Source organism: Pseudochaenichthys georgianus, chromosome 20 (assembly GCF_902827115.2).
Source record: "Pseudochaenichthys georgianus chromosome 20, fPseGeo1.2, whole genome shotgun sequence".
In the NCBI taxonomy this organism is placed as follows: domain Eukaryota; kingdom Metazoa; phylum Chordata; class Actinopteri; order Perciformes; family Channichthyidae; genus Pseudochaenichthys; species Pseudochaenichthys georgianus.
The window spans coordinates 15,115,538-15,187,626 of record NC_047522.1 but is presented as its reverse complement, the minus strand read 5'-3'; the positions used below and the strand labels follow the sequence as shown (position 1 = coordinate 15,187,626).

The 72,089-nt window shown below is 39.1% G+C and overlaps 4 protein-coding genes across 5 annotated transcripts; 2 read left to right on the top strand and 2 right to left on the bottom strand.

The window, feature by feature from the left end:
* Positions 1-24,387: 24,387 nt before the first annotated feature.
* LOC117465699 (inositol monophosphatase 1-like) lies at positions 24,388-28,484 on the bottom strand. The gene is made up of 9 exons (XM_034108668.2): positions 28,376-28,484; positions 27,086-27,179; positions 26,832-26,971; positions 26,633-26,737; positions 26,228-26,273; positions 26,036-26,144; positions 25,555-25,663; positions 24,723-24,874; positions 24,388-24,612 (listed from the first exon to the last, which is right to left on the bottom strand). The coding sequence occupies exons 2-9, from the start codon at positions 27,146-27,148 to the stop codon at positions 24,485-24,487; spliced, it is 852 nt and encodes a 283-aa protein (XP_033964559.1). The 5' UTR covers positions 27,149-27,179; positions 28,376-28,484; the 3' UTR covers positions 24,388-24,484.
* Positions 28,485-36,139: 7,655 nt separating this feature from the next.
* Positions 36,140-41,702, bottom strand: LOC117466001 (inositol monophosphatase 1-like). 2 transcript variants are annotated; one of them, XM_034109130.1, is made up of 9 exons: positions 41,631-41,702; positions 41,209-41,323; positions 40,555-40,688; positions 39,603-39,707; positions 39,308-39,353; positions 39,059-39,167; positions 38,766-38,874; positions 38,030-38,181; positions 36,140-36,832 (listed from the first exon to the last, which is right to left on the bottom strand). In XM_034109130.1, exons 2-9 carry the CDS (start codon positions 41,269-41,271, stop codon positions 36,714-36,716), a joined length of 837 nt encoding a protein of 278 aa, XP_033965021.1. In that variant the 5' UTR covers positions 41,272-41,323; positions 41,631-41,702; the 3' UTR covers positions 36,140-36,713. The 2 variants fall into 2 exon arrangements, with proteins under 2 accessions (XP_033965021.1, XP_033965022.1); XM_034109131.1 differs by lacking the exon at positions 41,631-41,702 and adding an exon at positions 41,550-41,570.
* An 11,340-nt stretch (positions 41,703-53,042) lies between these two features.
* Positions 53,043-58,350, top strand: LOC117465503 (ADP-ribosyl cyclase/cyclic ADP-ribose hydrolase 1-like). The gene is made up of 10 exons (XM_034108331.2): positions 53,043-53,079; positions 53,425-53,513; positions 53,604-53,727; positions 54,425-54,551; positions 54,664-54,799; positions 57,352-57,434; positions 57,548-57,621; positions 57,707-57,799; positions 57,972-58,058; positions 58,251-58,350. Exons 2-10 carry the CDS (start codon positions 53,465-53,467, stop codon positions 58,348-58,350), a joined length of 873 nt encoding a protein of 290 aa, XP_033964222.1. The 5' UTR covers positions 53,043-53,079; positions 53,425-53,464.
* A 1,662-nt stretch (positions 58,351-60,012) lies between these two features.
* LOC117465889 (ADP-ribosyl cyclase/cyclic ADP-ribose hydrolase 1-like) lies at positions 60,013-65,889 on the top strand. Its single transcript, XM_034108961.1, has 8 exons — positions 60,013-60,284; positions 61,513-61,639; positions 61,730-61,865; positions 62,594-62,676; positions 63,668-63,741; positions 65,174-65,260; positions 65,418-65,501; positions 65,575-65,889. The coding sequence occupies exons 1-8, from the start codon at positions 60,106-60,108 to the stop codon at positions 65,630-65,632; spliced, it is 828 nt and encodes a 275-aa protein (XP_033964852.1). The 5' UTR covers positions 60,013-60,105; the 3' UTR covers positions 65,633-65,889.
* Positions 65,890-72,089: the final 6,200 nt, after the last annotated feature.

Genomic DNA, 72,089 nt, shown 5'->3' with positions numbered 1-72,089 from the left:
TTTTAATAAACCAAATATGAACAATTGAGGAAAATGAGGAAGAACTGATGATTAAAATGTTGTAGTACAAGTAGTAATGTAGTTAGTGCATAAATTATTGCAACAAATGTGTTAATTTTCTTCATTATTAGTCGATTTTTTTTTGGTGGACGAATGCTCCGGGCCAGTGGTTACAATGGTGGGGCCAGTGACAATACCATTTTACCCTTACTGTCTACCCCTGACTGACTTATGTGGTTTATGGCTGAACTTAACTATACGTTTAAGAAACACTATTGCTATTCAGCCGTTTGTAAAACGACTGGTGTTGACGTTAGTGCTACACTTTTCAGTCATGTTGATTGACCAGCGTAATTTAACCAAACAGCCTTTGTGCCTCATGTGGCCTTTGTGCCCTGTCATGTGGCCTTTGTGCCCTTAAAAAAAATGTGAACGGGAAGGCCAAATGGCCTTGCCCCTAAAATGACGAAATTCCAAGCCTGGTCAGGGCACTTGTATGAAGGTAGATATGGTGCAAAATGCGAGAGCGTGTAAAACCTGATGTGAGCACTTGTAGAAAAAAAATCTGAGCTTGTGTGCTTACATTTACACTTGTATAAAATATCCACGTAACTGTGAACCAAATGTACACTTGTAAAAAATATCCACGTAACTGTGAACCAAATTTGAAGTCACAGAAGAAAAAAAAAAGTTTTGTAGCTTGTAGAAAAAAAATGAACTTAGAGATGAAATGTTCACTTGCAGAAAAATACATATTTTTTAAATATATTTTCCATTACAACTGCAACTTTATTTATTACAACCTCTCAAATCAGTCATTACAACTTGACGAATCTGCTCTGTGGCAGTATAAATCGACGAATCTGCGGTCTTGACTTTTGCTACACTTCTTGCGATAAATGTGTCGCAAAAGTAATTTTCACCTGTAGATGTGGGGGGAGGGAGGGGGGTTGGAGCGAAGGGGTGGAGCTATCAGAACAACGAGGCTTGGGTCAGTCACAGTCAGGTCGAACCGGATGACAGCGGGGCTAACTGTTCGTGTCGCTACCAGTCCGCTGACATGGCGCGTCAATCAACGGTACGTTTTGCCCAGTATTACTTTGAATATTATTATTGTGATTGAGGATTAAATCCGCTTTGAAGACCACCGTTTTATATCGTGCAGTTTAGCGGCGAAATAACGTCAGTCAGCCAGCTAACGCTAGCTTTGTTGAGTTTATGCTAGCTAAACAAGTAGTGGTTGTAGTCTATACAGCAGTAATTCATATATTATAGCCTACTGCTTTGGCACTAACGGTTGATAACCGTTTATGAAAATAAAACCAATTGAACTGTACTGAAATAATGACAAGTTTTATAATTGTCTTGGGCTCCTGCTGTGTTTTTAAAGCCTTTGTAAATTATCCATGCTATTTTCTATTTAGCTAACGTCGAAGTAGTGTATGTGAAATCAACCTCACAATAAGATGTGTGTATATTACAATTATTAATGTCATATTTCAAGATGATTACTTAGATATTACAATATGGTTGGTTGAGCTGGAGTTCATTATTGAGCTTACAAGTTAACGTCACAGTCATCTGAAGAACGAACCCAAACCTTGTTGTTTTTATTAATTGTATTACAAATTGATATCAAATAAACAGTAAGCATTGGTAACACAATTTCCAAAGTTACAGTAAAATAAAAAGGACCCTGACTCGGACAATACACAATCCAACATGTTCAACAGAAGAGAATCAGTTATATTGTTTGTACACATGGTACTTTACATACATATATATCTGTTTGTTTAAGGTGTTCAGGTGATGCAGACCGGCAGGACCAGAGAGTGAGAGACAGAACTGGACTCCTCACAGCAGTGAACTTCAGCACAGGTACAAATACTCTTTTTTCATACTGTACAAAGAATCAAGAAAGATATTGGTTTAAATGAATGAAGTATTGACTTGAATACACTGATATACATTCCATTAAACAATACTAAATACTAGATCATCTACACATCAGTTAAGTTGAGGGTTTTTTCCATGCAAAAAGTCACATTTAGATGTTAACAAGCAATATGACTTTGTCAGCTTTCTAATTTAATGTATTGAAGGCAAAGATATTTAACACATAGTGAGAACTGCTACTATTTATCTCTCAATATTGTCTGTAAAAAACGTGGTAAAGGTTATTCTTTCAGTGAGACAACAGAGCAAGCTTCTACAGTTGCACTACGTTTTGATAACAGTTAAATATTATTTTGATAATAACATATATTTCAATGTTTATGAATTTCATACTGTTCATTCATAATCTGATTACAATTAAAAAAATAATGATAACAGCCCCATAACACACAAACACACCTCTTTCATAAATAACACACTTGTTCTGCAATAATGTTTTATGTTTGCTGTAATTTTTGTTAGGAAAGGACATGCCCGAAAGACACGACATCTTCTCCTTCTCTGAGGGTCAAGAAGAACATCCAAGAGGAACATTAAAAGCTGATGTTATGAGATTTTAAGACCAGTACAGGACATTCACTAAGAAACTATTTTTATTGTGAAAACAAAGATCTGCACACCGAATATTTTTGTAGTCTATCAGGACCATCATTTGTTTGTGACGCTGCCTGCACCTCAGAGAAGGGGTGGTTATAGTCAGGCTTATAAAGTGTGACGAAACACATAGTCAGCTGATCGAATGCACCTATTTCCACATCTACACTCCATCAGCTGATTATTTCTATTTGCCTCACTTTATGAGCTTCACATCACTTGTGTCTTGTACCGCAGAGTTTGCAACGTCACAAATAAATGGGGCTATCTTCAGTCAGATGTGAATGTGTAATCTAACATTTTCAGTAAGAATAATGGACAAAAGGAGAGCAAATACAAATACAATTTATTGAAATGTGAACCAAAAGTTAATCAAATGTTTTAAATAAAAAGCACATATGGACAGAAGGTGTAAACCTATTAAATGTATAAGTAAACACATTTAGTCAAATAACGTGACAGACTAGGCCTGTGCAGTTGGTATCAGCTTTGCCCAGCATGGGCTCCTTCATCAGCCCTGGTCCTCCTCGCTGAGGAAAGACCCTCAGTCCTCTCCAAACCAACAGACAGGACGTCCATCACACGGAGGTTTCTCCCTGAAGTCTCTGCAGCCCTCTGGACACCACGCTGTCTCAATCCGTCCACACTGAATATGAGAGGGGAAAAATGAAAATAATAAATGCTTTAGACAATAAGAAACATAAAGTTGACTGTTGAGTTGCTCAGTTTTTTTTAGATTGTCAATACTATTACTGTATAACTAATATCTCAGGTTAAGAGGCACCTTCAAATAAAGATTGGTCTTTAAATACATGTTGTCTTTTGAATTGTTTGTCTAAAGTCAAGGATCTCGAACTGGTACTTAGTTTTAATGATACAGTCTGGTTATTATGCTGTTTGGAGGAGGCCTCACAGGTAAGAGCACTAACTAGCTGTACACATGTAACACATGTACCTTAGCTTGACTTAAATGTATTACACGTATAGTTCAGTGATGGCAAAATATAAATAACTAATGTCATGCAAACATATTAATATTTGCTTGATTCCAGAGTTGAATTTAGCACAATTGCATACAAACGTTAAGGGATTTTAAGATTCTGAAGTCTTCGTTCTAAATAGAAAATAGCATGGATAATTTACAAAGGCTTTAAAAACACAGCAGGAGCCCAAGACAATTATAAAACTTGTCATTATTTCAGTACAGTTCAATTGGTTTTATTTTCATAAACGGTTATCAACCGTTAGTGCCAAAGCAGTAGGCTATAATATATGAATTACTGCTGTATAGACTACAACCACTACTTGTTTAGCTAGCATAAACTCAACAAAGCTATCGTTAGCTGGCTAACTGACGTTATTTTGCCGCTAAACTGCACGATATAAAACGGTGGTCTTCAAAGCGGATTTAATCCTCAATCACAATAATAATATTCAAAGTAATACTGGGCAAGTAATGGGCAAAATGTACCGTTGATTGATGCGCCATGTCAGCGGACTGGTAGCGACACGAACCGTTAGCCCCGCAGTCTCCAGTCACCCGAGCCTCGTCCTTCTGATAGCTCCGCCCCTTCGCTCCAATAGGGTGGAATAAATGTGTCGTTAGCCTAAAAAGAAGTCACACGTTTCTCAATCTCGAGGATGCTGGCTTGGTAGTCGCGTACTTCCAAGTCACTTCCTTCAGAAACGAAGCAAGTATACTTCCAAGGCTTTAGGAAAACGAAGAAGAATGGAACAGGCTAACAAGTGTGCCACTCTCTCTAACGGTTTCAACATAAACTGTACCGAAAATAAATACCTCACGATGTCTATCTTATTATGAACTTGCTTTACTTTCACGGAACACATTTTTGGTGATAACAAATGTAACAAAGTAACATATTTACCAACACATGTTCTACGCCACTACATACTTACATTTAAATGTGTGCTGCGTCGGTTCAGCCATTCTCCGCAAGGGTTTTTGAAATTGGTCCGTGCGCAAAGCATTGTGGGGATTTTAAGGACGCGAAGTCTACCCATGTGCAGCCTCGACATTTCCGAGAGGGGTCTGCCTGCAGACCCATGGATGTATAATAAGAACTGGATACAGCGTGGGAGGCGGGCCTCATTCATTCCTATGAGAGTTGCTCATTGGCGCATGATGACAAAATGGGCCAACTTTTGAGAGAGTGAAATGTCACAGATTACCCGGCATGCCTGAGAAGTACCCGTATGTGCGCTCATAGCTAGGGTTGCCAACTTCCAGAAATGGATAAACGGGACACATGCGTGCGCGCGAAGATTTTCAGGTTTCTGGCGGATTTAGTTACTTTTTTTTGTTACTTTATTTCGGTTTTAGGGTTAGGGTTATGTTATTTAATTCTTTTGGGGGAGCCAGCCCCTAGGGTTCGGAAAAGTTTTTGGGGGTCAAACCCCCCAAAACCCTCAAAATGCATAGAAAACACAATGGTCTTACACCTGCATTAGGCTACTACATCACATTGTACATCAGCATGTTAAAATCGGATAGGTGGGCACTAGGGACATCTGGGCACCTCGATGTACAATTGGCTATTTTGTCCAAAATGTTAAAAAATAAAATATTTGAAAAATGGTATTAAGTAATGCAAAGTATACATGATGTGAACATGCACGGTACATCATTATTAGACTTAATGTTATCCTTCAACCAACCATTTCCCCAGCATTTTCTCATCAATCAGCTGACTGACTCTCTCACACACATGCGAGCATTGTGCCTGCTCTGTCAACTGAGCGGTCCTAGCGCCCTTCGCATACAGCACACAAACACACAGGCACGCAGCCAGCCAGACACACTGCATTGCGCGCAAACAGAATTTTTTATTTTATTTTTCCCTTTACACCGGAGTCCGGGACAAACAAAGTCCCGTACGGGACACGCCCCTTTTGGCTCAAATACGGGGCGTCCCGGCAAATACGGGACGATTGGCAACCCTACTCATAGCGCATGCGCAACTTTAACCAAAATGCTCGTTCACATCAAGCACGTCAATTTGCGTACACGTAACAGCACCGCGCGTTCATGACAACATGGTAATGGATTGTTATTATGATGGATTTCTTCTTTCCTTAAGCCTTTCCTATGGCTTTCCCTTGTGTAGCTTTAAACACCCTGGTAAAAAACCGTTTGCCTACTAGTGCTCTGGCTCCCACCTCCAACTGTCTCAAATATATACAATTACACCAGGTGCTCTAATCACCCAGTGCCCAAAACATGCCTTCAAATAAAAGCATAGAAACTACTTTAACTTATGAGACTGACTAAGAATACATTTACAATAAACACTATAAAACAGCAAGAAAATAAATGTTAAACTATTAAATAATATAAAGAGATGTATAGCTCCAACATTCCGGCCCCTAATTGTGGCCAGTGGAAACACACAATTACTTAAATATATATATATATATATATATATATATATATAAATGGAGCTATACTCTATCTGTATCCCATCCATACAACATACAAATACAGATTCCTGGAAAAGAAATGGAGAGAAAGAAAAATAGTCTAAAGAAACAAAGAATAAATGTTCATGATGCTACGCTGCTGCATCCAGGAGCAGGCGGATCTTCAAACAGGTCTCTCCATGACACTGGTCTTCATTTGGGGCTCACAGAGCTGACCAATCCTTTTCCGTCCATCCTTCATCCAGGGTCCACTTGTATTTGCAATGAAGAACATATCTCCCGTTGGAAATGATTTTCTGAGCCTTTTCCACTCGCTCTGTCATCCAAATCCTCTTCATAAGGAGGCTCCTCTGTGTCTCCATCACTGTTCACACCATCTATCTTGAGGTTGGAAAGCATTTCTTCAACCTGTGTTTTGGTCTGATGTTTATGACTTTGTTGACTCTCTGATGTCTTGGAGCTGGTCTCCTCTTTGTGGTTTCTTCCCTGCTCCTCACTCTCCGTGTGCTTTTCCCATTGCATTGCTGATGTTTTTTCTTTTGAATCATAATGAATGTGAAGTTTGATGAGCATCTTCTCTTGTTGTTCCACTGCAAGCTGGGAGGTTAATACAACAGGGCAGCCAGAGCTGAATCCATTGTCCTGTCCACCGGCCCCAGTATGAACACTTGTCTCTGACTGTCCAGGTGAAACGTGTGCTTTGTTGAAGGATGTGCCTGTATCCTCATCTTCAATGTGAAGGGCTGACAGTTGCTTCTGGTGACACACACTGCACTTCAAATATCTCCAATAGTCTTTGATTATGTGACCAGCAGGGCAAACAAAACTAGATCCAACCACCTTTATGGAATTTGTTTCCTCATTTTCTATTTTCATATTGAAGCTTGAACATGTATCCTGTGAGTGGTGGTTGTGTTGGAGAGAAAAACAGTTGTAGTTTGGGGCAGAAGGAAACTTTATCTTTTCAGATTTCTGTTTGTTACCATTTTCCACAGATCCTTTCGATCCACGCCTAGAGTGGATTTTCAGTATGTCAAGTTTGGCATTGAGTGCAGTCAGTTTTAGGTCAAAAGCAAGTTTTGTCTTTTCTTTTCTAAGCTCCTCCTCTTGGGCTTCCAATGCATGCTTCCTCTTCAATGCAGCCATGCGTTCTTTAAGGACTGCTAAATCAGCTTTAGCTTTGATTATTGCAGATGATCTGTATGATAATCTGACTACTTTCTGTGATCTGGAATTATTGTCCTTTAAACACAACATGTGTGGTGCAATGTCATTAGGATTTACCTCGTCAGAAGATCCACTTCTGTCCTGTGATGTGGCGTCTTGCATCATTTTTCTTTGATTGGTGTTATTTAAATATCCAAATTTGTTATTTTAATCCACCGGAGAAAATGCTGATGCATGCGCATGCCTGCGCGTCAGAGTGCGTAATCACCGTGTGCACCTGTTCCACGGTCCAACTATTCTTTAAACTTTTTCCACTGTTCATTAATATGCAGCGAAAACAATGACTCCAGCACTCGAACAGTGAGGCCGTTTTCCTATACAGCCACTGGAGAAAATGTTCACATACCGCCCATGTTCCTGTGCCGTTGTTGAAGTCCGTCCAGAGCCCAATGTGTCTTTTAAAGTGAAATCCAATACTCCACTTCAAACGCGGGCAATCCAAAAATCCACAAAAAAGAACTTCAAAAAACAAGTCCGCTTTCACGGCACGGTTTTTTACTTTGTAGAGGCCAAAATTATATAGAACTAAAACAGATAATTTAACAGCCGCTGAGGCACTAGCTAGCGGATCTTACGCATGGTAATGATCCAGGTCCAGACAAGATTCTCCGTTGTGCATTTTATTCCTATAACAAAATACAATGAACAGGTTTCCTATATCTCTTTCCTTAAGCCTTTCCTATGGCTTTCCCTTGTGTAGCTTGAAACACCCTGGTAAAAAAACCGTTTGCCTACTAGTGCTCTGGCTCCCACCTCCACCTGTCTCAAATATATACAATTACACCAGGTGCTCTAATCACCCAGTGCCCAAAACATGCCTTCAAATAAAAGCATAGAAACTACTTTAACTTATCAGACTGACTAAGAATACATTTACAATAAACACTATAAAACAGCAAGAAAATAAATGTTAAACTATTAAATAATATAAAGAGATGTATAGCTCCAACACAGCCCATGTAGTAGGCTATAATATTTTAGAAATGATGAATTACAACAAACATGTGCAATATCCATTGTTAGAGCTCCGTGGGCAATATGGTCCGTTCTTATTGTGCATCCATGGGTAAAGATAAACGTATGTAGTCAGTGGTGTAGTGGGGATTTTTTTACTGGGGGGACGCTATTTTAAATTAGGTCATCCCAAACAATGCCAAACAAGTGCGCACGCGCGCAGTGCACTCACAAAACGGGCAGACAGGTCCACAGAAACTACCGGTATGCTTAGTCCTACTTTACTTACTGTACTGCAAAAAGCAGACGGCGCTGTGCTCAACAGACACACACAGACTCAAAACCATGGACACACTGGCACATACGTTACATAAACAATGTATAGGCCTAAATTGCATAAACTACAGTATTGCAACTGTTAGAAATTAAAATCAATGTTGATATGGCGTAAAAAAAACCTGAAGTTCACTAACTATTAACTTAATACTTTTATTCTGAAAATGCTTCACTTCCGGTTAGCATTAGCATGTGGCGAAATGCTGCATTTTCAAACCGTGAATCAAAGGTGAAATGACATGTCATGTTGTACACTGAGCACACTGGGTTTAGCACTCATTTATTGCCGCTGAATAACGTTTATTAGGGAATGTTTAAATAACCACAGACACCAGAATGATTTAATTTAACAATAGAACAAGGCAGGAATTGCATTGGACCCGCCCCCTGACGACGCCGGCCAATAGGAGAAGACCTCAGATGACAACAGGAAGAGCAAGCCAAGGATTGACCTCTTCCTCCTGCTGACCTGGACTGACCGGTCGGATGAGGAGAGCGCTTCCACTCGCACATTTCATTTTGTACACCACTGCATCTTTTGTGCAATTAAATGCTGTTAACTTTTATAAGCTTCCCTTGACTCTTTTCAGTCTCTCCTGCCTTCAGGGTTCTAGAATTCACTAACACAACTAAGCAGACAGCGCTGCTTTTCTCTCTCTCTATCTCCACTTTCACAGTAATGGGTTTTTATTTCTGATTATTTGTGCAGTACATGTACATGATGTTTAGTTTGCTAGTTATGACGAAGATTACTTCATGAATGCTAACGTTTTTTAGGTGGAAATGTGTTTTTTCACAGCAAAGTCACCCTCTGTACTTGGACTTATTGGGAGAATCTAAAGGCAAGAACATCCCAAATATTAATTTAGGTCTTTATTGTAGACCTTTAGTGTTGCCGTCTGTGAGGAAAATACATGGGGCTCAGAGCCTCGTATTTTTTAAATCTTTTTTTCCCTTCTAATTTGTTATTCTTTTCAAAATAACACACTGTTATTTACTCACCAATAACACACAATTATCCTTGCTTTTATTTATTGGTTTAATTCCATAATCTCTGGCTTTTTTGGTGTTCGTCAGGAACTGAATCTCAAAATAAAAATAACCGGAAACAGACGTAGGCCTATAAGGGACATTTCGAGCATCATTGCGATTGTCAACATTTTTGAGTTTAGGATGGCCGAAGACACTACACTACCCATAATCCCCAGCTATCGTTTAGGACTACAGTCCCAGTGATTACTCTTCAAGGTCTGGGATTGGATGTTGGAGTGGCAGTGCGCCAAGGTTACGCCGAGCGTCAAACAGCTGTTTGAAATGGAACGAAACCACGCCAGACTATCCAAAACTGGCATTGAACGCCCCCCTAGAACTACACACTACACTATTGTGTTTCGCAAAATGTTCTATGGGACGTCTCTACTGAACGTTTTCGTTTTTCCCACAATTAGAAGTTGCCAGTATTAAACACATTGGTGTTATCAAATGTAAAACATATAATTAATAAATGGGTGAATATCGCTGTCCATAATGCGCAGCATTAATATATAGCATTAATATATACCCACATGACAGCTCATTGATACTTTGTAATTCTACTCCACTACAATTCAGAGTTTAACCTGGTATTTTTAATCCACTACACTTATTTGAGTTACTTTGCAGATTCTGATTAATGATGTGAAATATAAACAACCCTTAAATCAGACTTTAGTTACACCTGAGTAAAATTCAGGGAAGGTGATTGTCAAGTGCCAACAATCAGGAGAGATATTTGATAGTTGGTGCTTGAGAAGACTAAACATGTATCTGCAATTGACATTAATGGAAACGAGTAATAAAGTATATTAATTACTCGTTATTCTCTACTAATAGTTAATTAAAGACTATATATTATGGCTATTTTGCACATCCCTTTCAAGATTTCAAGATTTTAAAGGTTTATTGACATATCATATACACAACTACGGTGTAGTTATGCAATGAATGAAAAACGTGGGTCACAGGTCCCTCAACAGTGCATTACAAGACATCTATCAATATGTGTGTACCTCCACCATTAAACTGTCATATTCTGCACATTTCTTATTCTATCTACATACATAAGAGTATAATCCATATGTATAATATCAGTTAAAATAAGTGCTTTAAAGGAATGGTATGCTCATGACACTCATTTTTTAAAAATTATCATCCGATAAAACAGACCAGTCTCTGCCAGTCTCTCTTTTTTTTTTTTTAATCCGATGACATTATCAGTGATTTTAAACTGATTATATACCGAAATAACATCAACACTGTGGGCGCCGCCATTTCCCGGACGTGACGTAATCCATGCGTTTGGTTTTCGAAGACACGTTGATCTCCATGTTATTTACTGTAGTTTCTCTATTCAAATATGCCTCACTGTATCGCGAAATATTGCCACAATTCTGATAGGAACAATCCACGGAATGCTCGGTTCCATCTGTTGCCAAAAGGTAAGCGTAAGAAGTACATTCGGAGGCAGTGGCTAGCGAAATGTGGCCAGCCCGAACCGAGAGATTTACAGGCTCATGTATGCAGCGAACATTTCACATTTCCGGACGACTACTCTGAGAGTATGATAAAACTTAACATGGGATTTAAAGAACAACCATTACTCAATGGAGATGCAGTACCATCGGTCTTTCTGGTGTCATCACCGACCAGGACACCAGTTCGGCCAGTAGAGAAATCGCCCTCTGCAAGTGTGAAGCGACGGAGGAGCAGAAGTAGTGCTCGGAGTAAGAATAAGGTATGTTATAGCGCATTTCCATTGCAGCGGCTAGCCCCGTTTTAACGTCCAGGCCAGGACAGTTTTTGGTGGCCTTTCCATATAGCGTAGTACCGGCTAGTGTGTATTTCCCCCCAGTTTTTCCGGCCCCATAAAATCGTGATTCTATGGCCAGGGACAACGAAGCTGAGTATGCTAAACTAGAGAGGGAATCGCTAGCAAGGGTGGTACTACATGCATACATATAGTATCTTATATCATCTTCCCATTATACACACATGCATTTCCAAACATTTGGACTACCTATGTTGCAAATGTATTATCTTTTCAATGTACACACGGCATCTATTGCACGTCTGTCCGTCCTGGGAGAGGGATCCTCCTCTGTTGCTCTCCCTGAGGTTTCTCCCATGTTCCCTTTAAACTGGGGGTTTTCTTCAGAAGTTTTTCCTTGTACGATGTGAGGGTCTTAGGACAGAGGGTGTCGTATTGTCATACTGATATGTATGGCTGAATTCCCCCATCCAATCTCTTCACATTGGTCAAAACTTGTTCCTCTGCTGACGAGTCCGAACTGAAATACTCCACCATTTTTCCGTGTGTTGACAAAGTGAACACATGGATGACGTCACGACCATCACGTGACTACTGAAAATGGCAAACATGGCGGCGGCCAGACGGAATATACAGGTCTTGATAAAAAAGAGCTATAAAATCATTATTTACCAGGGAATATCGCTGATTTTTTCAGGGTATGGTTTAAACATAACGTTTCACTAAATATTGAAGTTTTGATTAATTATCTAATGAGTGGACCATTCCTTTAACATAGTTAACATTGCAGGAAAGCAATATATTAGACATTAAGTACTTTGTCAGGCTTAATATTTATCTGTAGATAGATACACCCAACGTTTTTTTCTTATTTAAAAGAAGACCTTAATCTGTTATTTAATGTTTAAATAAAGGTTAATTCGTTTTTCTGTTTTGCACCTCCTCTTATTAATATCTTTGTACATCCTGCACTAAACTGTTTTATTGTAGAGATCACTTATAGTATCTTCTTGATTTTTTATATTTTATATTTCTATCACAGACCTTCTACTTTCCCCCTATGAAAGTATATGTACTCTTAATATTTTTTTAATCAAATATAACACATAAAAACAATAATTCAATAACGTGCTTTAACCACTAGGCGGTGCACACAAGGTACACACAGACACTTGTATGTACAACATCTGAAGATGTGTAGTTTTATTCATGCTTTCACATAATTTTACAGCATATTGCTATATTATTTCAGACTCAGTATTTACATTCTTACATTCAAAATTCAATCCAATTCAAATCAGTAATATCTTTAAAAACTACAAGTCCTTTTAAATCAGCTGTGCACCGTTATGGTGTAAATATAACCTATCTATGAATTATATCAAATGTAAAAGTCAGCCGAATTAGTGTTGATACTGCAAGGAGACGTATTGTGTGAAGAGAAATTGAAGATGTTTTTTATTGTTGATATATTTATGATACACGTCAAGTATTCAGTTTCGGCGGCATTTCTTCAGTTTTTCCAAAGGTCTTCTCATCAGGGCGCTATAAATAAAGAACTACGGCAGATCTGTAATATTTAATGCAGCCGAACCGTGTATTACAATGCCGTTATGTGATGACTTTCAAAGAGAAAAGCAAGAGCACTCGGAATTAAGTATTATTTTATTCTTTTAAAATGTTTTCCGGATTTCATATAATATAAACACCAAATCCCAGCATGCATTGCGGCTAAAACATCCAATCAGCGTAGCTGAGAATCTTGGGTAATCGCTCGAAATGCTACGTCTGTTTCCGGTTATTTTTATTTTGAAATTCAGTTCCTGACGAACGCCAAAAAAGACCGAGATTATGGAATCAAACCAATAAATAAAAGCAAGGATAATTGTGTGTTATTGGTGAGTAAATAACAGTGTGTTATTTTGAAAAGAATAACAAATTAGAAGGAAAAAAAGATTTAAAAAATACGAGGCTCTGAGCCTCATGTATTTTCCTCACAGACGGCAACACAAAAGGTCTAAAATAATGACCTAAATGAATATTTGGGATGTTCTTGCCTTTAGATTCTCCCAATAAGTCCAAGTACAGAGGGTGACTTTGCTGTGAAAAAACACATTTCCACCTAAAAAACGTTAGCATTCATGAAGTAATCTTCGTCATAACTAGCAAACTAAACATCATGTACATGTACTGCACAAATAATCAGAAATAAAAACTCATTACTCGCATAAAATGACATCAAAACGCATTTTAATGGCCAAATGAACCTTAAAATAGGCATTTTCCACCGAGAATAACACGAAGGTCGGCCATTGTTGTTGATCACGTGGTCTGGGAGCTGTTGCAGCGGACATAGCAACCACCTTAGCAACCATGAATGTGTACACATTCATGAAGTAATCTTCGTCATAACTAGCAAACTAAACATCATGTACATGTACTGCACAAATAATCATAAATAAAAACTCATTACTCGCATAAAATGACATTAAAACGCATTTTAATGGCCAAATGAACCTTAAAATAGGCATTTTCCACCGAGAATAACACGAAGGTCGGCCATCGTTGTTGATCACGTGGTCTATGAAGGTCTATGGGACGCCCTGCCCGTAGAAGCCTGACGGTCAAGGGGGCGAGATGGGTCTGGCTGCAGACCGCAGCAAGGAGGCGGATCGTATAGGGGCGTATCGTATAGGGGCGTATCGTATAGGGGCGTTTCCTAACTTTTTTTATCCAATAGCAACTTAAGGGATTTCAGCTGCTTTTATAAATCCTCGCAGAAGAAGTCATTCGTTCTAGTGATGGGAATTCCGGCTCTTCTTGGTGAGCCGGATCATTTGGCTCGGCTCACCAAGAAGAGCCGGCTCTTTCGGCTCCCAAAGGGCTCTTCAGTTTACCACATATTATACCTTTTAATTAAATCAAATGTAGCCCTGTTTTGACTAATGATTTATATGTGTACACATATATTACTTCAAGACATCCTTTGTACTGAAGTATTCAAAAGTAAAAATTACCTGTTTAATATAAATTATTTGCTGTGGCCAAATGTTTTCATTGCCTTTACAGACCCGTGTAACTCTCTGATACCACCCAATGAATGCATTGACTTGCTTGTAGAACCACGCTACACAAAACAGATAGCAACACCTATAACAACTATTTTAAAAAAGGGGCTACTGTATCAACCTATATAAAGTATATAAATATAGTTTTTCTCCCTGCAGGAGAGGGGAGCGTGCTTTGAGATCAGCTGCTAGGCTGCAGCGGGGAGAAGAGGGGGACAAAAAGAGATCTCCGTCCTCCGTGTTTTATTCTTATAGAAGTAAGAAGAGAAGTAATGGGGCAGAAACCCTCCTTTTTACGCAGCGGTCCAGACATAGACATCATAGCTACGGCGACACATATTCAGTTGCCAGTTACTTTTGGCATTAGGGCAGGGATATCTTTCAAGGTTTGAAATAATGAATTGTGCTACTTTTAAAGCAAGCAACGATGTTTTCAAATCTGTAATCAAAAAGCTCCTCAAAAACACTATAGAGAGGCGAAGTCACGCCCATCTACTTCCGGCCCATGGGACCCCGGAAGCGAAACATTTACATTGAATTCAATGGAGAGAGAAAACGTATCTTTTGATCCCGTTTGAATTGTGCCACGAACTACACATATGATGTTTGTCAATCTTAAACAATAAGTTCCATGTCAAAAAAGTCACATTTTGTCGTAAAACTGTTGAAATATAAGACTATGAAAAATACGCGACTACAAATCCCAAATCCCATTCTGGCTCGCGTAAGTGATGTCACAGGCGATAATGCTCCAAGTGGTTGCGACTCGTAATTAAAGCGAGGAAGAAGAAGAAGATCTCATAACTGATTTATTCCCTCCAATAAATAAGAGATTGCTAAAAATAAATTCACTTTTACAAGATGCCTGTGTGCTTTGTACCAGGTTGTAATCACATAAGTGATCATACCAATTGCTCGTTCTATCGATTCCCGTCTGATGAAAGGACCAGGAGTTGCTGGATCAGACATATCAGGGAATATACATGTTGTGCATGGAACATATATAGTCAAGTTAGCTACCTAGCTAGTAGCGACGAGTAGCGAGCACGTTAGTTAGCATTACATTACTTGGCCTTGTCACTTTTTGTAGCCTGACCATGAAGTTATTATTTTATTACATGAAGTAAACCAACATTTTAAACAGTCATGATGGTAAGTATTTCGTGAAACATTTGAAGAGTAGCCTACTGCGCCATCCACCGGGTGCTAAGGAAGCAGTCAGGGAGAGTCGAAGGCAGGCAGGGAGCTTTGCATGACATTCTTCTGGACGTGTTTCATTGTGATGACAGTAAGGGTGAGTCAATCTGTTTGTTGGAAAGACAGTAGTTGAGTGATTATTGAGAGAAAATTATTAGAAGAGATAATTATTCAAAGTGTTGTTACTTTAAAGTGTTGTTACTGACCTTTTTCTCTTTTATTTCCTTTCCCTCACCTGTAACTGCTGAGACCCTGAGGAACATGCACACTGACCTGCCCTGGCAACCTGATTTCCACTGTACGTAATAGTATTTGGTTATGGTATATTATTTATATACATCAAAGGCACAATGCACCCCCCAGAGACACACATGTATTGAGTGTGATATTTTGCATAGGTCAAGTGAAATCATCTTTACACACTAGAAAACTGTAGGAGCGGCAACTTGTTTTGAAATTGAATTTTTAATATCCGATAATAAAGTTGATCTGTTTTCTTTATTCTTCTCTCTTCCCAGCTCCATCCATCACCACTCTCTGTTCCTGCAGGTCCTGCTTGCTAATAAATGCTTTATTTTTGTACACAATTACAAATAAAGTCAATGTATTGTATGACATGAAGTTGTGCTTCATTCGGAGTCAATAATAAATTAATTCTGCCTTCAACTGCACAATGACTGTGGACTGCACCGACATCCATGTAGCTGCCCCCCAGTAAGATGAACCAAGCAAAGAGGATCACCATCATGCCCAAGGACATCCAGCTGGCCCGCCGCATCCGCGGAGAGAGGGCTTAGACTGACCCGAGACCAGCACACCCAAACACAACGGCTCTTTTAAGAGCCACCTACAGTTTCAAAGAGTTGCAATCCTACGTTATTATAATGATTAAACTGGTTCATGTATCAGTTAGTTTACTGAACCGTGATGAATGAAATAAATGAGTGAGGTAGTGGTTTAAAGAAGTTACAAAGACATTAATATATAATAATAATAATAATAATAAATTTTATTTCGAGGCGCCTTTCAGGACACCCAAGGTCGCCTTACAGTGCATTTAAAAGTGTTAAAACAGCTAAAACAAAAACGGAACACAATTTAATCGAACCGCAAGGCAATACAGCAGCATAAAACAGGCCAGACAAGAGTGTGGAGTGACGGAGTGAGAGGGGGATCTGTGATAGCAGGTTGAATGTGTTTTATAGTGAGTAGGCCAGTTTAAACAGGTGAGTTTTGAGGTGGGATTTGAATGTCGTGATGGAGTCAGACTGTTTGATGTGTGGAGGCAGAGTTCCAGAGCCTGGGTGCGGTGCAGCTAAAAGCCCTGGCTCCCATGGTGCTAAGGCGGGAGGTGGGGACAGTCAGGAGTCCGGCTGAGGATGAGCGCAGGGAGCGGGAGGGGGTGTATTCCTGGAGGAGGTTTGAGAGATAGGTGGGGGTGAGGTTGTTGAGGGCTTTGTATGTAAGCAGAAGGTTTTTGTAGACAATCCGGTGCTGAACAGGGAGCCAGTGAAGTTGGATGAGGATGGGGGTGATGTGGTCAGACGATTTGGTACAGGTAATGATCCGGGCAGCCGAGTTTTGAATGATTTGGAGTCTGTTGAGTAGTTTTGTGGGTAGGCCAGAGAGGATAGCATTACAGTGGTCAATCCGGGATGTGACAAATGCATTAACCAGGATTTCGGTGCTGGATTGTGAAAGGGATGGGCGGAGTCTGGAAATGTTGCGGATATGGAAGAAGGCAGTCCGGGTGATGTTTTTTATGTGGGGTGCAAACGAAAGGGTGCTGTCCAGGATGACGCCAAGGCTTTTGACTTGGCTGGTGAAGGATACAGGGAAGCCGTCGATCATGATGCTTGGGGGTGGGGTGGTTAGGATTTTGGAGAGGGTGTTTTTTGAGCCGATGAGCAGGGCCTCACTTTTACTACCATTTAGCTTCAGGAAGTTCCTGCTCATCCAGCTCCTGATATCCTGGAGGCAGGTGGTGAGGGAGGTGGGCGGGAGGGCGGTGTTGGGTTTGGTTGAGACTTGCGTGTCGTCAGCATAGCAGTGAAAGTGGATGCCATGGTGACGGAGGATTGTGCCTAGTGGGAGGAGGTAAATGATGAATAGGAGTGGACCCAATACTGATTAATATATGAGTAACAGGTCAGTGTAAACACAAGCTTCTGTCAATTATGGATCATTCAAACTATATACAAATAATATGTAATAAAGTTCTAAAATAAGTATTCGGTATATTCCTTGATAGCTTTTGGAGAAGGTTGTTTTTAAGTTTACTAAAATCTATCGTTTCAACTGTTTCACTTTATAAAAAGGAACAGGTGAGTAGAGCATTATTGAGTTTCTTATTCTGTCAGTAAATTATCCAAATGAAATGTTTATCATTATTTTAGTCAACCCTAAACAAATTGATTGTACCTTTTTAATAATGACCTTACATGGTTAAGTTAAATTAACTTCAGAAAATCAAATCTGTTCTGAGAAAAAACTATTAAATGTTTAAAGATAGGAACTTGCCATCCCACTGAAAAACAGTCCGTAGAGATTTAAAGGCGAAGTTGTAGTTCAGTCCAACGTTTCATTTGGATTCATTTCTCCAACAGTCAACTATTTTCATAAAGAATAAATCAAGCCCCCGACCCCCATGCCTCTTCACCAGCTCCGGCACGGTGACAATGGCCTGATGTTGAGGCCGCAGCTCTGGCTCAGGTGACAAAAGCCATGCCATGCCACACTGTGCGCCCCTCAGTGCAGACCTGAACCAGTCTACATCCTGAGTGGCGATGTCTCTGGCCAGTGGGTTGTATGTCTCCTCTCACTGTTGGTAAAGTTGAGACACCGGCTGGACTACTTTGGAAGTGCCAGGCTTCCTCCACTGGCACTCAACATCTGTGGAGCTGATCTGCCAGATGGCACATATTGCCAATGCTGCAGCGTGGCTGCATTTGTACATCCCCCGTGCACAATCACAGACAGCGCTCTGCATCGCGCCATTGTCTCCCATGCAGATCTGTACAAATAAAGTAAGTACCATGTTTGTTAGCATGCTATAATAGATTGAATGAGCAATAATACAAGGATGGTCCGGATCTGGGGGTGGGAGGGGTTATTTTTCCATAGTTTTGTCCTCTTGTCTGATTGTTGTTATTGTTTGTTTTTTTGTATTTTTTGTAATTTGTGTTGTACTGGTTGTGATTGTACATTGTATTTTTCTAAATGTGTATGAATACATTTTTGAAAAACATTTGATCAACAATAAAAAAGGATTTGGTCAGGATCTAGACTCAGTGTGTAGTTTATTAATTAATCAATGCTCTCTACATTAGGAAAACACATACCAGTGTACCCGAGGGAGTCACACACAGCTGTGCCTGGATAACCAAACAAATTGACAAGATAACCAAAACCCTTGAATCTACACACAGCAAATAAACTCAAATGACACAACGAGATGTAAAAGGAGATCACACATACAGTATAGTCGATATAAAACTGGCCGCTTCAATCTGAAGAGCAACTAAAACAAAACACGGGAGTTTACCTTGTTCTTGTGAACACTAATGTTATCCACAGCATACACAGAGACCACGAAGTTCTTAAGGAGAAAACTAGTTCCTGAAACAAAACACGTTAGTGTACCTTGTTAGCTAATGTTAGCTAGCTGACATTAATGTTACACATTGCACTCATATTACTCACCAACATCTTGTAAAGCCGGTCCCGCTGCTCTTACAGAACCGACTAACTCCCCTTTCGTGTATGTACAGCTCTCAACGTGTCCAGACTTGTAGTGATGTTCACCTCGTTTTATACTTTTATTCTCATTCTGAAAGAAACAGGTGAAATTTGCTAACGTGACGGCCGTCTTTGTGATGGTGACGCGTATTGTGCGAGACCAGAGACCTGTAGTTCACTCAGCGGTTTCACACTCAAAAATGTGTAACTTCACAGTTTTACGACACATTTTTATTTTTTTGACTTGCAAAATATTCTTTTAAATTGACAAACATCATATGTGTCATTCGTGGCACAATTCAAACGGGATCAAAAGATAACCTTTCTCTCTCCATTGACTTCAATGTATAATTTTACGCTTCCGGGGTCCCATGGAGGCTCCCGGAAAGGGAGGGACTTCGCCTCTCTATTGAAGCAGTTCCTGCCGTTGTTACGTTAGTTCAAACAGTAACAACGGACTACTTTTCTTAGCGGATGCATGTCAATTTAAATCAATACATAAAACTATTTTTTAAATCAATAAAATCTTTTTCTAAATCCATAAAAGCATTTCAATTATTATTGGGAGTCATGTCGTTACTTTGTTGAGAATGTGGCCATGTGTAATAAGCGGGATAATGTCCACATTGCACATTGCATAGTGTGCCTTCATGCCGATCTAGATCCCTCCGCAAAAACAAAACAAAAAACGGCTCGTACGCGGGCGAGAGCCGGCTCCCGTCGTTCACTATAGGAAATGCCCCTATAGGATCCGCCCCTATACGATCCGCCTCCTTGCTGCGGTCTGCAGCCAGACTCTATTGAAGGGGTCCGCTGTCCGCAATGAAAGTCTATGGGACGCCCTACCCGTAGAAGCCTGACGGGCAAGGGGTACCCTGTACTAATATAGCGACGGGGAGGGGCCCTGACCGTCCGTCAATATATGACGGGATGGGAGTGAGAACGTGTTGCGCGCACACACACACACACACACACACACACACACACACACACACACACACACACACACACACACACACACACACACACACACACACACACACACACACACACACACACACACACACACACACACACACACACACACACACACACACACACACACACACACACACACACACACACACACACACACACACACACACACACACATTTCCAGTTACTTTACATTTAGTATAAAATCACAGACACACATATATAGGCTACATCTGATTACAAAGTCTCATCTGTACAGGACGGTACAAATAATAACAGGCACACATATAAATAAATCTATGACAAAGTCTCATCTGTACAGATGTATGATAAAATAATCGTAAATGTCTCCGTTGTGGGACGAATACATGATTAATTTAATCATCTACACATGTAATCTCACTTTTACACACCAAAATAACGTTAACACAGAGTAAACGTTTGCTAATGGAGAGTCTATTTTGTCCCAATAAAAAGTTCAAGACTATCGATAAAAAATATATATCAATAAACCTATTCATTTTCGCGGTATTCCCCACACATTGCCAGTACACTATTACTGTAATATTTACACTTACCCATGTCCAAATGGATCCTTGTTGTTGTCTTTGTATTCTTCTTCTTCAGAAGAGTTGAAAACTTCAGGTTCTGAGGCTCTATCTTCACTGCTGCTAGCGAAAAAAATCTCTAGCCAAGTCGGCAACTGTAACGTTTTTTTTTAGCCATTTTCTCTGTCTTTCTCTCTTTCCTCACAGACGTAAACTGATGGGAGACACGTGGTTTAAGTTTTTTTTACTTGGTGGGTAGGCCCTTAGTGATTTCTCAATGTCCATTGGTCATTTCAGACCATGATGGCTGCCGGCCGAGATTTCCTTGACGGACACACGAATCCACCAATCCCACACAGTGTAAAGTCAAGCTGCTTTGAGCGGCCATATTGGCTGCTGTACCCTAGTTACAGTCTCACAGGAGATACAGCTGGAAAGCTACTCTTCCAGCGATTCTGCGGATATCTGAATCATATTTCTACTCCTTATAATCGAAAATATATGATTAATTAAGTAAAATTATGCGCACCTGGACGCGCCGGCGTCCAGAGGAGGATGGTTGAAGCCATTTATTGGAGATGACACACGGGCATACTATATTGCCTTTATTGTAAGGGAGATTTCTACTTTCTACTTTTTCTAATGGAGACATTTCTGAACTACTGTCGTCTGGATTTACTCTGGTGGTTTCAAGTTTTGATCCTTGAAGGGGGTGGAACGTTTTTTTACCGCGAGTCCGTGATATGCAAATTAGGCGATGACGTCATTTAGGGACTTCTGGCGACTTTTCGGACAGCCAATAGCTACTTTCCTTACTATGGAGTTGGCAACACTGCTACAGCGTAACCATGTTCACCTAGGGCGCCAGATCTGTGGAGGCGCCGCGCTGACAGCTCTGGGAGAAAAAAAATTGTTTTGACCGTTGGGGCTCATCCTAATTTTCGGCCTTGATGTAACAACATTCATAATTAAGTACATGTAACACCCTTTTCATCCCGGTTACACTTTTCATTTGCCCTGTACGATGGGCGCTGTAAGTGATGAAAATGGGGGATGTTGGCTTATCTGGCACCCGCAGCTCACAGCCAAAGTGCGAGTGAGCGTGGGAGCGAGCGAGGGAGAGAGGGAGGGTGCACCCGTACGCGCTGTTGTTATTAGCATCTGGTGCAGCTGCTCTAACGGAAGAAGAAGATGTTTCTACAATGATGTGGAGGGAGAGTCCTCTCCAGTCAGACTGAGTGGCTGATAACTACAGCTCAGTGAGGTAAAGGTGTTTAGATAGTTCACTTTAGTCTAAGTTATCTCAGTGGGTCTCAAACGTTTTGATCACAATTTATGTAAACACATATTTCCAAGGCACTCCTTTATAATTATTGGGATAAAACAGGTTTGAAATCATTCCAATGTATACTATAGGACAGTAAACCAGACATATCGTTTTAAACTGGAGATATAAAAACATATGCATAAATAAAATAGTAAAATAAGATATGGATGAACAACAAAAATACGTTACATGTATTTGTTATTGGCTATGGTAGGTTATTGGTTATGTTCACATACTTATTTGATTATTAAAATGTAAACCGATCTTTTTCATATGGGTGTTTAGAGTTGTACCCCCTAGATCTAGTATCTAGTAATTCTGCTTAAAGTGCACCAGATTGAAGCATTTTACTTTAAAAAGTTCAAACATTTCTTCCCGGTATGCCTGAGAAGGCAGATATGCTTGTTTTTCTCAACAAGAACTGTTGGACTGTTGCACTGTTGTAGCTTCAGTGGTTCTCAGGTTACAGTTACATAGCAGTGAATATAAACAGACTGATGAATATTACTGTAAACTAACCTGTGTAAAAGTTTCTCGAATAAATGTAATTTTTTTGGTGGAAGAAGCATGTATCATTTTTTTACCCTGCCCCTCAAAGAATCGGAATCGGAATCAGAATCGTTGAAATTCAAACGATACCCAACCCTATGTGTAATGCTTTAATCTTGTATATAAAAACCTGTATTAACTGCTTCTGAATAAAGTATCATGGCCCAAATAATTTCCCTTAGCATCGCTTCAGGGGTAGAACGACAATGTACTTATCTACAAGATTGACGTAAACATATGGCATCAATTTAGCTGCATCATACAAGTCAATTCAACTGCTTATGTAACATTATTCAAATGTGTTGATTATAGTATAGTGAAGATTTAGAAAGAGGAAAAAGCTGATCAATTCAAGTTAATATGCTAAATTGACTTGTGTAGTCCTCTGACCTCCGTGACATTTACTGTTTTGTCCAAATTCCAGCCATCTGGCACTCCGGGCAAGTTCAAGCAAAAACATTTAGACGTACTGAATTTGCAACTATGGCCCTGCTCTACTGCAACACATGATAATGAAGCTCAAAGGATTGTGGAGTTAGATGTTTGCCATATAAAAGACACACAAAGAATAGCTCTATTAAAGCATCATACAAATCATCATAGACTACAGCAGTGGTAGATGTATAGAATAATTATACAAAGAAATTGCAGTTATTTATGTTTCAAAGGCACCAGTTCAAACATTCCTCATCCCCCCCAACCTCCTGCTGTTGTCTCTGCCGCTGCTGTTGTTTTTCCTGCTGTTAGTGTTGCTGCTGATGCTCCATTGGCTGTTCCTCTATTGCAATCTGAACTTGTTCCTACACCTCTGCCTTCTTCACATGCGCCCATTCTCATAGCCAGCTGTTCATTTATTACCCGGAAAACAAGAGCAGAAATGAAAAATGACCTAATCTCTTGGGTGGAGTAATTTTTTTCCGATTTGAGGGGCTAGAAAAGGTGTTGATGGAGCATAAAGGGACTTCAGAGCAGGCTGTCAATCTCTACTGAGGTACAGTCCACGCAAAAACAAACTTATAATGACTACATATAAAAATACTGCAAGTTCAACCGCCGCTAAGTAATTGCTGATGCATTACTGGCCTCTAGTGGTGAACAGTAATATGAGTGTCAAAAACTGAGTAAACAGTAATAATGCTGAAAGAGAGGCTATGGCGGGGCAATATTGTGATATTCACTAAGCAAATGTTATGACACTCGACAAGGCCAGTGTTTATAAAGTAACTTCAACATTGACTTTACTCAGTGCTAAAGACTGTTGCCTCTAATGAGGGTAATCACCCAAGTGGAATCCCACTCATTTCCATCAGATAATTACACATTAGAGTCATATGAGACCGTGAGACCGAGAGAGAAGAGATTAATTCACTGATTGGAAATCCAGTTAAAATAACCATCAGTCTCAGAAACCCTTCTTCTGCAGTCTGTTGTGCTAATTTTCAAGTGTGTGTAGGAATACAAATCAGAACAAAGATCTTGATGAGGATCTACAAACAGAATAAATAATGTCTAATGTAAGGTAAGACAAAACACAAGCTTGCAAATGTAAATATCCTGGTATACAAAAATGGAAATGTACAGCAGTTTCCATGCTGTTAAAATGTTACCTGGTCATTTAGGTTGGGGACTGAGTTGAAATACTTTAAAGATGTGGAGCCAAAGAATCACACCAAGTATCAGTATAATAACAGCACATTCACTTTATTAAGGACACACAGCAATTGGATGGACCATTTATGTGGTATTTATTTCACAATGCATTTGGAAGTTCTCATTTGTTCACAATTGGAGCGTCGTCTCTCACCGTATCGAATATTTCAATTTCCTTGATGATCCGATTAACAATAACCATGTTGTTTCCTGAAACCATCCTTCGAGACATCACATCGAAAGGTCCCCCTTTATTTAACAAAAATAGGCTTAATTTAGAGGGGTTTAAAAAAAAAACAAATGCTGCTTTTAATACCAATGACCAATTATTCATTTAAAATCACATCAAGCATACACACCGTCAACATCCAGGAGTAATCCACCAGCTTCTTTGACTATAACCGCCCCAGCAGCAATGTCCCAGCAGTGGATCCCGATCTCGAAGAAGGCCTCCACCGCCCCGCACGCCACCAGGCACATGTTGGTGGCAGCCGTCCCCGACCCACGGAGCCTGTCAGGACACACCAGTAAGAGTTTAATGATGACAGTACTAATGGCTGAAGGGGAGTCAAGAAAAAAGGGTCTAGCAAACTGTAACACAGAGAAAGTTGCAGTTCCTTGCCATATAAACTTTCACTTTTGAAAATGAGCAAAGCAAGTAAAAATCCAAGAGCCTATCTCCATCCAAGATATCCTAAATTTCCATTATGTTGTATTATTATTTACAATATATAGCTGTTTACTCTGTGTTTTTGTATGTCTAATATTCATAATTAATCAGTTTAATGAATCCATTCCAAACACAGCATAATTCATGGAAATAAAAGACTTTAAGATAACTTAACCAAATTGAATTAAATGACATGGTAGTTAGGACTACTATGCTAAAATAGTTAGCTTCTAGCATTTGGCTAGCTCCTTGTTTACTCTATTCTGAGCCATTGAAGCTTACAGACAACCCCTAGGGAAATCGGTTATTTTATGTCAATTAAAACTAATGTATTACTTTAAATTCTTTTTTTTGAGTAGTCAGTATATACAAGTTACAGTTATTCATTAGGTACCAGTTAACAAAAACATTAAACTTTCTAAAACCGATTTAACCAAAGACCTTATGTCAGGTATCTAACCAAAATAAGCTTTCCGAGAAAATCTTTTTGATTCTAGGGCAACATGTGAAAAACCACTCACCCATGCACTGGGATGCAGAGAATCTTTTTCTGGGTGGAGAAGATCTTCTGTACTGTCTCCGGAGACCTGTCAGTTCCATGCTCACAGATGATAATGGACTTATGGATATCTGCAATGACAGCATGCCAATCGCGTTACTACTACAGAACAGCTGTGACGGTGACTGTCAAGGTGGCACACTAGAACATACAGTAACAGTCACAAATCCTGGATATAGACTGTGAGTAATGTGTATTTTCTTTAGATAATTGTGCTTAAATGCTTTATTACCCTAATTTATTCTTAGAACATGCTGAAGGATGTGTTTCCAGATATACGCCATTTTAATTACCAAAATCAAGGCAAAAGATAGCACATGTGTAGTCGATGCACAGCTTCATTTGTGTTATTTCCTTCTTTCCTAATCTCCTATTGTTTTCAAATATGCTAAATAGTTCAAAGTCTTGACTGGTGCTACACAAAAATTCAAGATAAGTGTTACCTTTCACATCGGACACCTGAATGGGTTCATCATCACAGAACGCTCCCTGTCCCTTCCTTGCTTTATACATCTTGTCCTCCATGCAGCTGTACACCACACCAAACTCCATCTGAAAACACAAGTCATGTTTGAAGCGTTTAACATACTGTAGGTGTGGATAAACTCTATTGATTCTTGTGTTATTTCACATACCTCCTTATTGACTGCAAAGGCAATAGACACGGCCACAAATGGGAATCTGTGAATAAGTATATTCATTAGTCATTGGTGTGTTACACGTTATGAATACATTGAGCTTGTTTACACTGTGCATCTTTTAATAGTTTTTTTTCAAATAACTATTTCATTAGATGGTAAAGAAAAGATTTGGGAAATAAGCTTATTTGTTACCTGGCTGATAAAAGAAGATTGATAATAACCTTATGTCTGTTAAAAATGAAATTAGAGTAAAACTGGTAAAACTGGTGTGGCTAGGCTCCTGATTTCTGTCTTTATGCTAAGCTAACTGTTTAACTTGGGTTTGTCCTGTTTGGTTTATCAAGTTTGAGTTCATTCATTCACACAAAAAACTGTACTTTAGCAACACTGATATCTTACCCATGCACAAAGTTTGTGGTGCCATCCACAGGGTCTATGATCCATGTGGGTTTATCAGTTAAGATACACGGCTGCCCCTTTGACACTGACTCTTCTCCAATGAAACTGTAACACAGAAGAGCCAATGACAACTTCAAGCATATGACACAAGTACAACGAATCACATATTGATGTGTGTATGTCTGTGTCCATGTCTTACCAGTGTGTGCCTTCTCCAAATTGTTCTTTAAGAGACCCTATGATGATTTTCTCCACCCTCTCGTCAGTCTTGGTGACGAGATCCACAGTGCAGCTCTTTGTCTGCACCTTTATTTCCTCCTCCCCTGCTTTCCTTATTACCTGAAAGAAATGGGATATCATTGGCACATGATTAGGGATCATGAGAGGAAAGAAGAGTATATTTTTAATCATAGTTACACTGGAGTAAAAGTGCATTTAGTGGTTCTTACGTACCGCTCCAGCGGCTCTTGCCACTTGAACAGCAAAATCATAAGCTTCCTGCCATTGGTCAGCCATTCTGTGTGTAGAGATGCTTACTGATAAGAACCTGGAAAATGAATAAAGCTTGTAAAAGTGCACCAATAACTGCATGCAACTGTCATGTTATTCAATACAAATGCATTAAAATAAAAATAAATACATAATTAGAACCTTTTTTTCTTTAAAGTTAAAATCCCTTCTGGCACAAAAAGGGTTAATGGTGACGCAATATCCGTCCCTCATATAAAATGTCATAATCCTGCATGCTTAGCACACTCATCTTTCAACAGAGTGAGTTGCGCAACACTTCCGCAGCTGGCATAACTGTTTGTTTTAAATCACCACAAGAGTCTACAGGTTTAAATTGGCATGACGATGTGATGCGTAGGTTTGGTTTAAGATGTGGGGTGGGGCACAAAATGTCAGAAGGTCTTCAGTAAAAGAAAATAGGTAAAAATGCATATAAGTGCCATTCTTTTCCCTGGCATTTACAGGCCAGGTATGACACTTGTGCTTTTACATTTGGGTTTTTATCTTACTAGTGTTTTGTATGGTTTTTACGTCACGTAGGAGAGTTTTTCAGTCTGTGGCTTCTGATCTGGTTTCATCGTCTCGTGTTGTACATTTGTTTCATGTCCTGTCTGTTTTTTATGCATTTATGCTATGTTTTTTAAACAGTTGATGATGTACAGCACTTTGTTCAACTCTGTTGTTTTTAAATGTAGTATAGAAATAAATATTTTTTACAAATTCGAAAAACACTACTTTATTTTGCAATGTTTCATGTCGTTCTTTACAATTTATAGGAAGTGGAGGAAGCATGCAGATCCTTCACTTGGTTGCAAACAACACAACTTTAGTTTAGGAATTTATTATCAGGTAAAATAACAAAGTATGAAAAGTACATTATAGTATTGCCCTTTTAAAACGTACATATATAGGATTATTTTTCTAGAAATATTACTGGTTATAGTACCTTTAATATGTACAGTACTTGAGTTACATTACACCACTATTTAGATTTAACATTTTCATTTTCTTGTTGTTGCAGAACAAACTGTCAGTTTTTCCTACATCACATAATCTGCATTATCTCTGCCTTTGCAAATTGTGAGTCAAGAGTAATTGCTGCTTAAACAAAAATGACCAAAAGTATAGTCATAAAACAATTATCCATCCACTATGAAGATTAGCACACATCTGTATGCACACATATATCCATCACGCACTGCTATAAACATTTTTTTTTAAATAAAATCTTACCTTGTGAAGTCAGGTGTTCAGAGGCAGCTCCTGTTTGCTAATGCACTTTCTTATGAAAACCTGAACTTTAAGTTCCCTTATTGGAGCGATGAAGCAACACAAAAGAGAACACGGAGTAGGAAAAGTACTAGCCCCACCTTCATGTGTTTTTCTTCATCGCAACACATGCAACCACATGAAGCTGCCTTGACTGAGGGATTTAATATATGTTAGTGGAATTTTTCGGGGTGTTTTCGCAAATTGAGGAGGACACACCTTGCTATCTGTTTGTCACATACAGCTGAGTAGTAATTAAATCCCGAACACAGGGAACATACCATACTCTGTGTTGAGCTCATAAACCTCTTGAATGCGATGTGAAAAAAAGAGTGTACATTCCAGAGCCTGACTTAACGACAAACAAACTTTTATATTTCCTGACAATTTCACAGCTTTCAGGCATTCATTCCATGTCCTTTTATTGTATTCCACTGGTGGGAAATACTTCTCTGGTGAGTCAGCAGTCATTATGCAAGCATGCCCGATTCTTATTGTGCAAATCTTGGAAATATTCTATCAAATCAAATCAAGTTTTATTTCTATAGCACATTTATAAACGATTTTTGGTGCTATACATAAAATAAAAATAGCCTACAGTAGAGACACTTTACAGCAAATACAACAGCACAGATTGTTCAGAATATCAGTATGAGAAAAACGACACCCTCTATCCTTAGACCCTCACATCGTATCTTATAAAGATATAAAAGCAGATAAACAGATCTAGACATGTCTGAATCTACGTTCCCTCGCCAAAGTAAGTCCTGAAGGAGTACTGTTCTCTAAGATCTTCGAGCTACTTCTCTTAAAACACCAAGTTGCCTCGCAGGAAGTCAAACCTTGCTGCAAGAGGGATTGTTCAATTAGTGGGCAATGCTGCATGTCTCAAGAAAATGACATTATTCCTCTTTAGCTCTTTACTGGGCTGAACCTAAAATGGTGAAACGATAGTGGTATCTATAGTAAGTATCTATATATCTATATAGTAAGTATCTATAGTAGGTATCTCTTACTGAAGAGATACTGTAAGACACTGAATCACAGAAACACAGCAATAATACATTAGCTTCTGCATTGGACGATATACCCTAGGGCCTATAGGTAAAAAAGCTGAAACAGTCTTTATTTTTCTTTACTGGGGCTCGTTCGGGCATGATGTTTATCGTCGCAGCCACACCTTACATAACTCACATTAATGTGTTGAGTTACCTGTAAAAACAGGATGAGTAAAAAATATTGAACTATCTAAAAGGTATGCAACATAGCGAGCTGATATGCATCGTCATGGAATATCAATTTTGTTGACATGTAGCGTTTTCATCCTGCTATACAAGTTCCTGGAGAGACCCTGATATCACAAGTTGTGCCTGCTAAAATAAACAGAGCACCGTTGTTGCTAAACTTAGCAGATCAGTATGTGGTATCATGGAGAGGGCGTCTGTTGAAAGTTGTTGTTTTACAGGGAACAGCGGGAGAGCAGTTGTCACCCTGTTGTACCTGTTGTGCACTAAATATAAGGCGCAGTGTAAAATGTGTGCAGACAGACTGAGGAGAAGTGATAGGAGAAGCAAAACATATACATCAGTCCTGCTGTCTCTCTGGCAGGTCCTGGTTATGAATAATTGATTCAGGATGACGGATGTTTTGGATGTTTGCTTCCCTGGATCACATCTGTAACTGAGGCCTGCTACCATGCTGATGTGGCTGAAGGTTAACGGTGCATCCTGAAAGATGAGCAGGGCGACTCAGTCATGTTTCCTGGCACGGTCCTTTATTAGTCTCTTTTGAATTTAACAATTTATTTGGTCACAAACGTGTTTGACAAACTGAAACTTTGGCCTAATGGCAGAGGTGGGAAGTAGTGGAGTACAAATACTTCGTTATGTACATTTTTCTGGTATCAGTACTTTACTCCACTACTTATCTTTCGTTACTTTAGTTTGAATCTCCGTTTGGTGGCGTGATCATTATTATTTAGAGTCTATTGATTTTAACACAATCTGTGTATCCATAATTTCCTGGTCTTCTCTAAAGAAGAGGGACCAATGAAAACTGTGTTCTATTAATATAAAGTGAGGTTGGTAGTTATGGGTACTTTTTACTTAAAGTGGAGCTATCATGCTATATTTGAATAATATATTGTAGGGCCACACCTATATAAAACATGTCTGTGAAGTTTTTTTTTCAAAATACCACACAGATCATGCATTTTAGCCACGCCTAATTTCGCTCTATTTGCTCTATTCCAGCCCTGTTTTTGCAAGGGCTGATTCTGTGGCAAATGGGGGGCGAGGCACAAGCGTCATGTTACCATGCTGTTACCATTCCACGGCAACCTCTCATTCCCCTGATAGGTGCAGTTGCCCATATAGGCGGAGCTCCCCGTTTCTGACGTCAGAACAATTTCAAATCTGTATCAATCTGTATCAGATCCGTTGCAGCCGTTTGGGTACGGAGGAAAAGAGAGGGTTGTGTTTCCTGACACTTGGTGAGTTCCCTGACACACCGGGGACACATATTCATGTATAAAGGGGACCTATCATTTTGCATGATAGGTCCCCTTTAAGTACATTTCGAAGCCCATACATTTACTTGAGTAAATAAGTTTAGTCAGTACTTCAACTTTTAGTATTTTTACACACGAGTATCTGTACTTCTACTTCAGTAAAGAATGTGTGTACTTTTTCCATCTCTGCCTAATGGTGGCGCTATATGAGAAGCTAAGAATTAACAGTTATTCCAACTCTTCCTCTGGGGACCATGAATGGCTATTCCAAATGTGATGCAAAGGTATCCGATACTAGTTTGGCTATTTTACCAAAAAAGAAAAGAAAATGCTGCTATAAGAGATATAAGAGGATCTCCAGAAGCAGATACAGATTATGACAAATCATCAAATTCAGATATTTGAATTTGGACAAAAGTGGTTGACCCAACTTCTCAACCTATATTGACATAACTACACTGCACGCTCGACTAAAATGAATAAATGTAGTACTGTAGGGCTGGGCAATACGGAGAAAATATCAATATCAAGATTGTTGATCAAGTACCTGAAAAACAATATTGTTGGGTTTACTATTGTTTGCTTTCACAAAATGTCTCGATGTTGAGAATTTAGATAAAGGATTGTAAGTGAGGTGGATTTTCAATAGAGCAGCTAGAACTGTCTGGGAAATTTAGAAAAATCACATCACTTTACTGTAATGCAGCCTTTTCAAACCATCCAAAATCTAAGATATCTAGCCTTGTATCACAATCAGTGTTGGGCAAGTTACTTCCAAAATGTAATATATTACATATTACTCTCTTTTGAAAGTAATAAGTTACATTACAAAATTACTGTCTCTGAAATGTAATGAGTTACACTACTTTAGTTACTTTTTTAGTTACTTTCACCAAAATAATTTTCGCAAAAGAATGGCTAGGTATTTTAAATGCTGAAATGTAGTTTAGTGCAGATCATTATACATCCAGTGAAGGGCAATGTGGTATAGCATAACAACTGTGTAGGCCAGTGACCACCAACTGGCGGCCCGCGGGCCACATCCGGCCCGCCAAACATTCTCATCCGGCCCGCACGACGGGGGTGATTGTGGCGTTGGCGGAGTGGTTACTGCGTTCGCACCCCACCCATGTCTTTGTTTACAACGTCTCGTGAGTAAGGTGCAGTACCGGAGTCCAACAGAGAGGCAGCAGCTGCCGGACAGTAGACTGCGTACTGCGAAACCTTCCCTCCCCTGAAGAAGAAGTGATCCTTCGTTGTGAAGAGTCTGGTTAATGCGCTCCGCACCACAGCAGTAGCCCCGCTGCGACTGAGTCCAACAGAGAAGCTGGAGCTGCGGGACAGTAGCCTAGAAGCAGGGTTGGGTTGTAACGGAAAACATAACGGCGTTACGTAATCAGAATACAAAAATCAAGTAGGTAACTGTATTCAGCTGGCGTTACATTTGCAAAACGAGTAATCTGATTACAGTTACTTTCGGAAACCTGAAGTGAATACATTTTGGAATACTTATTGGAATTATTGGTGGAAAAGTTTCCTCACAAAATGTAATATTCATTACCGGCTGAACTGTGTGCATGCACACTGCACAGCGCTGCAGCTTGTCTGTGAGCGAGAGAGAGATGCAGCGTGTCTGTGAGGCCCCGCCCCCGCACGCAGTGAGAGAGAGATCTCTTTTAAAATATATTGAAAGTTAGAAACGGAGATGGTTAGATAAAATGTGCAAGATAATGTTTATGTAGCATTTCTTTATTGTCGAAATGATGACATTTCATAACGGGATGAAATCAAAGTGAATGGCCTGCTGCTGCTGAATGCATGGGGGCAAGTGACTGGAAAAAGTTTTAAAAGTCATTACATCGTTTCAGATAATAAATAATAATGATAATTCATTCTATTTAGGGGCGCCTTTCAAAGCACCCAAGGACACCTTACAATTCATAACATATTCCAAGGAAAGGTTTTAAGACAGTACAAAGAATGCAGTCAGGGTGATGTTTTTTATGTGGGTGCAGATGAGAGAGCTGTCCAGAATGACACCAAGATGTTGTGTTTGAGTTCTTGATAAGCCATGAAAACAGTAAAATAAGTGTCTCCTGTTCACCAAAACATACCCATCTGTTATGGAAAAAGAAAGTATTCCAAAAGTAATCTGAATACTATTTATAAAATTCTGGGCTATTTAAAAATCGCTGGCCCGCGATAGTGTCTATTGGTTACATGTCGGCCCTTGGACAAATGTAGTTGATGTAGGTGATCCCTGGTGTAGGCCCTTAAGGCTAATAACAACTTGTATTACACGGCTTAGTTGAATACTCGATTCTGATTGTAAATTCTTAACATGTGACACGTTGTTAATACAGTACAGACCGCTGTCAAGGACTATAATGAAGGTTGCTAAGGAAAGAAAGAGAAAGGAAAAGAGGTTAAAAGACGGAGCGCTGGACGTCAGATAAATCACCAGAAGAAGGCAGAGAGGAAGTGAATAATAACAGGACACGGAATGGGCTCTGTAGTGTGTTTAGTATATGGCCGTGTACAGGCCCGGCTCCAGAACAAAATGACTCAGGGTGCCTCTGAGATTACAGGGGGCGCAGCAGTAGCAGGTTTACATGAGCAATAGTGGCCGGCAACAGCAATGAAAAATAGCATTGATGGTCCCCAACGAACAGATTATGGCATTTGTTATGTTTTGAAACAAAGCAAGTGAGAACATTTCAAGTTAAAAGTGCAATCATGAAATATTTCATATAGTCCAAAGTGGACTATGGCAAAGAAAAGCACAAAAGCTTCAAAGCTGTACTGATAAAAGAAATGAGAATATAATTTGTAAATCAAGGCACATATTATTTGAACCAGCTCATGGTTTGAAATGGCAAACAGTGAGAAGCAAAAGTATTATTAAAACCATGTAGCCTACTAAACATCACCTTGGTCCCATCAGATACTCTGGGAAGAGAATATTTACTGTGCTTGAAAACTGGCATCACATCATCATGTGAGGTTGACTTTGTGACCTGGAGATCATTTCAGCTGCAATATCAGCTCGTTGATAAGCTTGGGATATGAGATATTTTTGTAGCCATTCGTGGTGAAGGCATCTGTGCTATTGTATGCATTATTTTTGACCCAACATTTCTACAGGCATGGCAGAATATGGCACTATTTTCACATGAAAATTCTAGCCCTTGTCTATTTGTATACTACGAGCTGCAAAATGACCGCCTAACCCCACTGTACAGGCGGGTACTTGTTTAGATATACCTGGGCAGGCTCTGGTTTGCCGTGGTATCCTGGCACCTGCGGGCCGCAGAGGGGCGGCGTAGTTTCGGGCAACGAAGAGTGCTGCTCCGGGGTTGAGGGCGGCGAGTCAGGCGGGAGTAAGCTAGTGTCCACAACGGAGGGTAACGTGATGTCCCCATCTGACCCGTTGCTACTGTCTGCAGCAGATGCAGTGTTGCTGGCGTTTAGTGATGGTTGCTTTAACAATTTTCATATAAATGATTATCCACAGATGTGTGTCACTGCTGTGGAAGCACTTTGGAAATGATGCACGCGCAGCGGAGCAGGTCACGCGCACCTGACACAATTTGTTGTTAGTATTTTTCGCTCCGTTCTCTTTTTTGAATAGAGGGTGCATAACATTCAACTGCCACGAAGATCCCGACGCGAAGCCTGAAGGGTAAACACACCAGGTTTACTAATCTACCCGCACAATTTGTCTGGTGTCGGAATGTCTCGCTATGTTAGTACATTGTTAAAAACCAAAATACCATTTAATTTCGGGTTAAAATGTGTTGTAACTGCGTTACTGAGCATTGTAACGGGTAATATATTACCCACATTTCATTAGTAATGCGTTACATTACTTCGTTACAGCAAAAAGTAACAATAACAATGTAATACAGATATATTGCCCAGTACTAATGTATAATTATAGGATGGCAAATCAAGCCAAAGGCAAAGCACAGAACGATTTTTGGGAATAGACACAAAACTGAACAACTTTGAGAGTTATGAACTGAGATCATAACTCTCGAATCTCCAGGGAGACATTTCGTAGTTGTAGCAGGATAACAGTTCCCAAAGAACAATGGTTGGTACTTCCTAACAGCCACATGGAAATAAAAGTACAATGACTCGGTTAACGACTCTGTGGCAAGTTTAGAAATGTTCAAAACTAAAAGGCAGGAAACCGACAACGTGAGCAGGTGGTGCTGTTAAGGTGGAGTCGACGGAGGAGGCTTTCAGCTGGCTGACTGTGGAAATCATTCCCAACTCTAGTGATTACGTCTGAACCCCCCGCTGCAGACTAACATGGACCATTGATTTCTAAGTAGGGGGCCGCAGCAGTATAAGACCTGGGTTTGCTCAAGTAAAGTGTTTTAAAACCATTTGTTAGTCATCAGCAAACACGAGCTGGGAAAAAAACGGAGACAACAGTCCGTGGAGAGCCAAACTCGGGATATTTCATGGAGCACATCGGCCCGGGGGACATAGCAGCACTCTGCACGTAGTATGTGCAGCGCTGAGTGAAAAGGGCAGGGGGAGATGCAGCAGAGTTTTACATGGTGTAATGGCTGTGAATGCTTTTATCTCTCTACTAAATCAAATCGCTAGCAGTCACTGTGTATTTTCTTCCTGGTGTTTTATAGAGTGTCAGAGGCCTGTTTTCCATTTATTTGGTTTCCCCGTTTGCCACTTTCTTTCTTCATGTTTTCCACTTTATAGAGATTGTATAAGGAGGAAAAGACAGTTTATAATTGTTCTAGGTCGGCAGCAAATAAAGACGTTTATTTATGGTCTGATATACAGACCACTGTCAGGAAGGTGTTTAGGATCTGGGCCGGAGATTGAGCGCAGGGGGATTTTTCTCAGCTGTAGCATGATATCAGATTTTAGGAGATATTGCCTGGTGTGGCAGGTTGGTTTCCTCACAGTGAAAAGAGAAGGGAAGCTGTCTTGGCAGATTTGTATTGCCAAGAGTTATTTTATTCTATCTAGTGTTGGGGATGGTTGATTTAGGAATTAGAAGGGGTAACAACAAGAAATTCAGCATTTTTCGTAACAAATGTTCGTACTTGGGTTTAACTTATTTGCTATCAGTAGTCTTTAGTTTATGAGTATAGCTAGCATGAGGATGCATGTGTCTCTGCAGGGCTTTAATGATATGAATTTATCTATATGTCGTGTGTCAGCAAATAAAGGCATGAACAGGATATATTTATAGTTTTTTATTGTCTTCCTTCATAAGATACTTACAAAACACACGTTTTCATGAACACTACATTATCACAGTGTATAAGCTTGACAGAGTACAGTGGTTATATGCACGCAGTATTTGGTGTACTACACTCTGATATTCATATACGTGCTGCTGTGTAAACAAATCTAGCATGAAATATATTCAAATTCCTGCCTGGAAAAGCAATCTTATTGGTCAACACCTAGATATTTAATAACAACATCAGTGCTGTATAACGGTGCTTCACCAATGATTTATTGCTGACTGCATCGTCGATATCAATAAATAGAAATAACAAGAAAAGGCTATAAAACCTATAAGGACACACGTAATTATATCGTCGCAAACAAACAATACAAAAGTTTGAATGTCTGAATGGACTTATAAGGAAGCAGAAAGGAAACTGAAAGTCTTAAGCGTCGTTCTTCAGAGGTCAGTTTATGATTTTGGCTCTTAAGGCGAAGACGGAATCCCGACTGTTAAATACCAGACAGTCGGGTGGTTAAGTAGCCGTAGAGTTGGTAAAGACCGTGATGGAAATGATTTCACTAGCCTTCTGTGTCGTCCCTGCCAACGTTAAACTCTGTTATCTCCTTAGCGATGCGCTCTGCTATGGCTCTGCTGCTGGCGATGATCAGCCTCCGAGACATCAGATCAAACGCTCCACCTGGATCAAGGAGAAGATAATGAGTATTACTGGTATCATTCTGAAATTCAAATTGTTGGTAAAAGACTGGAAAATTGCATTTGGAATGTCTTTTGCTTTAACCTGAATACAGCAGCTAATGGCCTGTAAAGTAACTATACTCCTGACATTTTTAAGGGCGTGAGGATCACATTTCTAGAATTGGTATTCCTTATAGAATAATGTTTCCGTTTATATATACTCTAGTAGGACTTTGTAATTGTAGAGTAATTGCCATGTTTTGTTGGTTTTCTACTTATTGTTGCTCAAAGCTCACCAGGTAATGTATTATTTAACTCAATGATGATTACGCCCCTGAGTAATACGATTAAATTCATTACTTGTCAAAAACAGAATAAAACAATGCTAGTCATTATGACAACAGTGGAGCACATACTGTATATGCCAGTGGATATTGTCTCCTCCATAGATCTGGCTTATTGCTCCGGCAGATCAATGAAAACAAACACAATGCATTCATTTTTGATGCTTGTGTGGGTAGAAAAACAATTGCTGAGCACTAGGCTAGCCAAAAGGGGAAGTGTTATAAATCAGATGGTGAAGGCGTGGGTGATGATTTTCCAGGATCAGCATTCAACTCATGTTAGAATTCTACCCTGTGCAGGATCACGTTGTTACTGTGAGAGCAGATCAGGGAGTTACGACCTTGTTGTCCGAAAGACTGTGCTGGAGGGAAGATGTCGCTATAAGTATGCTCCAAAACAACATGTCCACTCCTTACTTTTTAAATACAAAATAGAAAGGGAATGTGTTAACCCAGAAGGTTATTTATCCATCCCCTTATTTATTCAATAGCAATCCCATTGTAAATTGTGCAGGGTTGACTTGACAAACAGCTTCTAAAACATCCTAAATCTCATTGGCAGTGTTGCCTAAAGTTAACACATTTCTCAGCTTCCTGTTTTAAGTACAAAGCCATCAGCTGCAATGCTCCCCACTTTTTACAAATGTGTATTAGGCATTCATGAGCAGAAAGAGGGATGAAAACCAATAACAAGGAGAATTAGTTCAGATGAATTATTCATGAACTTTAATAACGTCCGTTGTGTTCACGCTTTGTTCTGTAAAAGAAATTTCCTTCAGCACTTTTCGCAACGTTTAATCACCATGTTGGCTGCTTCACGAGCAAAAGGAGCTCGAGTCTTCTCAGTGACTCACCTGAAATGTCCATGATCACTCCTCCAGCTTCGGTGACGACGGCTGCCCCCCCCGCCATGTCCCAGCAGTGGATGCCCATGTGGTAATAAGCATCAGCCGACCCACACGCTACCAGACACATGTTGACAGCTGCACTGCCCGGGGAGCGGATACTGCGGAGGGAAAGGTGATGTTTGCTCTTATTTCACTCCACAAGACACACTGATAACCTCCACTTGTGAGAATGCCCGAGCGGCCATGGAGGTAAAATAGAAGAAGCAGGCAGGTTGGTGTTTTTCCACAGTTTTATTTTTCCATCCACTGTGAATGTTTTCAGCTATAATCCTTAACATGCTCATGCAATCCACACCAATATGTAACTCATTTGTAATTGGTATACTCTAATTACTTCTTTCAATTTACTAGTTTTGAAACATTGTCATTATTTGCCATTATGTAACAGTTGTAGGTCATGAGCTTAACAACTATGCTAGCAGGGGACCCCACTATATTGAATTTAAAACTGTTAGTGGCAGATTTAACTTTAGACTGCCTTTCCAGACAAACAAGGGAACAAGGAAGTAGTTCACGCATGCAAACCAGCATCTTTAGAAGGCACAGGAAATAAGATAAGTAATGATAACAATCATAGTTTTAAAGAAGTGACTTCTATAACAGTTTGCTGAAGTACATGAAACACCAGATCAACCAGATCAACCAGATCTAAAAGATAACATTTGCACAGGTGTGTATTTACCCATGCACAGGGATGGTGAGGATGGTCTTGACGTTAGCCAACATTGTATTGAAACGCTCAGGATCCGCGCTGAAGTTCATTTCTGTCAGTACGATGGATCGGCTGATATCTTGGATCGAAACACAAAAAATATCAACAAATGAAAAGCTATTTATTTCTCTGAATATGCAGAACAACGGTGCGTGGTTCCACTGTGTAGAGCTGTTGGTACGAGCAGATATTATGGCTGTGATGTTGCCTCCACCTGGTGGAATGATTGAAAACTGCAACATGACATGGTTATCAATATTTACCTTCTTGTCCAGACACTTTGATGGGTTTTCCGTTGCAGAATGCCCCTTTCCCTTTCCGTGCGGTGTACATTTTGTCCTCTATGCAGCTGTAGACAACCCCAAACTTTATCTGAGGCAGCATAACAGCAGGGAGAGAGGCATAGAAAATATAACAGCCTTACACTGGGGTATTGATGCAATTACCACGCTGATGTTTCTTTTAATCAAAATGTTACAGAGTCAAAAGAAAAAGGTGATTTACAAACCCACCTCTTTCTTCACGGTGAAGCCAATTGATACAGACACAAATGGGAACCTGCACAAAAGAAATTAACAGTTCAAAAACAATCCCTAAATGAACTGCCTTTAGGTTTAAACTCAGCGGAATCAATGTCTATTATCAGTTTAGTTTCATCTACATCGTCTAATTATCCCTGACAGAGAGGCCAACCCAAGAGAGAAGCTAATTAAAAGATAAAAATAGATAAGGAGCGGCAGAGATCAAAGGAATCCACAGCCGTATCGGGGCTCTGAATGGTTTATACAGTATTAGAGCAGGCAGTACCTGTGAACAAAGTTGGTGGTGCCATCGATAGGGTCGATGATCCAAGTGGGGTCGTCAGTCAGAACGCTGGGAGCTCCTGCTGCCACTGACTCCTCACCTATGAAGCTTCAAAATCAGACGGAAAAAAATATATGCAAATAGGCTGTTACATCAGATGTAAATAAATCAGAGATACTACTACACTTAATAATTGCTGTATTTACCTGTCTACTACTACTACTAATAATAATAATAATAATAGAGTACGTTTTTTTAAAGTGCCTTTCAAAGGACCCAAGGCCGCTTTACATTACAAACAAACAAGTAGGGCAAATAATAAAGTAAAAATAAATATATTAATATATATATATTTAATATATATTATGAGGATCAGTTTCCATTGTAGTCAAGGACATTTTTTTCCAATGTAGCATTCTCGAGAAGGTTGAATATCTGGAATTGTTCCTTGTGGGTATTTTGATAATTTCAAACTTTAAAGATGAAGTATATTAAAAAAACAACAAAAAAATAAATAAAAGCATTCCCAACCTGAATGCATTTTGGATAGTGCAGATAAGGCTGTGCAAGAGAATTAAAGTATTTTTATTAATAGTTAACTGAAATAATAAAATGCTTATAATTTAAATGTGTTGCGGTTTTATCATTGTTGGGTCTTTTCTTTCCTCACATAACATCGGCTTTATTTTATTCTAGACTACATTACATTTATTAATCTGACATGTGAACTACAACAAGACAAAAGCCTGTATAACACAGAGTGAAAACTATGATCCAAATTACAAACAAATTAAGTAAATTGAGTCAATTGCAACATGAAATACCATGGGACAGACAAAAGCAGCATGAACACTAAGGGCAAACTTTAAAAGTCTTAATACAAATACAGTCTCCATGTCCTGCAGTACTTTCAAAGCATTCATTTACCACCTTGCATCTCTCTTTGGTCCAATACCTGTGAGCGGGGTACTTCTCCTTGATGGAGGATATAATGAGCTGTTCCACTCTCTGGTCTGTCTCGGTCACCAGGTCAACCGGTGAGCTCTTCTGCATGACGGTGATGTCCTTCTGCAGCGCCTCACGGATCACCTGGCAGAACCACAACAATGACCGACTCAGGAGGGGATGATTTGGATGGCTGACTACATCTGGAACTTTAATCAAGCCTAATGAGTTTTCTGTTATGGTTTTATACTGTGGCAACAATGATGGGTCAGAGATGAAGAGGTGAACGCTCCAAATTCTGGTCTTACAAATTAGTGTAACTATAGGAATCATGCACATTGTTCTTTAAATAGTCTTCAAACTGCAGATGGAACTGAATAAGTGAAAGCCTCAATATATTATAGTTGGATGAAAAAGTTTACTTTAAGACCTTATTTTGAAAAGTTAGCTCGATGCAGCGTGTCAATCAGTCAACCTTTTATGTTGACATTTTGTAAGAAAAAAGTTATAGTTCTGTTTCATCTTGAAAGCCATTTCTACACATCTCTCGACCTCTGTCAATATGAGTTATCCTGTTTCTTACAGCTGTTGTATATAATGTACTTCACATGAGTATATTGTAACACTATGTTTATTATAACATACATCAATAGTGTTCACTCACCTGCCCAGCCTTTTTGGTGACCTCCACACAGTGGTCCATGCACTCTTGCCAAGGATCACTCATGTTGATGGGTGATGAAGAGTAATACCCTGTTACAGTTTATAACTTTAACTTCCTGTTGAAAAAATGAGACTGAATGTTGGTTTACATTCAAAGTAACAGTTACATATAGACCCGATGAGCTAATGGCTGCAAACAAATAATTAAAAGCAAGTTAATCTTATATACTTCTGGGAGTGTTGTAGTTAGCTGAATTAGCTTAGAATGCTAGTTAGCTTTTACACGAATAAACTGTCGCTGAGCATAATGACAACTACGGCTACAAACCAATGCAAACGTACACATGAACGGTATAACCAGGCAGCTAAATAATGCCTAACATTAAGGTACACAAGCTACGAAAGTAAGCTAACTCAACCCACCTCCGGATGGACTGACTTCACTTGACAGTTTTGACTTTTTGCAAGCTAGCTTCATGGAGGGCGGGACTAAAAGAAACTCCTGCTGTCATTGGTCAACCTGTGCCGCTGATGTAAAGTCTCCGCTCTCATTGGATAGAAGGCTGGCATGATGTATCCTATATACAGTCTATGATCCTGTTGTAAGCAAAAGAGGAAGTAATGGTTTATTCCCCAAATGTTAGTATTTATATTTCGTGTAATATTTATTTTGTATTTGTACTGCAACTGCTGCACACCAAATCCCCTAGTGTTTATCTAATCTAATCTTATTTTATATTTTATTGTACTATTCATCTTCCTAAACGTTGTCATCTGATATAAAAAATATATTTATTTTAGTTTTGAGAAGGGAATTGTAATATGTACTGTTAAAGCACATATAAAACAGTGCCGCATGTTTATCAACAGTAGTTATAGCTGTTTATTTATTTAAAAAGAATATGCAGTATGTTGAAATAAATACAGAATAAACTAATTATATTAATAGGATACAAAAACGTGGCTGCTTGTCTATGTGTATAGCAGTCACCGGCAGAAGTATTTACTGCAAATGTTTGCCAATGTAGATAAAGTTCAAAACAGTTGAGCCAAAAACAAATAACAACTCTTTAGCATAACTCGTTTTTAGATGTTTAGTTCAATATGTATCTTGAAATGTAAAGTCAGAGGGGACTAAATAAATAAATGTCGATCTTCAGTAAAATGCTATTCCAACACCAGAAGAGAAAAATGATGATATGCATACAAACCTTCTTTAGTCCAGTAGGTGGCAGCAGTTGCACTGTATGAAATGAGCACGACTACTGTAAACTTTAAGCCATGTTTTTTGTGAGACTATTGTTGCTGCAGGCAATTTTGGATGTTTGTGTTGACATTAATAGATGTCAAAACATGTTTAAACCTGTAATACATATCAAAACCTGTTCCCATTTACCTTAACACAGCCTACTTTACAAAATAAGTATTCTATGTGCAATTCATATTCAGACTAACAATCCACAAAAGTCCTCACAGGAAAAATACGAATTTAATGCTTTCCTGCAATTCCTTAGCCATCTCAGTGTTTCGTTTGTTGCTGCTGGTTTCTTAAACTACTTGTATGAAACATCATTTTGGGCCTCAGTGACTTTTACTTTTAGACTACATCTGTAACATCCCGTCATGTCTGCTAAATTGTTCATGTCATGTTAATCAGGTTCATGTTATTGTTTCACGTTTAGTTCATAGCCCAGGTTAGATGTATGTTTAGTCAAGTCTTTTTGTTCACCTGTCTAGTCCTGTCATTGCACTTCCTGTTTTATGTTGTACTTACCTCTGGTCTCATTTCAGGTCCCTTTACTTCCTCCCTTTGTGTGTTTTCCCGCCATCGTCAGTGTCTGCCCCGCCCCTGATTGTTTCCACCTGTTCCCCCTTACCTCATGTATAAATAGTCCTGTCTCCCTTTGTCCTGTGCCAGTTCGTCTTGTGCCTTGTGCCATTTAGAGAGCCAGCTTGTCTCGCCCAGAGATTATTGTATTTTGTGACCATAGTCAAGTTTATTTAGTTTGTAATTTGCTTTGCTATGTTTTGCCTCTTAGGAGTGATGTTTTGTTTGAACTTTATACTTTTACAAAGTAAAGACTATTTTTGAACAAACTTTCTTTTGAGTCGTGCGTTTGAGTCCAAGTGTCTGTAAGGTCCTTAACAACATCTCCTAAAACAAAAGCCCCTCTCATCAAAAGAGTATCAAATTGATCAAGTAAAATCACCCTAAATGACAGTGAAAAGCAGGGGGGAAAAGAGACACAACATAATCCACTGTTGTTTTTATACATTAGTCAAGGTTTATGAATACAAAGTGCTACTGATATTTGTTTTACACAATCTGCAATCATGAGGAACAACATCTGCACAGCCCTTGGTGGAAAACAGAAAAACTGAATGTATTTGCCCCATGAAGTGAGGTAATGTTAAGGCTCATTCTGGTCCAAAAGGGTCCTATATGCTTAAACGCCTTATGCAATATAATGCATGTTATTATGCTGTAATGACCTTAGGATACTTGTTCCCCTAGGGTCTGAGTGTCTAGTATTTTGGCTATGGTTTATTATTGACTTATTATAACAGCTGAGGTTGATTTTCCAAAATTAAAAAATAATTAAAAAAACTCTACCCTTTGGCCAAATGCAAGGGCACAAGGGTTGTAGCCAAATATGAAAGCTTACGTATTATTTATTCCATCTTTGTGTCCATTTTCAAAGGGGTCATGTTTCTACTCTGCTCCGGTCCACTGAAAGCCCAGCTGGGGACTACCCCCCAACATTAAACACATTGTGGTGGGACGGTGTTTCAATTACATCACACTAGTCAAAGGTAATATACAGTACAAATACCCATATTTTATTTCAAATCATGCATGGGACTTGAATTAAATGACCTTTTCACATGATCCTCACATTTGGGCCTCAGTGACTTGTACTTTTAGACTACATCTCCGAAAACAAAAGCCCCTCTCATCAAAAGAGTATCAAATTGATCAAGTAAAATCACCCTAAATTACAGTGAAAATGAGGGGGGAAAAGAGACACAACATATCCACTGTATTTTTTATACATTAGTCAAGGTTTATGAATACAAAGTGCAACTGAGAAAAATAATTCTACCCTTGGGCACAAGAGTTATCAGAAAGCAAAGATATCTACATTTGAACCGTGGATATTTTTGAAATGTCTGTGGAAATTATTTGGGTTACGTTGAAACTTTGTACAGACATCAAATAGTTCAACGAAAGGAAGTAGTGTTTGGATTATTAATATTAGGCTTCCTTTTAATTGAGTTAATGATTCATAAACTTCCCCTAAAGGCCTGATGTGGCAAATCTTTATGTATGCATACTATACATTATGGGGAAGTATTTCTCACAGCAAATGTTCCTAAAAGCCTATGATTATATTTCAGTTAGTCAATGAAACAGTGCATAATGTATGTTCAAACCCCATTGCAATCAGCATGTCGTTGTGTCCCTGGGCAAGACACTTCACCCCAAAGTGCTCCTGTGGGGATTGTCCGCAGTATTGAGTATATAAGTCGCTTATATCGCTTAAGCGTCTAACAAGTAACATGTAATGTAATGTGAAGTCTGGCAACAGTAAGATACATTAAATTCACATTTGTCTAGCCTGGAGAAATATTATTATACATTTTAGGACAAGTATATTAAGGATCACATGTTCAGAATATTTGGTGCCAAACAACATGGGATGAGTGGATGAGTGTTGGTTAATCTGATTCTCTTGACAGTACATACATCATTTTACTCACAATTCAGCAGCAACAATCTGAAATAATCTTGATCATTATCTTGATAAGACAGTAGATCAGGGGTACTTTTTTGTTAAAGGTCCACTTGTGAAATTTATACAAGGTCAATGGTCCAGATCAATGCCAGTAAAGTCCCCCCCCCCACCACCCCCCGGAGCGGAGCAACGAAACTGAAATTAAAAGAAGCAGTTTCGGAGCGCTATGCATGGGGTTTCCCGACATGTCGTAGTAGTAAATTAAAGGGTGTTTCATGTTGTCGTTGCTGTGGACCTTAATCTTTTTTTATGTTTTTTATTTTGAAATTGTTACGTTTATTCTGGTTTGTTTTGTGTTTGTATCTTTTATTTTAAATTAATTAATTAATTTAATGTTTTGTGAGCTGAGCTGTGTGATTTTATATCTTATGTATCTCTCTGTACAGCACTTTGGTCTGGAGGTTTTAAAGTGCTATATAAATAAAGTTGGATTGGATTAATCTACTTTATTTGGGGGCCCCCTTCTGGTTCGGTAAACGGCGCCCCTGTATACACACACACATTCAATACATACAGTATGATGGCTTGAACTAGTGGGAGAAATTGTACTGTTTGTCTGTAGCCAATGCATTGAACCTCGGCAAAAATGGCATTAGAAGCATTAGAAAGTCAAGGTAAACTTGCGGTTAACTTGCGGTCTGCAATGCGTGTCACGCTCGCGCACACAAGTAAATATATATGCACGTTCATTCTCACAGCACGTCAGACACAAGAAAATATACATTAAAGGAGACCTATCATACAAAATGCACTTTGTGATGTCTTTTATACATAAATATGTGTCCCCGGTGCGTCTGGGAACTCACGCAGCATCAGAAAATAAAACCCTCTCTCTTTTCCTCCGTACCCACATCTTTTAAAAACAGGGGAACAACGAGCGGATACAGATTTGCTGCCGATCTGACGTCAAATCGGCAGCGGACCCACAGAAAGTTGCTATCAGAAACAATGCCTGACGTGTTTTGGACGTAATCTCGTCTTTGTTTACATTAGCAAGCCTCGCTAACACTCAGAGCTAACCTGTACTGAAGAGCACATGTGTTTAAAAAGCAGGAAATAAAAAAGGAACTCACCTTGTGATAAACCCGCAAGAGAAAAAGTATTTGAGCTCCATACTGTTTCAGCAATAATCTTTGATGTGGTTTAGAACAGGATGGCGTTTTATTTTTTCACCGTGCACTTTGGGTCGGCCTTGGTCAAGCACTTTTGACCCCCCCAGCCTGGTTCTCGTAAAAATGTTTCGCTCAAATGACACCATGGAGGAATGTAACGGGAGTTGACAGGGGACTCTGCCCGCCTCACGAGTGCCTATTTTCGGACACTTTTTTTCACATTTCCCCGGTTTTATTAATTTTTTGGCTATTTCACCCGGTTTCTACCGGGGACATTGCCCGGTCTCGGGTGTCCCCCCGCGGCCTGTGTCCAGCCCCCCCCCCCCCCCCCCCCACACTCATCCCTATAGAGAGGCGAAGTCCCTCCCTTTCCGGGAGCCTCCATGGGACCCCGGAAGCGTAAAATTATACATTGAATGGAGAGAGAAAGGTTATCTTTTGATCCCGTTTGAATTGTGCCACGAATGACACATATGATGTTTGTCAATTTAAAAGAATATTTTGCAAGTCAAAAAAATGAAAATGTGTCGTAAAACTGTGAAGTTACAATTTTTTTTGTGTGAAACCGCTGAGTGAACTACAGGTCTCTTGGTCTCGCACAATACGCGTCACCATCACAAAGATGGCCGTCACGTTAGCAAATTTCACCTGTTTCTTTCAGAATGAGAATAAAAGTATAAAACGAGGTGACTACAAGTCTGGACACGTTGAGAGCTGTACATACACGAAAGGGGAGTTAGTCGGTTCTGTAAGAGCAGCGGGACCGGCTTTACAAGATGTTGGTGAGTAATATGAGTGCAATGTGTAACGTTAATGTCAGCTAGCTAACATTAGCTAACAAGGTACACTAACGTGTTTTGTTTCAGTAACTAGTGTTCTCCTTTAGAACTTCGTGGTCTGTGTGTATGCTGTGGATAACATTAGTGTTCACAAGAACAAGGTAAACTCCCGTGTTTTGTTTTAGTTGCTCTTCAGATTGAAGCGGCCAGTTTTATATCGACTATACTGTATGTGTGATCTCCTTTTACATCTCGTTGTGTCATTTGAGTTTATTTGCTGTGTGTAGATTCAAGGGTTTTGGTTATCTTGTCAATTTGTTTGGTTATCCAGGCACAGCTGTGTGTGACTCCCTCGGGTACACTGGTATGTGTTTTCCTAATGTAGAGAGCATTGATTAATTAATAAACTACACACTGAGTCTAGATCCTGACCAAATCCTTTTTTATTGTTGATCAAATGTTTTTCAAAAATGTATTCATACACATTTAGAAAAATACAATGTACAATCACAACCAGTACAACACACATTACAAAAAATACAGAAAAAACAAACAATAACAATAATCAGACAAAACTATGGAAAAATAACCTCTCCCACCCCCAGATCCGGATCATCCTTGTATTATTGCTCATTCAATCTATTATAGCATGCTAACAAACATGGTACTTACTTTATTTGTACAGATCTGCATGGGAGACGATGGCGTGATGCAGAGCGCTGTCTGTGATTGTGCACGGGGGATGTACAAATGCAGCCACGCTGCAGCATTGGCAATATGTGCCATGTGGCAGATCAGCTCCACAGATGTCGAGTGCCAGTGGAGGAAGCCTGGCACTTCCAAAGTAGTCCAGCCGGTGTCTCAACTCTACCAACAGTGAGAGGAGACATACAACCCACTGGCCAGAGACATCGCCACTCAGGATGTAGACTGGTTCAGGTCTGCACTGAGGGGCGCACAGTGTGGCATGGCATGGCTTTTGTCACCTGAGCCAGAGCCGCGGCCTCAACATCAGGCCATTGTCACCGTGCCGGAGCTGGTGAAAGGGAATGGGGGTCGGGGGCTTGAGGCAATTCTTGCCTCAATGCGACTGAGCAGAGACCAGCAAGCTGCCATCCAGACAGCCACCGGAGGACAGCGGACAAAGTGGCAGTTACACAGGCGGGGCAGGTTGACAGCCAGAAAGTTTGGTGCTGTGCTGCGGTCGGGACTTTCATCCACTCCATGCGCGTCCCTCATGAAGAGGGTGCTCGGGGGGTACAACTTGGACGGAGTCATGGCTGTCAACTGGGGGGTTGTAAACGAGGCCCGAAGGGGTGAAGGCTTTTGTGCAGGCCTATCAGGAGACAGTGTTCGAGTCTGGTCTCTTTGTGAGTGAGTCGGTGTTTTGGGAGCATCCCCCGATGGACTTGTGCAGCCATCTGCCCTGCTGGAGGTGAAGTATCCACCATCATTATATAGGATATATATATATATATATGTGTATACATATCTGTAAATTGTATAATTTTATTTGATTTAAAAGTATTTTTGATCTCTGTCTATAAACACAAACTGAGTAAGATTGACAATAAAGTTGACTTTGAAAAATATATATATTCTTTATGAAAATAGTTGACTGTTGGAGAAATGAATCCAAATGAAACGTTGGACTGAACTACAACTACGCCTTTAAATCTCTACGGACTGTTTTTCAGTGGGATGGCAAGTTCCTATCTTTAAACATTTATTAGTTTTTTCTCAGAACAGATTTGATTTTCTGAAGTTAATTTAACTTAACCATGTAAGGTCATTATTAAAAAGGTACAATCAATTTGTTTAGGGTTGAATAAAATAATGATAAACATTTCATTTGGATAATTTACTGACAGAATAAGAAACTCAATGATGCTCTACTCACCTGTTCCTTTTTATAAAGTGAAACAGTTGAAACGATAGATTTTAGTAAACTTAAAAACAACCTTCTCCAAAAGCTATCAAGGAATATACCGAATACTTGTTTTAGAACTTTATTACATATTTTTATATAAATAGTTTGAGTGATCCATAATTGACAGAAGCTTGTGTTTACACTGACCTGTTACTCATATATTAATGTCTTTGTAACTTATTTAAACCACTACCTCACAAATTTCTTTCATTCATCACGGTTCAGTAAACTAAGTGACACATGAACCAGTTTAATAATTATAATAACGTAGGATTGCAACTCTTTGAAACTGTAGGTGGCTCTTAAAAGAGCCGTTGTGTTTGGGTGTGCTGGTCTCAGGTCAGTCTAAGCCCTCTCTCCGCGGATGCGGCGCGCCAGCTGCATGTCCTTGGGCATGATGGCGACCCTCTTTGCTTGGTTCATCTTACTGGGGGGGCAGCTACATGGATGTCGGTGCAGTCCACAATCATTGTGCAGTTGAAGGCAGAATGAATTTATTATTGACTCCGAATGAAGCACAACTTCATGTCATACAATACATTGACTTTGTTTGTAATTGTGTAAAAAAATAGAGCATTGATTAGCAAGCAGGACCTGCAGGAACAGAGCACGGTGATGGATGGAGCTGGGAAGAGAGAAGAATAAAGAAAACAGATCAACTTCATTATCGGATATTAAAAATTCAATTTCAAAACAAGTTGCCACTCCTACAGTTTTCTAGTATGTAAAGATGATTTCACTTGACCTATGCACAATATCACACTCAATACATGTGTGTCTCTGGGGGGTGCATTGTGCCTTTGATGTATATAAATAATATACCATAACCAAATACTATTACGTACAGTGGAAATCAGGTTGCCAGAGCAGGTCAGTCCAGTGTGCATGTTCCTCAGGGTCTCAGCAGTTACAGGTGAGGTAAAGAAAATAAAAGAGAAAAAGGTCAGTAACAACACTTTAAAGAATTATCTCTTTTAATAATGTTCTCTCAGTAATCACTCAACTACTGTCTTTCCAACAAACAGATTGACTCACTATCATCACAATGAAACACGTCCAGAAGAATGGACCACAGATGGAAATTAGCTATTAGCTATAATCTGGCATATTGCATCTCTTCTCTTTGCTGAGATTAATGTTTTTGTATGCATGGTCCTTCTATAAATAAATAAATGTCATGCAAAGCTGCCTGCCTGCCTTCCTTCCTTCGACTCTCCCTGCACTGCCTGATCTTTTAATGTTCAATGTTAACCATTTGAGCAGATAGCATTAAGTAGAAAAGATCGCAGATGCTAATCTGCCGTTAGCCTACCTCCCGCCCCCTTAGCACCTGGTGGAGGGGGCGATAGGCTCCTCTTCAAATGTTTCACAAAATACTTACCATCATGACTACTCTTACTGTTTAACATTTGGGTTCACTTCATGTTAAGGCTAATACAAATGACAAGGCTAAGTAATGTGATGCTAACTAACGTGCTCGCTACTAGCTATGTAGCTAGCTTGACTGTGTTCCATGCACAACATGTGTATTACCTGATATGTTTGGTCCAACGACTCCTGGTCCTTTCATCAGACGGGAAGCGATAGAACGAGCTATGATCTATAAGTATGATCACTTATGTGATTACAACCTGGTACAAAGCACACAGGCATCTTGTAAAAGTGAATTTATTTTTAGCAATCTCTTATTTATTGGAGGGAATAAATCAGTTATGAGATCTTCTTCTTCTTCTTCTTCTTCTTCTTCTTCTTCTTCTTCTTCTTCTTCTTCTTCTTCTTCTTCTTCTTCTTCTTCTTCTTCTTCTTCTTCTTCTTCTTCTTCTTCTTCTTCTTCTTCTTCTTCTTCTTCTTCTTCTTCTTCGCTTTAATTACGAGTCGCAACCACTTGGAGCATTATCGCCTGTGACATCACTTACGCGAGCCAGAATGGGATTTGGGATTTGTAGTCTTTGTAGTCGCGTATTTTTCATAGTCTTATATTTCAACAGTTTTACGACAAAATGTGACTTTTTTGACATGGAACTTATTGTTTAAGATTGACAAACATCATATGTGTAGTTCGTGGCACAATTCAAACGGGATCAAAAGATACGTGTTCTCTCTCCATTGAATTCAATGTTAATTTTTCGCTTCCGGGGTCCCATGGGCCGGAAGTAGATGGGCGTGACTTCGCCTCTCTATATTAACCGATTTTGACAATTTTTGTTGCATTTTTCTCCTCTCCTCTCACTGATCGAATGGCAAACGCGACCCACTGTCGGAGGGCCTCCGCGCCGGCCGATATGAAGCGTGACCAAGACACACCGTCCAGGGGTCCCACGGGTCCCGCAGCGGGGTGGAGGTTCCCAGCTGGAACCTCCCCACCTCCGCCGCAGTGCACCCGGCAAACACGGTTGTTTCTCGAACCTTCCACTGTTGTCTAGCGGGTGTAACTAAAATACAAGATGTCGTATTTATATATATAAATAAATATATATATATCTATATATATATAGATAATAAGTGTCAGTGCTATTTTATGTTGTATTAGCGTGCATTTCCTGTTCGGAAAGTGGTGCTGTACTGAGAGTAAACAATACAAGGTGTCCCTATTTTTATATATATCTATATATACTTTATGTATAATAAGTGTCAGTACGATTTTATTTTGTATTTGCGTGCATTTCCTGTTCGGAATGTGGCGCTGCGGCTGTACTGATAGTAACTACAATACAAGGTGTCCGTATATATCTATAGATATATACATATGTATATAATAAGTGTCACGATCCGATTTTATTTTGTATTTGCGTGCATTTCCTGTTTGGAAAGTGGCACTGTACTGATAGTGGTGATTTTATTTTGGAATTCTTAGCGTGCACTTCCTGTACTGACAGTGGAGGTGTCCTGAGAGTGGAGGTATGCACCGGAACTGTCCTGAGAGTGGAGGTCTGCAGGCAGACCCCTCTCGCAAAAGAGGGGTATGAGCAGTATGAGGCATGGCTACAATGGGTGAACTGTTTGGTATTTTAAACAAAAAACTTCACAGACATGTTTGGCATACTGTAGGTATGGCCCTACAATATATTTTTCCAATATAGCATAATAGGTCCACTTTAATTTACATCAGAATCAGAAATTATTATTATTATTATTATTTTTTTTTTTTTTTAATGGGACACAGGGTTCGGTCCAGATTGATTTGCAGTTCGGTCCTTGGTCCGGAGTTGAGAAGCCCTGCAGTAGATGGTTATGTCAGATATAACAGATGCAGTCCCCTCACAGTCAAACACTGTATATCACCTGGTTTGACAGTTAAATTGTTGTCTCTTTAGTAAAAATGAAATGTATTCTCACCTCGCTAATGTCACATTTTGTTAAATGTGAAAATGACTCTTCCGACATGCTAACCAGTGTATTTTAACATGCTCAAAATTACAAGCTAACATGCTGATATATTACAGATGTCCTTTTATAGTTTATGTTTACTATCTTGTTTCAGAGCATGCTGACACTTTCTAATTAGCACCTTCTCTTTGATTGTCTCATTATGTACTAATAAGACGCAATAGGCATTTAAAGTCCCCTGAGGCACATTTGTAATCATTATCATTGAGCTATATATATATATATATATACCTGACAACTCTTGTATTAATTTGTTTTCTTCCATAACATTATGACATCACTATGTAACATTCATATGTCTATTGGCTAGGGCTCCAACTGATTTTACGTGATAGGCTAAGGGGCGGGACATTTCCTACACTGTTGACCAATCAAAACAGAGCCAGACAGCTAACCAATCAGAGCAGACTGGGCTCTGGTTTCAGACAGAGGGTGAAAAGAGGTGCAGTATGAGACAAATAAAGCACTTTTTGAACTGTAAAGCATGTACACAAGTCACAGTAGAGGCACAACATACAAATATGATCCTGAAAATGAGCATATGTCCTCTTTAAATTGAGTCAAAAAAATAATAATTCAGTGTTTCAAATATCGCAGTGAGCAATATTAACTTTTTCCTCCAGCCCACCACACCATGCCATGAAGAACAGCGAACACTCTGTGTGGGGAGATTCTTATTGGTACTATAACGCCAGTCATGTGGATCCACTCAATAGAAGGCTGGAGAAAAAAACACGTCATCTGTCCTGAATGGACATCTCTGAGGGCATGTGAGACATTAGCCCTGCAAAGATTTGTCTTGAGCAAGCTTTTACCATCCCAACCATGAAGCCGCGTGGTCCGATGTAACCTTCCGCATCGGAAATGGTGAGGACACTGAAGTATACACTTGGCATGTATACCTGCTTATTGACTTGCTATGATGTGTTAACATCTGTAATTGAACAGATTTATATTATGTGTGTGTATCGCTGATATGCAATACTGTTGTTGTATTTTAAATGTCAGCCAATATTAAGTCAAAACTTCCTCAAGGGTATTTGACAAGCTGCCAGGTTTGACAGCACCAGATGAAAATAAAAACGTTGGAGGTAGTTTTCCTCACGCAACAAGAACATTAGTTTTCATTCAGCCACAAAGCAAAACACTTTTCTTTCTGCTTGCCTGTAGGAAATGAGTGAAAATAGTTATTTTTTGCTGTTGATCTTTAAGGTGGATTTAATGTGCAAACACAAACTGAAGACCCAACACCATGAGCTCCTTTACAATATCTGCAGCCGTGTTCATGATCAGCAGGCCATGTAAGTCATATCTTTCTTTCTATTGATGTGCCCCTCCTAAATATGAAAGATAACTTATTCTTTCTTCCATCTTTGTGTCCATTTTCAAAGGGTTCATTATGTTTCTACTCTGCTCTGGTCCACTGAAAGCCCAGCTGGGGACTACCCCCAACATTAAACACATTGTGGTGGGACGGTGTTTCAATTACATCACACTAGTTAACCCCAGTCTAAGGTAATGTAAAGTACAAAGACTCATATTGTATTTCTAATCATGCATGCACTTGAATTAAATGACCTTTTGACCGAAGCCTTTACAACATGAAATACCTTCCAAAGCTTCTATGTTGGTATAAAGTTAGTACAAATAATCAATCCTGCATCAAAGCCCACATGAAGGGCAGCAACACTTGTTTTGATGTGATGTTGAATGATGCTTCTGTAGAAAGAAATGTGAAAAGACGTTTCATTTCATTGGAAATGTGAGCTTGTGCAACAAAGCTGGGTTTGTTGTTGTCAGGTCATATTTACTTAGTTTACTTGGGAAAATGCTTTTGTCATTTCATCTGTAGTTTCAGTTAATGCTTCTTTTGGATTACAAAAGGTGTAGTGTTTTGCTGTCGATTTTGAAATGTCATTCAATTTAGTAAAGAACACATTACGGCTTTCTTTGGAAGGTGATTGAAACATAGCGATGATTTGCAAAGCAATGACGCCCCCAAGGGCTGCGGGAAAAAAATCTTCCCAATTAATCCATATAACATTATTATCTCAAAAAATTAGAGAAACTTCATATTAAAACGATAGAACAACATTTGCCACTCTCTGCTTTATAAACCAAGTGTAACAATTTATCAATTACTATTTTGAAATATTTGCAGATTAATCTTTTGTCATTTGAGATAGTTGACCAATCTTTATGTGTACTGTAGGTTGGACTGTGAGGAGATCTGGAGACAGTTTGAGGAGGCGGTTGTCCGTCAGTCCTCTTGTAATGTCACTGTGGAGGATTATAATCACATGTTCTATGCAATGGCACAAACCTGGCCCTGCGATAGGGTAAGGAAGTGCTCCAAAATTGAATTAATCTTGATAATATTTCATTGATACCTCATAAAATGGCGGATATTGGTGTTAAGCTAATTGTATAGTTCCCTTTACTTCTGTTTAGTTCCTCTTCTGGAGTAAAACCAGGACACTGATGCACATCTACACAGCTGTTGTCCCTCACTACTGGACCCTGGAGGACACGCTGGTTGGCTACATGTTCAATGACCTCATCTGGTGTGGACAAGAGGAAGACTCCGGTAAACCTGTTCTAGTTTTATCAAGACAAAGGCAACTCTAACATAGCAAGAAAAGGGATTCTCTCTTCATGAACATTTACAAATACCAACATTTGAACACACAATGAAAACTCTGCTATAACTTAATCATAATCCAACATTTCCTGTTCCCTAAAGTGCAGAACTTGAAAATACTATGATATTATTATAGCTGCTCTAAGCTTGTAAGGCTGACAAGTGAGCGGCCCGACCAGACAGAGGCAGAACGTCTTGATACAACCCGGTGTGGGTATTTATTCATCTTTTGTACATGGTTGACCTCATCAATATCCCCCAATGACTGTCTCCCACACTATTTTTTTCCAAAATACAACCCGGTGTGGGCATTTATTACTCACAAACGTATGACACAGACTCAATCTGCTGTTCACGTGAGCACAGTCACCAGCCACCACAAGGATCTCACACACTACCCAGGCTGAAGTCGAATAGTCCATTTAGCTTAGGAACCTTCCTAAAGGAGTGAAATGACCCGGAAGTCCCTCAGTGGCAGCCATGATAAGTGCCGTTCGAATTCTCTAGAATGATGAGAATGATAGGAAAGGAGGTTTCAAACTTCCTTTATAACCTCCTTTAGCTTAGGAACCACTGGACCTCCCTAACCGACAGGAGAAGCGAAAATGCTGCCCCACAATGCCTTGCAGCCGCAGCATTTGCCGTCACTCAACAGTCGGCCGTTCACGGAAACAACCGATTATGACCGAGAAATGATATCATGAAAGTTACGGTGCTTATTAAGCTTTTTAAAACATAGGTGGTAAGTTGCCAAAGTGCTTTGTTTTGAACGTTCATCAGTATTATACTCAAAAAGAGAAATATGAACGTTAGTTTTCACTGAAATTATCAAATAAAGTCAACATTTCACAGTCTTTACTGAGCTGTGTGGGGTTTGTTCAACTTTTAAAATATGTTTGAATGGTGATATACACAGTGATAGATGTTAAGGACTAACGTTTATAATAAATACATCTGTATTGATTTTAAGATCTTTAGTTCATACAATCATACGTATTGGGATCATTTGTATTAATGTGGACCGGAGGGAGAGGGTGACGAGCATAAGTTTCACTTTCCTTTTTTATTTCAATTCCAACTTTGGTCATGAAGAATATGTTTCTCTGTTGTCCACGTTCATAAAGCAAAGCAGCAGCATCAGAGCACGGTGCAGAGTCTCTAGATGAGTTCACAGTAGTCCCTCGTTCTTATTGAACATCCATGTTGTAGTCCGCTGTACAGAAAACTGTAGTTTCCATAGTTCCCCCACAGCAGCAGACGCACACAATGACGTCCGCTGGCGCATCATAAACACGTCGGATAGTGAAAGTGCATTCGGATTCTCTAAAGTACCGCAGTCTCTTCTCCTAAGTCCTTTTGAATTCTCCTATCCACTATCCCTTAACCCCGTGACGTTTCACTCAGAGGTCAAGGAATAGACGATAGGGTTAGAACTTAGGAGCTGATTTTTAAACTATCCGACTGCAGCCCCAGCCTCTCTAACAGCAAAACCCCAGAGCCTAAATGCCCAACCCAATCAACCCAACAGGACCAGGTGCACACAATCAACGACAGACATGGGGAAAGGGAATACTTTTCAGCAACAAAACCTAAACAACCCGTAACGGAGGCCGAGATCTATGAGCCCAGAGATCACCTCCGTGACAAAGCTATACTTTTATATTTAAAAAAATGGTCAAATTAAGACATGAACTGTAAGGGGCCACTCACAATAACAATCACTCTGCTTCCCCTCAGCTTTAAAGAGCATGTTAGTGCCTTTCAGCTCATTGTTTTGGTTTTAAAACATGCACCGTTATGTAGAGAAACTTTAGTGCAAAATATCTAAAACCCCAGTGTACAGTACCTACTCAGCAGCAAACAACACACAAACAAAGTAAGCAAATAGCTGGTGACACATTGAAGCATTTAGCCCCCTAACAAGTCATATATTTCCCTCAGGAGATGGTAGAGACCAAACCCAGAGCTAAAAGAGAGGGAACACTGGACTTAAATGTATGAATAACAGCTTTTCTTGCGTTTGTAAAAAAGCTACGATTTGCTAACAAGTTTACCATTTCAACTTAAGAGTTAAAAATGTGTCGGTGTTTAAACATTTCTTCTACCAGTTTGCCAAAAAGTCAGCTAATGCATCTTTAAAATTGTTAGCATTTTATTTGTATCGAAACTATAACTGATATACAACTGTATTTCCTTAACCATACTTTAAAAATATTATTAGCATAAAAACTGTATTTATTTTAGCTTTTTTTTTATCTGAAACAGATCTTTTGGTATAGCACCAAGATTCAAATATAACCTCATCGTTCAGGCTCAAAATAGTTTCCTCATGCTTTTATTTTTTTATTACAGTAGTAGTGCTAAGTGATTATTAACTATGTGGTGGCATGTCAAAACAACACATACACGTGCAGGTCTTATTATCAGTCATATCTTATTTTGAAATCATTAAGGTGGTGATACATATTTAAACTGATGGCTGTGAATTTGACACACAGGTTTTGATTTCAGTTCTTGTCCGGAGTGGTCGGCCTGTAGGAATCATCCAGTGTATTCCTTGTGGAGGCAAGCCTCACAAAATGTGAGTGTAATGTCCAAACTACCGGAGTGTAGCTGTGTCATTTGTTATTCATATATGCAACATACCGCAGTGGATTCATTTCTCTCATGCCGCTTTCTTCACTTGCTTGTTAGTTTGCAGAAATGGCATGTGGAAACATCACCGTGTTACTGAATGGGTCTATTGTCAACGCATTCAGTAGGAAAAGGTGAAAAGAAACAACGAAAGCAAATATTTTAGCGATGGTTTTTGTTGAGTATGTACAGAATAATAATGTTTTATTTCTCTTGCAGCATGTTTGGGAGTGTTGAACTGGAGAGTCTGAACACATGCCGGGTGGATTATGTTAACATAAAAGTGGTGACCAATCTAGATGGACCTTTTATGTAAGAAAAAAAAACAGCTGATAGTTTCTATAATAATATAAAACAATGAATAATATAAAAGTATCATTATCAGCCATTAAGTTCCCCATTAATTACAGCTTTATAGTGACTAATAATAGGGTGGTTAATATTTATATGGACAGATTAAGTTCCTTGTTTTTCTCCTGTACAGAGAGTCATGTAGTGAAGGATCCATTGTAGACCTGATCCAGATCCTCCAGTCCAGAGGGTTCCGCTGGACTTGCACAGACAACGAGGAGTAAGTGACGTACAAATAGTGCTTCAAATTAAATAACCAAATATGTTGTAATACGACACATACACACAGATGTATAGACAAACAGAGGTGGATCTATAGATTAAGTATGACTCACATACAGATGTTCTTTTTGGCTTGATAACCAACTTCCTGATGCAACCCTGGGGTAACACAAATCACATTTGTCCACAGGACCCTGATGATCCTTCAGTGTATCAAGAACCCCAAACAAGCCTCCTGCCAAACATGTGCGAACAGCCTCTCGCAGATAAAGAGCCTCACATTAACCTGACCCCACAAAAGTCAGCATGTATTATGATATTGTTTTTTTGAAAGATGGATACACTCAAACTGGATGCTCAAAAGTATTTCCTGTATTAAAGCTGACTGTTCTCTTACTTCCATTCACTTTTCATTGATCCCATTTGATTACATTACATTACATTGCATTTATCTGACGCTTTTATCCAAAGCGACTTACAATAAGTGCGTTCGACCAACAAAATACAAACTTGAAGACAACAGAATCATATACAGTAAGTACATCAGGTTTCATAGAGCTAAAACATTTCAAGTGCTACTCAACTGGCTTTAGGTAAGCCAGTCCTTTATTAGTATATAAGTGCTTTGTTAATAGTTCTATCGCTCGAAGTGGAGTCGAAAGAGATTTCAGTCTGCGCCGGAAGGTGTGTAAATTTAGGAGATTAGGAGATTAAATCAGCAAAACTGAAAAACAGCACTCAAGCTAAATATCAGCCAATATGCAATCCATCCAATGCCCTCAATGTGGGATATTGTTACCTTCAATCAGAGGAACAGTAGAAGATGTACTCAATGTATTAACTTAAGTAAAAGCAGCAATACTAGAGTGTAAAATTACTCAACTACGAGTAAAAATCTAAAGTATTAGCATCAAAATATACTTAAAGTTATGCAGAATATTGCAGGGTATTTCTATACACCTGCAGTAGAATAAACTGTGTGTAGACTTTCTTGTGGGGACTTTCTTTTGTATACAGAAAAAATCATTGAACATTACCTGTATAAATTACACATACAAATCGGAAGACGATTATTTCTGGTTTCATATTTTATTTATTTAAATATTTATTAATATATCAGTTTTCTTTACCCAAGTAGTTATTACAAAAAAACTTTGATACAACCCTGAATCTGCAAAGTAACTACACCTAACCTAACAAGTATACATCAAATATATGTGAAGTAGGAATGTACCATGTATCTCAAATATGCACTATAGGCACACAATTCAGTGTACATTCAAATGTACATAGGCCTAGTTACAGAGGGGAAGTAACTAAGTACAAATACTCAAGTACTTTGAGTATTTCCATTGTATGCTTCTTTGTACTTCTACTCCACGGCAATTCAGAGGTAAATTGTGTATTTTTACTCCACTACATTTATTTTAAACCTTTAGTTACATTACAGATTTTGATTAATTATGTGAAATATAATCAAAAGTTAAATCAGACTTTAGTTACACCTGGAGTAAATTCACAAGCTACCCTGCAGTATACAAAGTCATTAAAAATAGCTACACCTTTACCAGCTTTGATAACACTTCAATGCATCAATAGTTATAAAACATAATATATTAATCTGAAATGGACCAATCTGCAGAGTGAGTACTTTTACTTTTGGTAGCCTACTTTAAGTATATTTTGATGCTAATACTTTTGTACTTTTACTTGAGTATGTTTTGAATGCAGGACTTTTAATTGTAACAGAGTATTCGTACACTCTGGTACTTCTACTTTTACTCAAGTACACGGTCTGAGTACTTGTTCCACCTCTGCATAGTTACTTACATCCACTACTTAACGGTCTCGTTGTGGTCCTCGGACCTCAGGTTGGGCAGCACCTAAACAGCACAGGTTCCTGATTGGAGCAGATGACCACGAGCCAACGTGAGTGCGCTCCTCTATAAATAGACGGCGGAACGCTCGCAGTGTCTCAGTGAAAACAAACAACAGTCATCAGGCAGCCAAACTTTCGTTGTGAGGTTGAACTGTAACAGCCTTTAATGGAGCACAGAGAGTCTCGTCCTCCGGAGAAGAGACGCAGGAGACGCTGTATTCTTTTAAGTGTCGTCGGTCTCCTGCTCCTGCTTATTATCGTCACCGTTGTGTTGGGACTCAGTCTGCGGCAGAATACAGACAAACTAAATCCCACATTCATTGCAAGGTGTCAGGAGTTCAAAGGGTAAGTGTTTTTAGAACTCAATGTCCAGAATATAAAGTAGGCTCAAAGTTAAACTGGGATTCCTCACATAACTGGTAATTCAATCTGGAATGCAATGAAATGGTAAATATTTGATGCAGTAAGCATTTGCACTAAATTCCCAGTTTATTATACACTCAGCCAGTGCAGCCTATTACAACACATTGCAATAAGCATTTTCAGCAAATTGTATAATCTTTTTTGTTAAGTTTGTTGTTTGTGATGCTTTCGATCTGTAATGCATTGCTCAGAAAGCTATTCTGTTATTTACCCATATTCATATGAATGGGATACACAAACTAATAAAAACACCTGGCAATAAATACTGTATAATGCATGCATTACAGATTCAAAACCACAAACTACACCTCAAAATTATAAACTCAATGAAGATCGTATTTCTTACCGTAATTGTGTATTAGGCCTAAAGGCTGCATTTATTTTATATGTATAAAGTTAGTTTTTTATAAGATGCCCTTTATTTGTTTGAATCAACAAATGGAATTGCATGGCAAAACACAAGACATATAATCAAGAAAAAGTATCAATACGTCTGTGATTATTTAGTCTAGGAAAGAATTCCATATTTCCGTTGCTCTACTGTCCATTTTAGCGTTTACCTCCAAACCGTATGAATCTTGATTCCTAAATGTGTTTAATTGACTGTATTGATATGATTGGAAAAACTATGTATGTATTTTATAAACTATTTAACACGTTAAAATGCAGAGACATTTTTAAAATGCAGAAATAGTGATTTCATGAATGAGAGTTACAGTGTGTACGTGCTAGTTTATAATCTTAAGGAATATTAGCAAATACTGATGATTCACATGAATGTTTAGAAAGAGGGCGAGGTGCAGGAATATTAAGTGCTCACGATGAGAGAAAGTAAATAAAACGCTAAATATGGAGTAAAGGTTCAGTAGTCATTGACTCACCGACTGCACATTGTTTGTGTCTGACCAGTGTAAATACAGCTGATGAAAATAATATGTAGCGTCCGTCTTATCAACTGTAATTGAGCTAATCTTGACTGTAAATATGAATTAATCATACTGTGTTGGCTGCTTTTCAACCATGATAGTTCCTTTACAATGATAGCAATTCATAAAGCACTTATTAAAACACAAGTGACAAAGTGCTTCAGAAAGCACACTCAAATAAAACATGAATAGAAAGCTCATCCACACTGTCTTTTATTTTTCAGGTACGACTGTGAAAAGATGTGGGATGTATTTGAGCAAGCCTATGTAGGCCGGGACCCTTGTGATGTTCCCATGGAAGCCTATGACCCTTTCATTGCCGCCGCCCCCTTGAAACCCGCCTGCAACAGAGTAAAAACCCCTCATAACAAAACGGTCAGTATGTGCGCACATTATACACTCAACCCCTCTTGGTAACACGTGTGTGTGTTTGGGTTATAGATGATGTTCTGGAGTAAAACCAAGGACCTTGTCCATGACTTCACGGAGAAGAGAGATTGTTACGTCACCGTGGAGGACTCTCTGCTGGGGTCTGTGCTGGATGGTCTCACCTGGTGTGGAAAGGAGGGCAGCAGTGGTAAGATTCTTTGTGCAAAAGACAAACTCATAACTGTGTAATTTAGTCGAGTTATGCGATTATTTGCTTAACAAATTAAACAATAAAGGGCAGAGAAAAAAGGAGCTGCAGTGTCTTAACGATGATGTTCTGTTTGACATCTTAAAACCAGTTTGTTAACTTCACTTAAGCAAAACACACCCTACAAACCTGTATGTCAAATGCCAGAGGTGTTATTTATGTTATGTATAGAGTTATTTTAACACAGGTATCATAGTCAAGTTAAATAAAGAGTGCTTGCAACAGTTACCAAATTACCTCAAGTTTTCTGAGAAGACAAGGAATAAGTAAGGTTTACATTTCATGTTGTAGTACAATAAATATCATCAAATTAAATTGCAGTTGTTTTTCAATCAGGCAATTTTCAGTTTACACACGTCTCTCCAAAATGAATCCTTCATTTGATCCTGTTAGACATTTGTCTTACAACAACATTCTTATCAATTAATCATTGAGTCCAAGTGGACATTTGTGCGAAAGTTGAAGGGGACATGGGACTATGGGGGACATTTTTTGAATTAATTTTTCTTTTTTTTCTATTGCTTTACTATGTTTTGTTTATGTTTGGATCACTTGTTTTCTTTCTCAGTATGGGTCCTGAAGTTTTCCGTTTTTTTTCCAATGCAACTCATCAAAGCTTATAATTGAAATGCAAAAAGGAATGACTGACTGTGTGTGTGTTGTTCTAGAAACATTCACTACCGGCTGCCCAGGGTGGACAGACTGTGTGAACAACACTGTTCGCTCATTTTGGAACAGAGTCTCAACTGCTGTGAGTTATCAACAAGATTTCACTGGTTTTGCCAAAAATACAACAGTTGTTGGATACAGCATGATTGAAATGACCCATTTTAATCGAAGGTGGCGCATGTGGTGAATGAATGAGGTTGATATAGAGGAGAAAAGTAAAAGGTCATTCAGCCTGGTTTTCAATCAATGAGGCTTTGTTTGCGGTCTCCATGGAGTCACATTGTGTAGCTCTCTCCTGAGCGAGCAGTGTCCACCCACACATTCAGCAAAGCCCTCTTTATTTTTGCCTGGGTTTTATTCTGTGACCAAAACACCCACACCTTTCTTAATATTCACCTAAACAAACCACTACAAAAAAACCTTATTGATCCAATCACATATAAAAACATTGACTTGCAGGAACACAAACAAACAATTAAAAGGGTTTAAACTAGACAAGCTGAAATGGATACAATTCAACCAGGACACATGAAAAACATGGAACTAAAGAAGCACTTTGTTAGATTACATAGATTAAAATGAATTAAAATAAATATATAAACAGTTATCATACATGTCATTAGTTAGTTAGTTAGTTGTTTTATGCTTACTCATCCCTGCAGCAGACCACTGGAGGTCAGAATTAGAACTAGATGTTCTGCTGCTGATAAACTAAGATTAATTCTGAGCATACTGCAGTACCAACTTCAAAACTTCAAGAATTGTTTATTTGAATCAGAATTTATAACCCTAACTTAAAAATACATAGAAAACATTTATTTTGCAAATCAGACTTGGACTTCCACATTCCAAGTGTTGCTTTATACCTACTTATTATATATTCCAGGTTTCCTTATAGGTCCCCTATTATACTATTTAAAAAAAATATATAGGTCTCAGATATATACAAAACATGTCTTACATTCAGTTAATAATGGATTCCTCGGCTGCTTGAAATATAGATGTATGTAGGAGAAGGTGCTCTGTAGTGTAAGTATATATAATGTTCTCTAACCTCATCTTTCTGTCTTCAGTTTGCAGATGTTGCCTGTGGTGATGTCACAGCAATGCTAAACGGATCCATCGTCACACCATTTCATCCTGCAAGGTGAGCATATTTTATAGTTCAATGACTTTTATGCAAACCTTATTTCAATTTCTCACTTGCTAATGCTAATTCAGCAACAGTTTGGAAAGAAGAAGAAGAAGACATACTTTATTAATCCCCAATGAGGAAATCACTTTTTCCACTTTTTTAAACACATTTCGCACACAAGCGTAATATACATATACAGAGGATATGCACAAACAACATGCAGAGTGATTAGTTTGCCAGTTAGCCAGCAGTTGGGGGTTTGTTGCCTTGCTAAAGGGCAGCTCTGCAGGGCCCAAGAGGTTAACTGGCACCTCTCCAGCTACCAGTCCACACCCCGTATTTTTCAGTCCGATCCAAGTCCCTACAGTCTGAGCCACTGCTGCCCCAATAATAACATTGACCCCATTTTTGTAAGTGAACAACATCTCAAAGCAAATCAGACAAACGGGGATTCATGATTTATGGGCTCAAATGTATACTCCTAACTTTTTTTTCAGTTTGAAATTAATCACATAATATCCAGTTTCCATTATACGTTTACGTTACCTGAAGGCCAATTTAAGTTCTCACTGCTAAACACCGCACTGGACCCTAGAGAGCAGCATACTGGGAACTGCTGGAGTCCAAATGTCCTACACTGAACGTTTACTAAAGCTTCTAGAAGGAGAACAAAAAATGAGAGAGTTCAACGAGACCATTTGACCAAAATCAAATCAAATCAAGTTTATTTATATAGCACCTTTTTTAAATGATTTTTGGTCAAGCCAAAGTGCTGTACATAGAATAAAAACACAGATAGGACCATAAACAATCTATGGATATCTGGAGTGGAGTCTACGCAGGTCAGGGACACTGCATTCTAAGAAATCTGTAAAACCCGATTGTCTGGTGTTATTTGTATTCTCAGAGGCCCAGGTCTCTTGTGACCTTACAGATCCCTATTTCCAATGCTGCTGTGGTTTTACAGATGGTGTAAAATGTTTTAATTTACAGTATGAGTGACGGCGGAACAGACTTCCAGGAATGGGCCATGTCAGGACACTGAAATCTGCTCAGAAAATCTAAATGAATGCAATCCTTTTAGAGCAGGAGTGTCGGATAATTCCATGTCAGACCTTTCAATCATCATGGTTCTGCTCTGAATGTCTTAAATGTGATTGATTCAATATGTTGTTCTCTTTAAAGTTAAATATGAAGGCACTCCGCAGCAAGATAAACATTTACTAAAATAACTTGTAGTGGTGGTTATATATTGTGGGTTTGACAGTAATTGGATCTCCAAAAATGAAGCTTTTGACTGAGAAAAAATATATATTATTGAGAATTATGTACAAGAAACATATGTAATAAGTCATATCTTTTTTAATAACCTTACCTTAACCCTAATCCGACATAATATCTGTTTCTTCTACATAACCAAGTACATTATTACTTTTGTTTTCAGTATTTTTGCGAGCATCGAGGTGAAGAGGTTCGGCTTCCCCAGGGTGAAAAGCCTGAATGTTGTTCTGGTCACACAGAACAAAACTGTGTAAGTGTTTTTCTGTTAATTTTAAATGTGATAAGTAAATAAATGTTCTGTTTTTGCTTCCAGAGTGGTTTATTTTGTTGGTGTTCAACATACAAATATGCAGAAAGTTAAACAGGTAAAGTTGTTCCTTAAGTCCTGTTTTCTGTATCCTCTTCAGGACAAACTGCACTAATGCATCTTTAAAGGATTTACAGAAAGAGCTGGATCAAAGGATAACATATAACTGCGAGGAAGTGACTGAGTAAGTACAGCATGTTTGTGTGAGAGGACGTCCCCATGTATAAATTAAAATACATGTTACTGTTGCTATGCAGAACCCAGATCCAGGACTGCAGCTCCCATCCAGAGAAACCCTGTGGAGCCTGTTGGTGATGACCTGTGAACTCAATATCAGAATATACTGTGTAAACAAAACAATAACCTACTGTAAAAATAATCTTTTGTCCAGAATATATTGTGTAAAGTCTTTGTAAATGGAATAATGTGCTATTATACACAACATATAATTATGTTGTACCTATGTGCCAGTCTGACTAAATGTGAAAGGTGTATTTTCATGTGAATGTCAATGACATGTTTTTTTTAAATCTTTTTTTGAATCTGGTGCGAGCTAATTCGACTGACAGTCTTGCTCCCACCTATAAGAAATGTTTTTAAATAAAAAAATATATATATATTTAAAGTTGTTTGTGTGAACTATTACATAAGATATAAGAAATACTTTTAAGATCCAACACTAGAATATAAATGGAAATAACTTAAATAGAAATTAAATCGAGAAATTATATTAAACGTAATATGTGCGTTATAATAAATACATTTTGGGATTCACGATTAAATGTGTAAGAATATGCATTGAAAGACAAGTGTAACAAATAGTATTATTGTACTGATTGCAGTATTGTGTAAACCAGAGGTATTGCACATTTGCACATTTTAAACAAAATTATTGAAAATAAAGCTTCTAATGCTACTGAGAGGTACATTTTCAACACTAGGAGGCCCTGTTCAGAGATTCTTAGTATCAGTTTCATTCATGATTGTTAAAAGCAAAATCATTGCATTGAAAATGTTGATGCCATGAGGATGTTAAATAGAATTCAAACCGTACAACAAGGTTTGAAAATGGATCTATTGGACATTATACATTATGAATTGAACTTAAAATGCACTTACATAACTGTTTCCTATGAGGAGTTGCAGTTGAGGGTTTCAGGAAAAATACCTACTGTTGAGGTGAAAGCACTCCTTATTTATTGTTAAATAAATAAATATAAATGTCATGTATATATATATATATATATATATATAAATATAGACCATTTCTTGTTTATTTAAAGTTAACGTTTCAGTTATTTCAGTGTTGAGTACTGAGACAAGTACTGTAATGTCGGTAATGTCAGCATAGCTTTGGTAATTTCCACTACCACCACGGCACCAGGTTTACATTGAAACCTTTTGAATACTTTTTGATATTAAGGATACACACACTTATCTACTATTAATTAACATGAATACAAACTATTACCAAAGTGTTAACCATAGACATGCCAAATGTTTGTTTGTTAAAAGCTAAAATAATTCACATGTTGCCCGTCTTTATGACCAAGTAGTAGCCTAGTAGTCTGTTTAAAGTTTAAACTGATTAAAAAGCCTAGCATGTTAGCATTTTTCTTAAAGGTCCCCTATTATACAATTTTTCAACAATATATTATAGCTCTCAGATACAAAACATGTCTCTGAAGTGTTTGACTCGAAATACATAACAGACCGTGCATTGTGCATCCAATAAACCCCTCTGTTTCAGCCCTGTTTCAAAAGTGCTGATGTTGTGTCTGTAGCTTCAATTGTGAATGAGCTGCTGTTAGCCACGCCCCTCTGCGAGATGATTGGTTTAAAAAAACACAATGGTGCTGTGGGAGGAGATTCAGCTGATAAGGTGGGCAGGTGTTACCTTGGTTGGTTTTTGGCTGATGGTTGCACAATCCAAAAAAACATTGAGACATCACGAAGTGGCCAAAATCTGATCAGCTCATTTTCAGACCGTTTTGATACACCGATCAGCCATAACATTATGACCACTGACAGGTTAAGTGAAGAACATTGATTATCTTGTTAGAATGGCACCAGTCAGTGGTTGGGATATGTTAGGCAGCAATAAACACTTTGTCCTCAACAAAGTTCATTTGTTGGAAGCAGGAACAATGGGCAAGCGTAAGGATGTGAGCGACGTTGAAAAGGGCCAAAATTGTGATGGTTAGCAACTGGGTCAGAGCATCTCCAAAACTGCAGCTCTTGTGGGCTACAGTGATCATGACCTACCAAAAGTGGTCCAAGGAAGGAAAACTATTGAACTGGCGACAGGGTCATGGGCGGCGAAGGCTCATTGATGCGCATGGGGAGCAAAGGCTTGCCCGTATGGTGCGATCCAACAGAAGACCTACTGTAGCTCCAATTGCTGAAACACTTAATGCTGGTTCTGTTAGAAAGCTGTCAGCACACACAGAACATTGCAGTTTGTTGCATATTGGCTGCGTAACCACAGACTGGTCAGGGTGCCCATGCTGGAACCTGTCCACCACCTACTGTAAAGCGCCTACAATGGGCATTTGAGCATCAGAACTGGACCAAGGAGCAATGGAAGAAGGTGGCCTGGTCTGATGAATCAATTTTCTATTACAAAATGAGGATGGCCGGTTGCACTATGGGAAGAATGCAAGCTAGCGGAGCTGCTTTGGGCAAAATGATGCTTGGGTCCTGCCATTCATGGGGATGTTACTTTGACTCGTACCCCCTACCTTAACATTGTTGCAGAACAAGTACACCCCTTCATGTAGACAGTATTACCTAATGGCAGTGGCCTCTTTGAGCATGATAATGCGCCATGCAGTGGCGGCTGGCCTATAGGGGGCGATAGGGCGCCACCCTCCCTAAACCACAAACAAAAACATTAATATTATTAATAATACTGGGATGTTTGCTGAAATTCATTACATGTGGCACAGCCCTCCCTAGAAAAAATTTCACTAGCCGCCACTGGCGCAATGCCACACTGCAAAAATGGTTCAGGAATGGTTTAAGGAACACAACAACGACTTCCACGTTTTGACTTGGCCTCTAAATTCCCCAGATCTCAATCCAATCGAGCATCTGTGGGATATGCTGAATAAACAAGTCAGATCCATGGAGGCCCCATCTTGTAAATGACAGGACTTAAAGGATTTGCTGCCAACGTCTTGGTGCCAGATACCACAGGTGTAGGGTCCATGCCATCGACGGGTTAGGGTAGCAGATAACAACGAGCTGATGCACTTGAGCTTAAAAACAACAGTTAGACTGCCCAACGTGCATTGTTAGTTTGGCATCTTCAAAGTCTCTACAATGGAGAAGAAAATTATTATTGTAACTGCTGTCCCTTCTCTGGTTATTGTCGTCGCCGTTGTGTTGGGAATCACACTGGGGAAGAGAACATTCAAGCAAGAATTTGAATACAGGTGTTCCATGTTTGAAAGTAGTAAGAAGTAAGTGTTTTTGAGTTTTGAAAGGTTAAGTTAAGATATATTCAGATAATGGGTTTACTTGGTTACTGCAGCCTAATACAACACACCTGCAAAAAGCATTTTCAGAAAGTTGTGGTTTTTTTACAAGTTTTTGTTGTGGTGCTGTTGAACTGTAGTGCATTACTTACAAAGCTGTTTCTGTTATTTAGCCTGCATGACTCATACCAATGCGGTGGACAAAATAATAACAATTCCTGTCAATACTATATAATGCATTAACGATTAAAAAACAACATCTTTATACTGTTTTCATGCATTACAGTTTAGCACCACAATAATGTCCTCGGAAATTATTATACGGTTGAATTGACACTTTTTTTAAACATTTAATATTATAAAATGCATGGAGATGGAATTTGTTACAGCTATGGTGTAAGGCTGCATTTATTAAAGCTATGTGTTATCAGTCTTTTTAGGTTAGCATTAGCTGTACCCTAAAGCTTGTCTTCCTGGGGACTCAACACATTTGATGGCATGGAAACGGTCATATTTATCCTAATAAATACATTCCTATATATTTATGACTTTATTTTAGATACTCAACATGGCTTCTCAGAATAAACTACAGATCCCTCAAAAGCATAGACATATATGTAAGGTATTCCATTTATTTTAATTATTCCAATGTGTATTAAAGGAGGAATCTTTTCAAATACCGATTATTCACATTCCTGTTTATAAAGAGGGTGAGGGGCACGAATAAGAAAAAGGGCTGACAATGAGAGCAAGAAAATGTGATGCTAAAGATTAAAGAGTAAAGCTTTGGTCAATGACTTGCCCACTTCCTGGCTGCACTTTGTAATTGTCTGTCTAGTGGACATACAGCGTAATGACAAGTCATATTTTGCTGTACAGGCTGCTTTTCAACCATGATATTTTCTTAACAACAATGGCAACATTGTATGCTATGTATGAAATTGTTTCCTGATGTGAAATGCCCTGTTTTCATTTTCAAGATGCCAAATGCCTTTTTACAAGCAAGGCCTGCACCAAATTTGGTTCAACACTTCGGCATTTTCATCATGATGACTCTGATCCACTTTCCTGACACTAAACAGCACTGATTTTATTTTTCAGGTACACTGTACAGAGATATGGCATGAGTTTGAAAAAGTCTATGTGAACCGCAACCCTTGTAAGATCCCCATGAATGCCTATGACTCTTTAGTTGCTGCGGCGCCCTTTGAACATGCATGGGACAAAGTAAAAACCTTTCATCACAAAACTGTGCACATAATCCACTAAATGTATCTTTGGCAATACAGATTAATACATGTAATACTTTTGTTTTTTGGGTTAGATGATGTTCTGCAGTAAAACAAAGAATCTGGTCCGTGACTTAACTAAGAAAAGGGATGTTGTCGCTTTGTAGGACACTGCTGGGATCTGTGCTGGGTGGTCTGCACTGGTGTGAAGAGAAGGGCAACAGTGGTAAGACACTTGCAAAAGTCAACCTTGTAATGGTGCGATTTAGTCCAGTTTAGCTTTTACTTTTTACAATACCAAGATTCTCACCAATGAGATATTTTACACATCACACATCATAGTTGGTATATTCTGCTAATACAATCTATAGGCACCCTTGTTTCATTCACTTTGTTGTCTTTTTTATTGATTGTCTATGTTCTGTTTATTGTTTGGATCACTTTTTTTCTGCCTCAGTGTGGTTATGTAAAGCCGCTTAGTTTCCTGTACAGCTCATCATAGCAAATTCTTATAATTGAAATTCAAAAAAGATTCACTGTCTGTGTTGTTCTCTAGACACATTCACTTCTGGCTGCCCAGGGTGGAATGTGTCTAATACTACTACTGACATGATAGCAGTCATTTCGTGCACATGTGTGTAATTAAACCCATGATATCGAAATCTCACTCCAGCCAGGTACCCAAAGTTGGCAACCCTGCCCATACCTCAATAATATTTGTATTGCAGATCTACATGAATCACACAAACGTCCTATTTTGGATTCAAAAGGTGACAAGTTTGCATCCCTGCTTGTTATCCTTTCATTACAGAGCTGGGGAAATGGTGTATTGATTGGATTCTGATCCATGCAAGTCCTATTTTAACTGACTTTATTTCTAATGGTAATGATAATTAGATTTCAACCCATAAGTAATTATTTAAATTAACTCAACATTTCACATGATGGATTAGTGTTCCAAATGTTTCCCACTAATTTGTTTTATGATTGAGCCAATGGTAAAGAGAGACATTGATGACCCTGTGTTCCTGTTGTTGGTTGTTCCTCGGACGGCTTCACTAAAAGTCACCCAGCTCTGCCCTACTACAGTCCGGCTGAGTGCAGTCACAGAGATGCTATGGCTGCTCTACATGACATTAATGGTCTGGTCCGAGAATGGACACCATTTCCTGCTCCCAGAGAGAATGACATTCCTCAAACTGAACTTTACAAGCCGTTGATACTGTCTCACATGGGTCTGCTTCCCCCCCACCGAGCCATGAACTGAAAGCTTGATGTCTGCTCTGAACACTTGGAACTGTCACACCAGCACCAAACCCTTGGGTCAGTCAGATGAGACTAACGGCTTCACTTAGGGCCTAAGGGTCAGAAATATGACTCTCGTTACCACGGAGTGGTTTGTTTGTTTTTTTAAGGCTATTCTTACTGCTATGTAGAGGATTCCTGTAAGATTGGCAAGCTGTGAAAAGCCCCTACTATTTTTGGTATAGGCCTCTTACTGTCTACTTCTACATTTATTTACATTATATAGACCATGTTTCCACCTGGTGAAACTAGAGGCTGCACGGAGCATAGGCTAAAAATACAACCATTCTGTTCTGCTCTAACGATTCAATTTATAGATTCTATATCAAAATAGTTTGTTTTTATTGTTTCCAATGATAACGTCACCCTTAAGGTGGGGTAGGTAAGTTTGAGAAACCGGCTCGAGATCGCTAGAATTTTAAAATACACAACCGGAGAAAATCTGCCACTTCCTTATAGAGCCCAACACACACGAACGTGCACATGACCAATGAGGGCACGAGATAAGTTTGTGCCCCGATGGAAGGCTGACAGGCAGGTAGGCTAAATGGATTGGTTGTACTTTTTACAGTATTACGGCTTCTACAGATGACATTTTTGTATGGATTTATTGTCAAAGCACTTCAGATATTCATTGCTATCGGGATGTTAAGAGCATTCCATGGAATATAACAAAAAGTGTATCTCGAGCCGGTTTCTGAAACTTACCTACCCCACCTTTAAGTGGAGGAATGCAAACCTGTTTTCAAATGTAAGGTT

What these genes read in the sequence shown, in the direction of transcription:
- LOC117465699 (XM_034108668.2), bottom strand. Translation starts at nt 27,148, where the DNA reads ATGGCTGACCAATGGCAGGAAGCTTATGATTTTGCTGTTCAAGTGGCA. An exon ending in TGGCAAGAGCCGCTGGAGCG is followed by an intron (nt 26,972 to 27,085) that starts GTACGTAAGAAC and finishes CATTTCTTTCAG; the next exon opens with GTAATAAGGAAAGCAGGGGA. An exon ending in ACCACAAACTTTGTGCATGG is followed by an intron (nt 26,274 to 26,632) that starts GTAAGATATCAG and finishes ACTTATTCACAG; the next exon opens with ATTCCCATTTGTGGCCGTGT.
- LOC117466001 (XM_034109130.1), bottom strand. Translation starts at nt 41,271, where the DNA reads ATGAGTGATCCTTGGCAAGAGTGCATGGACCACTGTGTGGAGGTCACC. An exon ending in TCACCAAAAAGGCTGGGCAG is followed by an intron (nt 40,689 to 41,208) that starts GTGAGTGAACAC and finishes TGGTTCTGCCAG; the next exon opens with GTGATCCGTGAGGCGCTGCA. An exon ending in CTCACCATCCCTGTGCATGG is followed by an intron (nt 38,182 to 38,765) that starts GTAAATACACAC and finishes TTCCCTCCGCAG; the next exon opens with TATCCGCTCCCCGGGCAGTG.
- LOC117465503 (XM_034108331.2), top strand. Translation starts at nt 53,465, where the DNA reads ATGAGCTCCTTTACAATATCTGCAGCCGTGTTCATGATCAGCAGGCCA. An exon ending in CTAGTTAACCCCAGTCTAAG is followed by an intron (nt 53,728 to 54,424) that starts GTAATGTAAAGT and finishes TGTGTACTGTAG; the next exon opens with GTTGGACTGTGAGGAGATCT. An exon ending in GGAGGCAAGCCTCACAAAAT is followed by an intron (nt 57,435 to 57,547) that starts GTGAGTGTAATG and finishes CTTGCTTGTTAG; the next exon opens with TTTGCAGAAATGGCATGTGG.
- LOC117465889 (XM_034108961.1), top strand. Translation starts at nt 60,106, where the DNA reads ATGGAGCACAGAGAGTCTCGTCCTCCGGAGAAGAGACGCAGGAGACGC. An exon ending in GGAACAGAGTCTCAACTGCT is followed by an intron (nt 62,677 to 63,667) that starts GTGAGTTATCAA and finishes TTCTGTCTTCAG; the next exon opens with TTTGCAGATGTTGCCTGTGG. An exon ending in AACTGCGAGGAAGTGACTGA is followed by an intron (nt 65,502 to 65,574) that starts GTAAGTACAGCA and finishes GTTGCTATGCAG; the next exon opens with AACCCAGATCCAGGACTGCA.